The sequence below is a fragment of the Plectropomus leopardus genome, chromosome 13 (genome assembly GCF_008729295.1).
Source record: "Plectropomus leopardus isolate mb chromosome 13, YSFRI_Pleo_2.0, whole genome shotgun sequence".
Taxonomy (NCBI): Eukaryota; Metazoa; Chordata; class Actinopteri; order Perciformes; family Serranidae; genus Plectropomus; species Plectropomus leopardus.
This window is the reverse complement of record NC_056475.1, coordinates 7520170-7581117: the sequence shown is the minus strand read 5'-3', so window position 1 is coordinate 7581117 and position 60948 is coordinate 7520170. Positions and strand designations below refer to the sequence as shown.

Below are 60948 nucleotides of genomic sequence, written 5' to 3'. Positions count from 1 at the left end.
GGTGTAAGTAAAGGGGAGATACAACATTTGCTTTCAGTGGCAAAGCAAATTTCCATCTTCGCATGGTGTGGAGTTCAACTTTAATGAACTGTAATTTCAAGAGTGACAGGCTTGCTTGTGTTAGCCGTGCATCAATTTGGCAGTTGTATTTTTGAAATTCTGCCAATTTACTGTTATCAAAACTCTGGTGCTTTTGCCTGGATACTGTACAGTGCGACAGCAGTAGAATGAGATGAATGTTGACATCTGCTGACCAGCATTTGCTCTTGCTCAGTAGGGCTAGCATAGCAGAATGAAGCCAGGGCAGTTTGTAATCTGGAGTGATGCTCATATTCAGCCGTTTGTGCACGTGTGTTGTTCAGTTGCAGCAAAGATCATAGCCAGTCTGGGGCTGAGAGTGGTTTATTAGGACTGCTTTGGCCTCTAACTTCACAAGATGACAGGCTTCTAATACTGCTCAGTAAACAATCAGTGAAACACTGGAGGACAAGCTTTGCACACAGTCAGAAATGAGAGAGCATTATGAATTATTTGTTATCCTGGATCAACACGTTGGAACTGAAGTGTAGCTGGTGATTAATACACACTGCTAGAAACACTGCATTACACACTGTATTATTATGTCCACGTTGCTCCCATCTGTTGGAAGGGGCACTTTGTTTCCTTCTGCTCGCTCCTCAGAGTATTGATCATTGATGGAACAGCTTTCCCCTCCAGCTTTTCACCTCTCCTCTCTGCAGGAGCTGTCATTTCTGAATCATGACTCAATGGTTTCTAGGGGACTGCATCATCTGTCAGTCATATATTCATTTTGTTTTTAACAGAGAATTTCCTCTTCTGCAACATGTTTTTTTTTTTTAAAAAGTTATTTAGCGAACTTTCTTTTAAAGACCTTTGGTGATCAAATAACGTTGTATGATGAATGATGGGAATGCCATCTTGCCAACATCTCCTCTTTCCTAGCCATCTTGTCTTTCTTTTTTCTTTACAGCCCATTATCTCGGAAATGTTGTAAACAAACTGGCCACTTTATGACTAATAGATTCCTTCCAGTCTCCTGTGGTTTGTTGCAGTCCCATTCTTCCTGTAGCGTGGGCAGTTTTTAATGCATTTCCATCTTTCAATACTTTCCCATCTGTTTTGCTTCCTCACTTGTAGAAGAAGTCTTATATCATCACAGATCACATCTTCCCAAACATCTATCCCACAGTACTTTTCTACATTAAAGCATCTGTACGTACTTATATAGTGGTGAAAGTTTCGCGCTTTTTCTTTATGCGATGCTTCAATCATAAAATTATTATTACTGATATTACTAATAATCAAATTACATGACATTTCGACCCTCTTTCTGAGGTGTATGCAGAAACTGTCACAGCTCAGAGATGTTGATGTAGTTTAGAAACAGTTGAATTAAACTGTTACCAAGGAACATTGAACACAATGACTGGGGTCAGATAAGACTGTTCATAAAAGTCTGGTATGCAAATGAAAATATAAGAAGTTGAAAGTAAGATTTATTTAACAGTGCATCAGGTAGAGTCTGAAATATCTTAAGACTTCTGTACATCATATAGAGCAGAAACGACAAGCATGGATAACTTTCATTTAGAGCAGAGACACAGGCAGACAAGATGCTGTGCAATTTGCAAGACTTGTACACAATTTCAAAATAATTAGGTCTAAATGAATTAATCATTACAGGGACAGCCGTGCAGAACAGGAGTGTCAATCTGGAAAAGGAATTATTTTTGTCAGGTTGTCTGTAGACATGGAAATACACTCAGAGAGCACAGAATTAGAATGCTTTTTAACCAGACAAATAGATCTAAAGTAATTTTTGTAGTGTCTTTTAGCCCCCATAATTTCCATACTTCCAGCAGTGGCATGGAGCGTACGGTGGCCAGATGTTTGGGGATTGCTCCGGTTGCAAACTGGGTATCCCTAGTACTAACAAACATCTGTAAAACACCAAAATGTCTCAGTCATAGGCTACAACGCTCGCGGCCCTTTCCGACAGAACGTGTCAGTGCAGTTAGCAGTCATGCTGAAGAGAAAGTCGGACTTAACTGAAGACAAACAAAAATGCTGCGCTCATAGTTTTGTAAGGTGCACTTGGTAGGTGTGGTAAGCACTAGGGCTGACCCAAATTCGTCGTAGCTTCAGTTGTATTCCTCTGCTGTCCAAATGAGTATTCCAGTGCTCCATTTCTTTTACCGTTACTCCAGAAATCCCAAATAGCACATAAAGTCAGGAATAGAAATTCAACATAATTCATTATGCATCAACACTAATAATAGTTACATTCAGATAAGGTAATTAAAACTTAATAATAGTCCTAGGTTGTGACCACAACAGTTTGACCACTATTTACAGAAGTGTAAATGGTATTGGGGACAGCCACGCTGAAATAATTGTTCCTTATCTTAATGGAAATGCCTTTGGTTCCTGCTTAAGTGCATACATGTGGGTGTGCATGAACATGTGATACACTGGGTCAATATTGGACTTGCATTCAATGCACAGAAACACGACCCCATATGAATGCTAATATTGCTACATGTCTGTTGGATGTGCTCTGTTGTCATAAAGTGTCAGATGTTGTGTTTACAGCTTGTTTCACTGCCCCCAAGTTAGCACTGACATAATCCTTGGATAATTTGAGCATAATACAGTATATCCACTATATTCAGTTTTAACTTGGAGCAGTCCTTGTTGTTATGATTACCACAGCAGTGAAGGCATTCAGTGAAGCAGCTTCTCAGGATTCGTTCTCTGCAGGTAATGCTGTTGGCTGTCCACGGAGGCCAGATGACAGCATGGTTTTCCCCATTGCAGTCACGAGCCAAGACACCAGGCCATCTGTCAGATTTAGCTTCCAACTGCGACCTCCTTGTTCCCCCAGGAATTTACTTTATCACTTACTCACAGAGTCAGCTAGCTTGTTAATGCCTCCGAATTAAAGTTACTGGATATTTTTGTTTAATTAAGGTCAAAGACGGCAGAATCAAGGCCTTAGTTAATGATAAAACAACACAGATTAGGTGTTATTTGAGACTTACACTTGTGGACCTTATCTACCAGTTTGTCATGGTATTTAAAAGGGTTTTCTTTAGAGAGGACCAATTTATTCAACACGCATATTTGATCATAATTTATAATAATGTGGTTAAATGTGTATATTTAAGTAAATATTTACGTTGATATTGAGCGTTTAAGTGTTTTATAATGCTGCTCCATAGCATGTTTCACTGCCTGTTTAGATTTAGCATGAGTCCACTGAAATAATTGGACCTCCTTGAATGTCAAGAAAAGTTACTTATGAATGCCATCAGGTTAATGATGTTTGAAAGGTACAGTTGTCAGATTTCAAGTTGCTCCAGTCCTGTCCTTTTTGGTTTGGCGTCCCTCCATTTTCTGCCCACTTCATTTTCCCCAGATATTAGATGTTATTGAGCACCGCTTAGAGGTGAACAGGTCAACTCAGCCCAATTAAAAAAACTTAATTTGATAGTGCTGTTTTGTGGTAATGTGGCATTAAGAGACTTAACCCGGATCTGGTTTTATTTCTTGTTGTGCTGCAGTGTGCTGATTGGGATGGATGATGAATTCTATATTATACTACAGTTATATCATGGCATAACATTCATTTAATGCACGTTTGTTTTTTTCTTCACTTTTATCACTTTTATATTTTTGCATACTTACTTAGATCAAAGTAGGCTTTTTCTCAGTAAAGAGTCAAATGTTGATTGCTGTAATTTTAGTATAGCTGCAACAATTGCTGTCAGTGTTGATAAATCTGCACATACTTTCTTGATGAATTGATTAATTGCTTGGTCTATAAAATGACAGTAAATAGTGAAAAGTAGTGATTCCCAAGCTGGCAGTCAAGACCCCTGCAGTGGGTTAAAGGATGAATTTGAGAGTTTTTCTACACAAATGGGAATTTACATCACCAATTTTTAATTTTTTTTTAAAATATCAGATGTGATAAATTGCTTTAAAAACACAGCCTAAGTCCAACAGTAATGTAAAATACAGCAAAATGCTATATATTTTGATGCTTTTTGGTGATAAAAACAACACTGAACATCAGCATAGGAAGCTGTAAGAATGGATGGCATTGTGCAATAATTCATTTTCATTTTTAACAGAAGTAATAGTCTGGCAGAAGCCACATACAGCCATTGAAATCATTCAGCAGTTGTTGATCCTACTGTTACCTGTTTTTAAAATGCAAAGCAGTGATCTGAACAGAAGTACACAGCTGACACACATCACCGTCCACAACTGTCTATCATGCATCTCCACAGGACCACTTGTGCTTAAATTTTATTACTGCCTAACATGGGCAAAAATGGCATAAAATGTTCAAGGTCTAGAGTGAATGCTCTATGCGTCAAACACGTCCTAGACAACCTCGACAAGTGGTTTGAGTGATCTGATCACAGTTATTGTTGGTGGTTGTTTTACATTTGTTGTTGTTTTTTTGTTGTTTGGTCTTAATTGGGTATTTGATGCTATAAAAAGGGTGTTTGATGCCATGATTGATAGCTTTGTGTGCTAATTGTACTCTTGTCATTGGTCAGTAATAACATATTGAGAAAGCAAAATGATATTTTGGCATCTGGTTACTGAATTTGTGACTGAGGATAAACAGTGAACATTGCTGTGATAACAGAGTTGTCACTTACAACTTTTAGACTTCTGACACCTGCAATGAGAGGAAGCAAGTACGCACTGTTTTATTTTAAGAGGTCACAATTTCACAGCATATATCTTTCATGACAGGATAAAATATGAAACATAATATCACCCAACACTTTTAGTCTACCGGTAATGAGTGCAGCTGTGCTTGAAACATCGTTGTTGACGCGTTCAGTGACCTGAGAGGCTTTGAATTTGTGTAATAAATCTCTTGTTCATCATCAATAGTTCTGGCTGGCTATAAGTATTGATTATGAAATGAAACGACATGGGTAGATGAGGAAGTATGCAAAATTGATGACCATGAAAAGTTCAGCCATGAATAATTTTTCTCATTTGAAAAACACATCGACTCTCCAGGATTTGCTGATTGTGGTGCTCACAGTGTGAAGGCATAGTTACCTCTCTCTAAGGGTGCAACAAATGAGCATTTTATTTATTTATAATTAATTAGCCATGTAGTCAGAGCTCAAAATAATGTCTAGCTACAAGCTAGCAACTGGTTGTCAAACATAGTGGAGCATATAGCAGCTAACAGTCAGATATATCCTTTAGTCATGGTGAAGACAAAATCATAACTAAAAGAAGTTTAGTGCGAGTTATTGTGCTGCATAGGCACATATTAAAATAAAATTTAGGTTAAAAGGCGTGTTAAAGTGTTTGTGTTTATTCAGTGTTTCAGTATTGATTATTCCTTCGGTAGCTCCATCTTAGTTTGCCACCACGTTGACTCACCAGTCCCTTTGTATGCCCTGCCAGTACTGAGCTGATCAATGCGTACATGGCTCCTTTAATGCATAGCAATGATAATTAGGCCTCGGAGGATATCAGTGTATTGACAGATTAATCATTTTGACCCGCTGAATCCGGACTGTGCTCAAGGCAGCAGTGCACATCGACTTCCTATTTCCACTGAGGGCTTTCACCGTTAAGGTATTAAAGTCTGCTGGATTCAGCTGTCAGTCAGCTGTGTGTGAGTGAGTGGAAGAGCAAGAAGTGTAGTAGGGAGGGAAATTGGTTTCAAAAATACCAGGGGAGGTTACTTGTTAGAGATGAAATACAGTGTTCTTGAAACTGTGAGTGAAAGCTTGATGATGTGATGGGTATCTGTGAAATGTGATGTACAACTCTTGGTCTGACTGATGTCCCTCCCTGTCATCCCCGTTTTGTCCCTCAGGGCTGCAGTATGTTCACTTCAGTGAAGGCCTTTGAGGGGCAGCAGTACTCCACCCTGAAGAGGCAGTGCTTGCAGAGTGGCCTGCTCTTTGAGGACCCCCGCTTCCCCGCCACCGACGACTCGCTCTTCTACCAGGGCAACAGGATCGGACGTGTGGTCTGGAAGAGGCCTCGGGTAAGTTGGTCTGTTCAGTAAAAGAGTTTCAGCTGATGAAAACGGATAATTATTGGGGTGCCTAGTAGCTCACCTGGTAGAGCGGGCGCCCCATGTATGACGATGTGATCTTGCTGCAGTAGCTGCGGGTTCGATTCCAGCCCATGGCATTTTGCTGCATGTCATCCCCTCTCTCCCCCCCTTTCACGCTACACCTGTCCTATCAAAAAAAAGTTAAAAAGCCCAAAAATATATCTGGAACAACGGATAATTATTCATGGTTTTTAATAGATCTTTGTAACCATTATCAGTCTCCAAAAGTTCCAAGAAATTTACAGTAGCTCAGTTAACTTGAAGAACTCAGTTTAGAAATATGTTAGTTTTATGCAACCTTACATATGTAAACAGGGAGCAGTTACTGCATCTTTAAAACTTGCTTAGCTGTCTGAGCCAAAGGTCCCTTCACGAAGAGAGTTTGATGACTTATGACTAAGTACTTTACCAAATAAGAATATGATAGTAGTCATCAGTCGTTGCTCCACTCCACTCTTCTTGTATAAGCCGATACTGTATGCATGTTTCTGTAGCAGATGATATCAGATGCAGGGCTTCAGGATTTAGTGAGCTGACTCCCCTGCCACTGTTATCCCCCCACACAGCAGGCTGTGGCTCTGGATGGAGTAACCTCCTTCTGCCTGTGTGCCGCTGCAGCAACAGCCAGCGTGCATTGCCATGGAAACTGGGTCACACAGATTATATGTTTTGGTCTGTGCTGATGTCAGTCATGCAAACTGAAAACTGGAAGAAGTCAAGAGGAGAAAAGCAGGAGGAGCATCCTTTTCATTATTGTCAGGACACGATTTTCACTGTTGGTGGTTTATGTCAGGAGGTTGGGAACTCTAAACAGGCACATTTGATCTCGGCATTTTTAAAAAGATTTTTATGGATGCAGATGTACTGTATGGTAAGGTCGCTGTTGCTGACTTGGAATTGAAGTCTAAAGCTGCTTGCAGTATCTGTAGTGAATTACAAACAAGTAAATGAGACTCCCTTTAGCCATTTTGTAGAGACCATTGTGGAAAGCACATTCCCTTTAGTCACATTTTAGTGTGGAGATAAAGAGGGATGTAATGATTTAAAATGGTTCTGAAAATTAGTTTGGGTTCTCTCTGGCATCCATGAGTATAAACCAAATCACCGTGACAATCACCTCCAGGTAGACAGCTGGCAGTTAATTACAAATGCGGAGATAAGTAATATTGGTAATCTTGTTTATTTCTGTTGTCATTTTCAGCCATAACTATAATGTGTTCAGATATATTGTTTAACATGGTGGTCTAACTTATCTGACGTTTCTGCTGCAATTATTTTAACTTCTGTGTAGCTTTTTTCATCTTTGATAAACCAAATCTACCAGCATGGAAGCTGAGCAATGTACCACTTTGGATGGAACCGCGAAATGTGTTTCAGCTACGTCAGAAAGTCTATATTAATTTAGGTGTACGCTACATTTGAGAGTCCAAAATGGAAAAAAAGCTGTTGTAGCTCATAATCTGTGCTGCACATTCAACTTTTACAGACAGTTGTTAGACAGTTGTCTTTTGAATGCATTGTGCAACTTATTGCCCTCCAAGCTAATAATGCAGTTAGCAAGGTGGTTAGCCTGGAGAGCCTCTTTCCGCTGATCAATAGATCTTTTTATTGACTGAAGCAATCCTGAGAACAAAATGCCAGGGAGGTGTAAACAGCACAGTATAGAGAAATTAGGAAGAAGCTTGGGGAGCTATTTTGACTCATTATTGTGGAATGTCCTGGCTGGTTAGCGTGTTAGCAGCATTGACTGTATAAGAAATGGATAAATGGATAATTGTACAGTACTGAAGTAAATATACTTGCTTACTTCTGCCACTAAAATTACCTAACACTTTCCTTTCACTATACTAACGCAGATTGACTGGAAACCTTTAACACATGCCCAATTTCTGCCTCTTCCTCCTAATGGTAACTGAAAGCTCATTCTCAATGCAGTGTTTCATTCAGGGGAGAGTGCATGATAATTAAGTTAAACATCAAACTACTTTGGGACAGAGTGGGTTTGAGAGAATGAAATGTTCAGAACTATCAAAATTTAATGAAGTTCCTGACAAAGGCTCATTTAAAATATGGCACACACACACACACACACACGCACACACACACACACACACAGATACTCTACAGTGCAACTCCACACTGTCAGAGTTGGATATTAAAGTCTTTCCAACTCCATCTATAAACCACAGTATGGTCACATATAGGGATGACTGATCTGATTTCACAGATCAGTATTTGGGCCAATAAAGGCATTTTTTAACTGATCTGGATTGGCTATACTGAGCTGATTATAGAGTCATTCAGTCCTTTGTTTTCCGTCAGCTGTCACAAAAGTGTTTTTACTCAGATTAACTCAAAATCATCTGTATAAAAGGATTTCACTACATCATTGCAGATACATTTGTAAGAGTTGTGATTTGTTTTGATTTGATGAACGTGTTAAAAGGAGCAAAATGTCAGTTTGCAAATTGTAGCCTGCATGTTGCCAATTTGATGAAACATTTTCCTGGACTGCAGTTTAACGTGTAAATACCAGGTTGCCCTAGTCAAACTGTCAAAACTGGCAGTGAATGACGCAGCAGTTTCTCGTGGTAACCCACTATTTGTGGACAAAGATTTAAGATATGTAGCAATAAATGGGATTCTTAACAGTTAGAGCTGTAATGTATGTTTTATGGTGAAAGATCATAGTGATAAATATAACGTTGTTTTAGCTCTACATGAGTGTTGTAGTGTAGGTTTCTGTTGATATTTAAAAGTAGGGGGAGGATTTAGCAGTCTGATATGTAGAACTTAGTGGATACTTAAGAAAAGGACAGAAAAAAAGCAGAAACATCCAATCTGGTAAATCATCTTCATGGTTCTCAAGAGACTTTAAATTTTTAGCTCATACAAAATTTGAATCTTCTGTCTCCACCAGTGAAAACATGGCAGTGAAAGATGTTTTCTGACACTTCTGTTCACCCTCTTTTATCTGACATGTTTATAGCTGAAACAGATATCAGATCAAGGCATTTTGAAACATATATTCTGTTTCCTTTGGTATGAATCCTTGCAGTTTTTTAGACCCACTGATATATAGTAATTCATGTGCATATCTGGAAAATTTTATCATTTATTAATGGAGAACTATAACCACTGGACTGAGGCCCTCTGTACCAATTTATGATGTAGCTGCTTAATGTTTTAAAACTTACCCACCATTTTGACTGAGAGGAGTTGATGACAAAATGTTCATAAAAGCTCATAAAGGGCCACACAAGTCTTTCCCTTTCTTCACCAGTTCCAATTTTTTATCAAAGTTCAACTGTGAAAACTATGGGAACAACAAGCAAGCAGCAATATCTTCACTTTCTTTGTCTGTAGCAGCCTTATTAGTACTTCTATCTATTGGAAATCAGCACTAATGAAAGAGGTAGAATAGATGTGAGGGGTTAGTCTTAAAGGGGAACCTATTATGCTTTTCCATATTTTGTGCCTTATATATAGTGTAGTGTTACAGTGAAGGATATTTATATTAAACACGCCTAAAGTTTCAAATAATGAGCAAAATAGTGAGCAAAAACCTTCAGTCCATTCTAAGTACCCTGTTTCCATATTTTTTCTGCTCTGGCTCCAATGTGATGTTATGGTGTGCAGGATTTCTTTATATGGTCATCTGATCCAAGCAAGCTTCTGCAGGTGTTTCCATTACATACACTGCTACATGTAGCTACATGTAGCTATGTAAGCATATAATCTTGGTTGCAGATGCTGCAAATTTCCTTCCAGTTTCAGATTATAGTCTGACTGGAACATGTCTGGTTTTGTTGTAGTTTTAGTGGTGATTTTTCACACAAGACAGTGCTGCAACTCTCCATTACAGTCACTTTTCAGTTGCAGTCACGGTGCAGAGACAACAAGAGACAGGTGCTAAAACAGTGTCTCAGACAGAGGGTGAATTCAGGTGTTTCAGCACAGACAGTATTAGGAAAATAAAGCATGTATACAGGTTCTAGTGAAAACCTTAAATACAAGTATGAACCTGAAAATGGGCATAATAGGTCCCTATACTATTTCTGCAAAATTGTAGCTTTGATTAGCGATATTAGCATTAACCCTGAGAAGCCAGAACACAGGTGAATTGTTTTTTTGTGCTTCATGTGTCCATGTCACAAATTGATTCATTTCGACTTAGAAACATTAAGATTTTATGTTATTTACTTAATTTCATTTAAAATTATTTTAGATATAAACTAGAATTAATAGTTTGTTACAATTAGATTTTGATTTGTCTTAGTTTCTTTCTCAGGGCCGAGAAGATCCTCACTCTCCCCCACTGGTGTTTCATTAACAAAAATACATGAAGAGGTCATTCCCTTATTTTTTTTGGGCGCAATATAGAGCTTTCTTTCTAACCACAACTCTCTGGGCTTCTGGTAATAATTTGCACTACTAGGAAAGCTCAATTTGTGGTTTGAAAGCAAGAAACCTTGATTGCTCTGCACTTATGTCCCCAAATACATCAGAAAATGAGGCAGAAAGCTCCTTTTAGATGCAGAAAGTAAAACATGACAGGAATTGAGTTTCATGGTTTGGGCTGTTTTTATTTTTTGACAGAATATGAGAAGAAATGTCCCAAAACAAAGGTGGTACAAATGATATAAGTTGAAATATGTATAGTTGATGGGGTAGTATTATATGTTGCACTTAGTCAGTCAAGTTGCTCACAATGTGAAGATCACAGAGGTCATGTTATCAGTGGCAGGGTGAAGGTTCACAGGCTAACCGCCGCAGAGGTCGTTGTGCTTGGTGTTATCCCCGCTCAGATGCATCTAGGCGATATTTATGGTTGCAGTGAAGTCCCAGTGGCAAAGCATGCGAGCATAAAGAGCAGCCTCTAATAAAATGTTCCCCCTCTCTGTCTGTCTCACATTGTTTCTCAGCCTGTCTGTCTTTCTCCTGCTGCCCTTCTCCTCTTCCTCTCCCCGCCTCCCCTCCACTGATTTGTGTTTATTTATGTCTTGACTAGGCGAGGGTGGGCCGATATGACGGTCTGTGCTGTGAGACGATGGAAAATTTTCAGCTGACAGAGTTTTCTATATCATTTAAACCATGTTAGCTAGTCCTTTTATACGTTTGAATGTGTCAGGTTATTTTGGACAGACATTTTTGTCATTATGAATGTCCAGGTTAAATTCAGTCAGTCATAGTGGGCTGTTGATTGTGGATCTTAAAAATGGATCTTAAGAAATAGAATAAGTAAAAACCATACAATTTTTATAGTAAGACACGATATAAAAGCCAGACTAAAAAGGTAGGTTTTTAGTTTGCATTTAAAAGTATCAACATTTCTGGATCCTCTGGTAGGCTGATCCACTGTTTAGGAGCGTAATGGCTAAAAGCAGAATTGCCAAATGTCTTAGTTGTTTTAGTTGGAGGATCTGAGGGGCCTTCCTAGTTCATTAACTAAAAGCCTCTCTGAGATTTCAAAAGTATTTGTGTCTTTCTACTGCTTAGGCAGCCTAGTTTTATGTGAGGATCCTCTCAGTGAAATATCCCTTTAAATGATGAGGAATACGTGTCAAAATCCATTTATCTGCAGAGAACAAGAATGCGGGTTTGCAAACCTGTATGTAAACAATGCAACAATGTTTTTTTAAAAAAATCAGCTTCCCAAATGTTGTATTTGTTAAGCCTCAAGGATATACAGCATGAGCTTTGATGAGAGAAACTCAATGTGCATTTACAACCTGAAAAGATCTTAAAATTCTTGCTGCTTGATTTTTGTATTCAGTCTTTTTGTGCTTGTGGCTGGTTGTGTGCCTGGTGGTGTGTGTTTGCATGTGTGGCTCCTCTCTTTTACAGGCTGATGGATGGTGCTGAGGAGGGCTATGAAGCTGGTTGAAAGGTTCTCAGTAGCAGGGTAAATGATTAGGCTGTGCTCAGCCACAATATTCACATTACTTCAGTGTCTGCAGGGCCGGGTAGGGATCAATACTCTATTACTCTTCCACCTGAGTCAATCCCTGCACAACGGGCCACCACAGGGAGCCCCCGCTGCTGCTCAGACTCCAACAATCAATGCTGTTGCGGACAAGGGGGGAAAAAAAGTGATCAGAGATCTTAACTCCGGCATAGGTCAGACAGACATCTAAACATTGCTTCACATAGTTGTGACATGCACGTACAGACACACGATTCAGACAGGAAGTGCTCCAGTGCTGGTCTTTGTAAGGTGAGAGGGGCTGCTGTTAGAGACTGAAAGCCTCCAGGGAGCACTGCAGTGGCCTCTGCTTCTGATTAAAAGTTTGCTTTTGCAGCAATCAGCTTTGCAGAGTCAGCAAATTACTGACCTTGGTTGTGTCCTTTGTGTGTGCGTGCTCCCCCCCCCCCACTTGAACATTAACCATAGTGCAGTGGTTCCCCACTGGTCCAGCTACTGGTTCCACATTTCTCCTTAGTCATTGGTTCTAGGTCCACACATAAGAGAAATTGCCACATATTTAATTTTATTTGACAAAATGTAATTAACATGTCGGCTTAAAACAGAATATATAATAATAAAACATTTTGAAAGGAGAAAGTGCATTTAGTTAAAACCAGGGACGTTAAGATATGAGGACATTGGGGGGTTAGCCTGGACGTCTGTAGGAAAAAAAACCTCACGACTGGCTTTTTTTTTTCTTCTTCAGCATAGTGGGGGTTAGTGGGGGCATTTCGTCCATGTCTATACACAGTCTATGGGCCCACCTAATAAAAATGACCAAAAATGACACCATTTATCACAGCCAGAAATTTTCACATTTCTGATGGTCCTTGAACACATTATGTGGAATGAACACTTCATGTGTTTTCCCCGAGTCAAAAAAATCCACACCCCTCCTCTGATAAATAAGTACCTTAGGCCTATTCATATTTTTGAAAAAAAATCGGCCACATAATACTGAGTACAGGGCAATGAAATAGTTACTGTTATCTAAAAAAAAAAAAACCCAAGAAACTCTAACTCTACAGCAAGAAACTGGACTTCAAAATAGAAGCTCTGTGCTACAAACTCACTGGACATCAAAATAAAGTGTCTTTTTCACAAACTTATCATGGTCGTGAGTCACTTGGGGTCTATTCAGAATGGACCCATGGCCCATTTTCTACTGAAATCAACCAGTTTGGAGTTTGATTGGCATGTATACTCATACACATGACTGATGATTATGGCTGAAGCAGGATGGAGGGCTGACACTCAGATGTCACACATGGCTAACACATACAGACAAACACATTCCCACTCACATTTACACCTACGGGAAACAGGAATTCTCCACTTCACCAGCATGTCGTTGCACTGTGGGAGGAAACTGTTGTCTAGGGACCAGGCAAATCTGCAGGCTTATAGTTTATTTCCTCTGGCAGATGCATTTGGCCCCCTCAGCTTTGGGGAGATTTCCAGTGTCCTGAGACGTGCCTGGCCAATCACAACCGTTTATCTAATATGGGGCATTTTCAGACAAATACCGTAAAGAGGATCCAAGATGGCTGCAGCTGATAGGGATATTTCTGTTGAAGCCAATGTTACGTTAGTATAGAACAAACTGAATGTTTTTTTTTTTTTTTTTTTTTTTGGTCAAAGGAAGAAAATATTGAATCTCATTGGCTATAGCTCACTGACAAAATACCCAGACCAGGTATTTAGAATGCAAGATATCTGGTGAGATACATCAATGAGCCTCTTGGCTAAGTCTTTGAAAAGTTCACACATGGTCAAACTAAATATGAGTATGTTATAAGTATAAGTATGTTAGATCACACTGTAGAAGATGGCTAAAACAGTTATTGACTGTGGTCATCAAATTGATCCTGACTTTCCAGTATAACACAAACGGCAGTTGTTCAGGCAGTCCCCGTGGTCGCTGTGTGTGCTGCAGCCGTCTTTTTCCTCTTTTACTTTTCTAACCCTATTTGAGTGCTGCAAGTGTGTAAAGATAAAGAGCTGTTAAGTGGTGCTGTGCTTTCCGCTGTCTGTTGAGTAATGGCAGTGGTGCTCATCGACCCGCCGCTCCCATAAAGCAGAGAGCAGAAACAGACCGACTGTTCACACCCAGACACTGCCAGCAGAGATCTGCAGGCTGTAGTAAAAATTAAGTTGTTCTGTATTTTATATTGGGCCAGGTGTTAACCTCTTACATGTTGATATTGGCTCATCACGGAAATGATGGATATGATGAAGTTTGATATTATTTTTTAATTTGACATTAACTAAAAACATTGTAGTATGAAAGTATGGATGAATGTTTTTATTAAGTGATGATCTGAATAACATTTCCTGACTGTGCAATCTCAAGTTTTCTCTTCTACTGACTAGTTAATATTTTATACAGAACTTTATGAAGTCAAAATGAATGAATGATGTTCAAACTTTTCAGATATAAAGAGAAATGATCTTGTAGCTATTTTGCATATGTTTTCCATTTCTCCAGAGAATTAATAAATTAAACAAGTTTTTGGACATGTTGTTCAAACAGTGTCCAAGCTTCAAGCCTCTGGGTGGGCGTTTCCCTTAGCAACAGGAGACGAGCTGTCAACTTCTGGTGTGTGCAAAAGACTGGAGCAAGTTATAGCCCTGCAAAGCTCAGACAAATCCTGTCTGTCATAGCGGTTGCACTAGTTTGTCTTTATTTCTTAATTAGATTTTACTTAAGTTATCTTTAAGAGATCTTTTATTCCATCCTCTCTCATCTTGCTTAACAAATGATGTTTATTTGATATTAGTGACTGCTGCTGCTTTTTTGATGTCTTTTAAATATATGAATTTATTATTAATATTTTAGCAATTATTTTTGCATGTATCCTCTATTGAAGACATGGATTAATTGGTAATATTTTAACACTTTCATCCCCACAATTTGGTCCACTTATTACTTATTTATTGATTTTATTTCATGTATTATAACCCACCGCAGTGGAAATTTTTAAATGCATTTATGTCTGTGAAATTTTAACGATGGGCAGTAAATATTTCTACTTTCTATCCTATTTTGACTTCAGTTACTGTATATATGGAGTTCATTTTTAGGAGGTGCAAATGATTCTCACGTCTTTGGCAAACTTCTCCTCATATGTGACATTTATGCTGAAGTGTAGCCATTGTGTGTGGACAAAAGAGTGAAGGACAGGGTGTCTCTCTGTAAATGGCTAGTGTCGACCCATAGCCTGTTGTATTCATCCCACACACTATCACAGGAACCACAGGATATCTGTGTGTGTGTGTGTGTGTGTGTGTGTGTGTGTGTGTGTGTGTGTTTTGCATTGATGCGGATAGGTGTGTGTGAGTCCTGTACAGAGAGAGCAGCTCATTGAGCACCGTGTTGTTCGCTGTGATAGAGGTCCATCTGTACACACTGTGGCAGAAAATGGACCTCAACACAGCCACCACAGGAAATGTGATTTCATAAATGCACGCAGCCCTCCCACACTTGGGCAGAAGATCGTGAATATGATACGTGGGTGCATCAGGACAGATGGTCTTTTTCTGATTCATGAATTTGCCTCGATAACCCATTTATGCTCCTCTGTGTCTTTTATGGTGGATCGTACACACAGTATGTTAAACATAAACTATATTTGAGAGGTTTTTATACCCTGCAGAGTTTCCATTTCTGTATAGTTTCCTGCTGAAATAATTAAAAACACCACAATGAAAAGCTTTAAATCCTAAAAGGTCAGTATGAGCAGCTTTAATCCTGAAAACTGAATGCCTCAGTTTGACTTTAAACTGCACAAAGTGTCAGTGTTGAACCTCAAAGCTGCCACACTCTAAACTATTCTTTGTATGTCATGTAGGAGCTGTGTGAAGACCCTCACCTGTTTGTAGACGGCATCAGTGCACACGATTTACATCAGGGACAGCTGGGGAACTGCTGGTTCGTCGCGGCATGCTCCAGTCTGGCCTCCAGAGAGTCTCTGTGGCAAAAAGTGAGTGTGTCTTTCTGTATTTGTGTAAGTATGTTTGTCTGTTGTATGTTTCTTCTCCTTTATTTGCTTTGTCTTTGTTTTCGAGCATCAACCAAAATCTTTGGTAAATCTCATATAACAGTGTGTCTGTTATTGTAAAATTTACACAACTCAGTAATTTTAACCATTTTTTAAAGAACTAAACAGTTTGGGAAATGTTCTTATTTGTTTTTTTCTGAGAGTGAGATGAGTAAAATAACTGGTTGCCTAATAACAGCTAACCAGTGAAGACCGGAGGGTGGGCAGTAAGCTCTATTTTTCTGCATGTTAAAGCAGCTAGCCAGCTGTCTGTTCGCAAAGCCAACAGAAAATAAAATAAAAAGCAAAACATTTACATCACAAAACATCAACATTTGGCCACCTCTTAATGGATAGCACTTTGAAATGTGGTGCTAAAGCGTAACGAGTCAGTGCTGTGCTGGACTAAAAGGAAAGCCTTCATTTATTTTACATCTTTTTAAAAAAAATTAAAAATGAATCGATTAGTTCCCATTTTATCAGTGTCAGGCTATCAAGTTGTTAAGTGATATTTCATGTAAAGTATATACATCTTAATCAGCCTGAGACCAAGAATTGAATATACTATTCCAATTCCCAGCACATTTTTTTGGGTGAGCGGCCACAGATGATCAATTGCTCAATGGCAAAAAGCATCTTTTTAAGAACGTGTTTGCAAAGAGTCAACACCTTAACAAACAGGATCTTATATGGTAGAGAAGTACTAATAAAGAGTCTCTTTCCTGCACAAAAGCCTTTTTGAAAAAAGAACTTTCTATGTACTCAATCGTAATTATTCCATATTTTGTGTTTAAGTGTCCATTAAGAACCATTATGATAAGAAGTAAACACCAGAAGACTCAATAAAGCATCACAACGCCTCCTCGGTCACAGCGGACTCCGTCAGTCACTAGAAGTAGAGTCTCCCAGGACCAGAAGCACTAAGGCTAGATGGATATCCTGGCTTCTGCCAGTAGTGAATGTGTTTTTATTAGTGTCTTGTTTTATTTCACATGGCGAATCAGCAAGGGAGGATCTATAATATTTTCAGTGGTAGAAACGACAGCCTTAGAGGAAAGAGGCAAGTATAGGTGAATGAATGGATGAATAGATAGACAGACAGACAAATAGGTGGATAGATAAAACCCTTTCAAGCAAAGCTCTCAACGAATCACAATTATATCTTCTTACATTTTCTTCATTCTCTGTTAATTGTAATTAGATCTGCAGACCATGCATAAAGATCCTTAAATTGACCATAAATAATTGATCTGGCTGTGGTTTCAGAGATTCCCTTTCATGCAGTGCAAATAATGTTTGAAGTCTTTCACACACTAAATAGAATAAATGTGTAAACTTTTCTGTGAAGACTGGCACCACAAATCCACTACTGCACGCGTCACTCCAAAACTGGTGGTGTCATATTAATAAAAAAAACTATATAATTTGAACTGTAGTGAGCTCTGGAGTTTCGGATGTCAGGATTATTCTGAAATGTTCTTTGGCATCCATCTTGACAGAGGAAACAAAGTGATTGCCGAGGTTTAATGGGATTTGAAACAAGATGCCCCGGCCTGTTGCAGCGAAATGCTGGATCGTGACAGTCTCAGAGAGAGTGTGTACATACGGGCATGTTTACACAGTATCTTCCTGTTTACTCTGTTTCTCGAGCTCTGTTTCACCGTACAAACACACACAATCATTATGCAACTCTATATCCTATGAGCATTATGTTTACTGCTTAAACCCCCTTTTTTCTATGTCTGCAGTTTTTGGTCAAGGATTTTGTGATCTTTTCTTTTTATGTTTTTAAGGGAGGGTTCACTCCTTGTTATTTGCTTTCTTGCCAAGAGCAATGCAGCTTGAGACTGTCAAATCCATTTTATTTGTATAGCCCGATATCACAAATCAAAAATTTGCCTAAAGGGGCTTTAATCTTTACAGGACATCTTCTGTCCTTAGACCCTTGACTCAGATTACAAAAAACTTAGGAAAAAAATGGAAGAAACCTCTGAGAGGGCAACAGGTGAAGAATCCTCTGAAGCTGTGGCACACCAAGCCGATAGTTGGCTGAATTCCTACGTTGGGCTGATGGAAAGCGTCCACAACCTTCGTCACTGTGGTGTGTCCCGCACCATTGGCCCTCGTCAACCCTTGTTGGCTTTTTTCCGCCAATTCAATATGCTAATTTGGCTTTGGCACCCATGGAGCCTGTCGGTGAATGAAATCACTCTGATTGGCTGTTAAACTTAGCTCACAAGAAAGGGAAGTGAATAATGTAAACAAACGGCTAAGGTCAAGAGGGAGTGAGATAGAAACAAACTTGTCGTAAAAGTTAAGATCATTTTTCCTCAGCCATTTAGCTCTTTAGCAGAAGCGTTTCCTGGTGGTCTGTGTTGTTGTTCACTGGTGCACAAGAAATACACTTACAAATTACATTGTGTTCTAAATGTGCGTACAGGTTAACTAGTGTCATGACGGTCATCTATTTTCCCGTTTTGAATGACTATTACAGATGACCGCCGTCTGCTGATATGGAGGTTGGATGGTTTGGATGGATGGATGTTGAATGTATGTGCTGGTTGGCCGTTGGTTTTGTGTGTTCATGTGCAACTTTTTGGCCGAGACACGGTGCCGCTAGTTCTCTGATGATGGTTTGGTGTGTCTGGTCCTTTACCCTGGATGGACAGATGTGCAATAGATGTCATGTGCACAGAACAGACCAACATAATAAAATTACAGTAAAGACAGTCAGCATGACAAAATTAGAGATGTAAAGATATGAATAATGAAGGAAATGAATCTAAGAAGACGCCAAGCATCTTCCAGGTGTCTCCAAAGAGACAGAACCTGAGCCACATGACCTCTGCCAGGGGGCAAAAATACACAGAGGTAGAGACAGAGACAACGGGAGAGGTTAAATCTCTTGGAGGACGAAGATTAGACAAGACCAGACAGACAACTGTCTGTTCTCCAGTTAAACCTTTCTTTTGGGTTTAGAAAGAGACATTTGATATCAAGTGTCAGGTGCACTTTGGTAAATCAGAGTGCTGTTGGGTCTGCCTAATGTAAAGTGTAGTTTGACATTGTTCTCTTTACTCTAAACTTTTGCACATCCCCTGATAAATATTTTTACACATCCTGCACAAAACTGTACAGCTTACTCATTTTAAAACAGTTATATTGTACACATTTTTATAGTATTTTTCCCCTTTTTCAATGCATATGTCTTGACTTTTGCCGTATTTTGCTTTTATCTTTATTTCTACCTAATATCTAATTGTAGGCACCAAACACTAAAGCATATTGCTTGATAATAAACCTTATTTTGAATCACTTTCTTGCAGAGAATTAGATGAAAAAATTAAAGCCACTCGCATATCTGTAGTTACATTTAAGGTTACAGCCAGGGGCCAGTTAGCTTAGCATATCACAAAGACATAAGACTACTTCTTGGTCAGACACAAACTCTGTTTACACAGATTGTGCTACAGGGATGCTACAAAGTCATTTCTCTGTACCTCCTTTGGATTTTTACACAGAACCAAACAATGCCGGCATAAATGTGCTCCAGTGTGTGATTTTAGACAGCATGCAGGCATCGCAGACCCAAAGGAGACATGACAGGCGTCACATTTAACCCAACAGCATCAGCCTCTCAACAGCAACAACATGTGTGTGGGCAGTGCTTTATAAACAATATCAATGTCGGTTATATGGCAGCTGATCTCGCCCTCTGTTCCGAGGTTGAAGAGCTCCTGAATCTCATTGTTTTCCAAGTTTGTGGTAACACAGAATCGTCCAGAAAACAGGTCAACAGTGTCAGATTTTTCCCACTTCTGGTGGTTAACTAAATAGATTAATTTATGAATATAAAATATGTTCATTGTCTTCCATGTGTTCCACTCTAAATAGGGTTGTTTTTCCAATATTGATGTAGAAAATCTAAATTTTTCACTGGACAAAAACAGCCATGATATATGTTACAACTAACATTTTGACATAATAAAATTGTCTTCCATTTTTTTGAATTAGAAAATTGGTCTTAAACTTAGTTCTGAGTGGCATTAAATGTCTTTAAGTCTTATATATACCTTGCCTTAAGCTGCAGGAGCCATGAATTAAGGGTATTTTCCAAACTTTTGCCTTTGCAGCCTTATTTGGAGAAAATGTATTTATTATTCTAAAATTAAAAGACTGGGGAGGTATCCAAACTGACCACAGCAGATGAAATGTCTGAAATCACTTTGTCAGATTTAAACAATAGTGGAGGTTTTTTTATTAATTGTGCCGAGATGTTCATCTTTGCAGTCTTGTGTGTTGGTCGCCAGCTTTACTTCCTATGAAAGCAAAACAAGTAATGGTCCAAGTCTCACAGGAGCAGATACTGTTCCCCAGTGAGACCTTGGTGCTGGTGCTTCAAAACATTTTTACTTTGTATTGCTTTTGTTTGTTTTGTTAATTACCTTGAAAAATCAGCTGGACTTTAAAGTGCCTTTCGTTTAGCTGTAGAGCTTCTGATTTTGCCTTTCTTAGATCCTTGTTATTACTCAATGCAGTATCATGTTTAATTAAATATTAGCAGGGTATCTTTGTTTGTCATGACTAAATAATGACTTCATAAAAATTGTTTTACTCTTGCCTGCCAATGGTTGACGGGCAAAAAGATGTATACCAGTGAGGACTCTTAGTAATAATTTATATTTATTCATTCAAGGCTGAAAGCGAGTTTGATTTAGTTGAGAGTCCTGCAGCGTTACATTTTTTAATTTATTTTTTTAAAGTGGGAGAGTGGTTCAGGTGGCAAGTTAGTTACATGCTTTCTAGCAGCAAGAAACGAGTCTAATACCTCCTGACATCTCAGTTATTTTCTTTTCTCTCACACCTCATCTGACACGCGTCCTCTCATTCACAGTCACAGTTACTGCTTCATCTCCCGCTGCAGTGTAAAGCAGGGAGAATTCATCAGGAGGAGGAGGCTGAGAGATGAAATCCACATGCCTCCCCTCTCTCTTGTTTGTCAGGTTCACCATGCACGACAGAGACGGATGAGGCAGCAGGAACCTGTTCCCCCGTCCACTGGGGAAAACGCAAGCACATACACACAAATACACACTGTCTCTATCCATTATCTCACATGGGACTCATTTCTACCAAACCCGTCAGGGCTGGCTGTTTGTCAGAGGAGGAGAGAGTGAATAACATTTTTGCTCAACACAGAAGCCCAGAGAACCATCAGACACTGGTTAAGAAAATGCAGATACACCTTTTTGATTCATTGGATTTATTTGTGTTTGTATTAATGCCCAACATTGAAAAATACAAAGAATATTATGATCATCAAGTTCAGTAATAAGCAGTTTTTGTCAATGAGATCTGATGCAAAAGGAGGAAGAGAAGGATGCAGAGTGAAGTCTCGTCCTTGCAGGTTGTCAGATGATGTGTGATGTAGCCATTCATGCAAAAAATGCAGGTTTAACCTAAATTTAACTCTGCTTCTTTAACTAAATGCACACAAGCACAGAAGAAGAGTTTGTAGCAAGTTTCTCTCCAATTTTTACTCAACTATCCGCTGTGAAGGCAATAGAGCAGTCAACGGTCTCAGGGCTGCAGCCTTCTGCAAATGCAAACAGGAAGTACATCACCTTCCTTACTGTTGCCAACTCAGCGATCCTCTCGCCAAACTCGTGTGCATCTGCCTCATAGCACTGGACGGGTGTGTTACTGGCATCGTCTGCTGCCCTCCAGAAAACCCCAGCAGGCTCCAGCAGCTGACGTGTCATCAGGTTGGTGAGGTCAGGCGTCCAGAGCTGCGAGGTGGCCGTGATGGTGAGGCGTCCCGCCTGAGCCAGCTGCACAGTCCACCGCAAAAATCGGAGGGACTGTTTGGAGAAGTCCAGCCGGTACACAGCTTCATTGGGCAGGAGCAGGCGCTCTCCATCCTGCCTCTTCTGGCCTCGTTGCTGCAGAGACTGAACCCGCAGGCGCATCACCTCCGTCAGCTGAGTGTCCGGTCGGAAGGGCAGCTCCAACTCCACAGACATACTTAGACGGCACACCGCAGCAGGCTGACAGGTCGATACCAACTGAAGAGGCTGGATTAGATTGGCAGCTATGTTGAAACTAAGCGTCTTCACCGTGTCTCTATGCAGTTACTCTTACTCTTTGCTCTTGCCTGCAGGCTTGTGCAGTATGCTTGTGTTCATGTTTGTAACGTATTGATAGGAGTGGGCGGGTCTTACACAGGAGTGCACATGAGCAGAGATGCTAGGCAACACAATCTAATGACATTTGCAACCTTAGCACAGAGGTTGCCCTGAGGGAACTCTGCTTAGTTCTGTTTGTCACATTTGTTTGTCTTGTGTTTTTTCTTGGCTACAGATCCTTTATTCATTTACCTGCCATCGAAGTTAGTCATGAAGTTGATGTAAATGTGAATATTTAAACGTTTTTTGAAGAGTAAGGTAGCCTCTTTTATGTTGGTGCTGGGAGGAGGAGGGAGTGAGGGTAAAGCCTCTTTATTCCCTTCGGTGTATTGATAGACAGCAGGGGAAGCAAGGGTGCCTTCTGCTTGTGTTTCTGGTCAGTCGTCAGGTCACTTACCTACCAGAGTTCAGTTGCGGCATAGCGACACTTGGCCCAGATGAAGGCTGAGATAGATAGAGCCTTCGCTCTCTCGCTATCCACAGTGCAGTCAGACAGTAAGCAATAGCAGGGTGGAGTGCGAGAGAGATTGGCTCCCGAAGGATTACAAAATGACTCTGAGGTTTCTGTGGTGCAGTGCTTTGTTTTTTTTTTAACTCCCCTCCTCCTCTTTTTAAAGAAGCTGTTGCTGCTTCACGGGGCCAGTCCTCTGGAGAGGCCAGATTCTCTCCATCAGCACAGTGTCACCTCCTGTAGAGAGGTTTGACAGGAACTGCTGTTCAGTTAGCGCACCTTGACATCTCCAAGGACACCCGCTGGAACACTGTCACTTAATTCACATGTGGTGTCGCTCACTGCATCATTTGCAGTATTTGTTGCATGCCATATTCATACTGGTAGGGGTTTCACAGGTGCCCACTGGCAGGGTGCCTCTAGGTCGGGTGCTCTGCTGCGAGAATGAGTCACAGTGGGATCATAAGAGAGCAATGCATCATAAATTTTCAAGTGCAATCATAACATAAGGCAGAAAATACCTTTGTGTTCCCAGCAGCTGTTTTTAAGAAAGATAAATCAAATGCGCACCATCTGTTGGTCACGAAAACAACACACCTGCTGATATATTCTAGCAAAATCAAGCAATTCATTTAGTTGAATGTTTAAAAAAGATTTGCAAACCTTTTAGAAGTGAAAACAGCAATAAGGAGAACAGTTGTGAGCCACAAAGAATAAAGCCATAATGTAAATATTGAGTTGTATGTTTCTCGCCTGCAGACATGTTGCTACTAACCTCTGACATCACCACATGACATCACATTTCCCACAATGCCCTCAAGTACACTGGGGTGGTGTTACAAAGGCCGTACATTTGAGGCAATATGTTTTTAACTAAACATATTTAAGTATCTATTAGACATATTTTTATCAAACCTTTTACATTTTTAATGGTGGTTGTGAATTTATAACTGAAACATACAGAATTAACATATCAATAAAACTGTCTCTGTGACAGTTACATTAACAATATCAGCAAAGGCCACAGCCTGTGATGAGGGGCCAGAATTACAGTAGAGCTGTAGCTTCTTTATAAGAACCACTGATGTCATTTAATCTTGACTTGTGTTATCTAATTAGGCTAGTATACCCGTCATCTATTGATGCTTTCCTTAGATAACGGAGATTATATTCACATTTTCTAACTCACTGCAGAAGGCTGGACTTTACGGACACTTTTGAGTCGTCAATTTGACTGTAGTCTTAGTGAGTTCTTTTTAAAAGGTAAATGAATATTATCTGTTCAGGCAATATCTCTCTCTTTGACTGCATATGATGCTCTGTGTTACTCTGTAGTGTGCTTATCAACGGGACAATTTCATACCCACATGTGATTTTCTATGAATATATTATTTGTTGTTTACCTCTCATAGAAATAATAACTACAGTTCACAAAATGGAGGTTGGGTTGTTATGGTTTTACTGGACTACAGCAAATGCAGGCAGCTGAAACACACAAAGGCGTGCGCGCACACACACACACACACACACACTACAGTTATTACCTCTCACCCATGTCCTATTACAGCTGGATTTATGACTGAGAGAGCCAAGGTGATAAATTTGTCCCCTAATCCTAAATGCATCAGCAGACATGAGGGTACGCTGTCTCTCTCTGGCAGCCCACTCCACCTTGACATTATTTATGCTCCATGGACCACCGCCTGTTTGTTTGGCTTACCTGCCCTGTGCTCTCCCTCCTCCATCCTCCTCCCCTGCCCCCCTCCTCTCCTGCAGGTCATTCCCGACTGGAAGGAGCAGGAGTGGGATACAGAAAAGCCTGACTCGTATGCTGGGATTTTCCACTTCCGCTTCTGGCGCTTTGGCGAGTGGGTGGATGTGGTGATTGACGACCGGCTACCGACCGTGGACAACCAGCTGGTCTACTGCCACTCCAACGACAGCAACGAGTTCTGGAGCGCCCTGGTGGAGAAGGCCTATGCCAAGTTAGTATCACTGCCAACCAATATACAGATCCAGTTTAAAACAAGAAACACCACAAAAAAACCTCACCGTTGGATTTAATTTTTTAAACTTCTGCCTACCTAAACATAAACTTAAAACTTAAATCAACATCATCAGGATTTCCACCGTCATGGAAAACCTGGAAAAGTTATGCAATTTTGCAGCATATTCTCCAGCACTCGAAAAATTATGGAATTGGTCAAAATTATAAGTTTTGCAAAAATTATGAAATGTTGTTTGAAATGGTTGCAGTAATCTTTTATGGACAACCTTCCATGTAATGTAGCTTAAGAGCAGATTTATTTTCTGTAGCTGCTGATATAATGTTAGTCTGTTGTGCAACGATGTGTGACATTTTGTGTACCATCATGTATATTTCTTCATTTTCATCCCACGTTCCAATTCTCTCTTAATGTATGCCAGCTAGCTGCAATTATGTTCGCATCTGATATTTTTGAAAAACAGTGAGCACGTGGGTAAAGAAATATTTGTTAGTATTTGTTTGGTATTTGTTAGCCATTAATCTGCAGATTATTTTCTTGATTACTCCATTAATCATTTTGTCTGTAAAGTATCAGAAAATAGTGAAAAATGTCCATTCAACTTTTCCAAAATCCAAGATACTGTTTTTAAATGTCTTAAGTTGTCTGACCAACTGTCCAAAACTCAAAGATATTCATTTTACTTAAATTATAGTTTATTTTCTTGACTTATTGTTGCAGCTCTGGTGAATATAGATCTAATCTCTTCCTCTCCTTGTCAGGGTTTATGGCTGCTACGAGGCTTTGGATGGGGGAAACACAGCTGATGCACTGGTGGATTTTACGGGTGGTGTCTCAGAGCCCGTGGACCTGCTGGAAGGTCAGATGGCAACAGACGAGGTGGCCCGTAATCAGCTGTTTGAAAGAGTTCTCAAAGTCCACAACAGAGACGGACTCATCAGCTGCTCCATCAGGGTGAGCTAAGAGCTGCATGACAGTTTTTTTAATCATTATCAAGTTAATGTTGATTGCTATAGAATAATGACACCATCAGCGTCGACACTGATTTCCTATGAGCCTGGCTTGTTGTTATGCCACTGCATACATTCTCCTTGGAAACTGAAGCCTTGATTTACAGCACAAAGGGAGTGCATCAACCATTGCACAACCAAACAGGAAGCTGTGCTTTTGTAGTTCTCTCCAGTCACCAAAGAGAATCAAAGTCAGTTCTTTGCAGTAACTATCTACAGTAGTGAAAATGGTGAATGTCAAAAAAACATAAGTGTCTGTGGAAACTACCCAGCAAAAGAAAAAGAGCCCACTCAAGCGTCACTCAAGACACTCAAGCGTCTGTTGATACATTAGGGGCTTTGTCAGGCTGTACTTAAGGGTAGACTAAAGCTGGGCATACACTATATGACTTTAGAAATTTTTTTGTTGATTCCAACTCATACTGTGGGAGTAAATCGTCTGCGATGTAAAGCCAAAGCTCACAATTAATGTGCCCACACAGTACAGTCCACTTGTCAAGCCACGACCTGAGAGCTCACACTGTAGGTGTAGAAACGGTCTGTCGGTCCCTGCGGGCCATCCTGCTATTAACAATTGTCAATAAAGATTAGTTTGAAAGCTCTGAGATAGGTATTAGCAACCATGGATATAGCAACAATGCTAAAAAGGCAAAAACTTGAAAATCTGTGCAATCCTGTGTGCCGAAACCTCCAAGAAAAAGAGGTGCTGTACATATGGACTCGCAGATAGCTTAGAAGACATGGACAATATGGCTTGTCCATTTTGCAGAGAGAACTGGAGGTAAGCTACTACTGTTGTTTATTTGATAACTAATGTTAGCCATTTTTTCCATCCAGCGTTGTGTTGCTATGGCATTTTCAGATGCTGTTTTTGCCATTTTGCGCAGGCTCAGTGAGAAAAAAAGGCACTGACTTTGGGGAATCGACTTGTGGCTCTGCTTCAACTACGCGAGAGCCAAAGCTTCTAACATGTCAGAAATGTATGCAGATGATCAGTCCTCGCTCCCCCCTTTACACTGCACGGTAAACGATGCCCATCGTCACCCAAAATTTGGCCTGATTCTAAAATGAGTCATACAGCTCAAAAACGGGCTAAAATTGTACAGTGTATGCTTGGCTTACGCAGGAGAGGTCAGTTACTGTTTGTAAAAGCACTCGCCAGCAAAGGTAAAGTATTTTTGTACCTTCCTCTTGGAGGAGTGTTGCTTACAGTCTTTCATCTGATAACTTTATATTAAGTCCTAAGTTCCGACCTCACCTGCTACCATGCCCAGAGACATCATGAACACAGAAAGCAAGAACAAAATAAAGAAATACAGGCAGAGGGCAGAATATCTGCAGATAAATATACTGCCACGCACTTCTAGTGGGTTATAAGAGATGATTGAGAAGGATTACTTCCGTCTGAGTCTACGCTTTGTGTTTTTGTTTAGGAAGACCCTGTATAGTATTCCTTGAGACAAAATGGTGCTCTGAGCTAAATGCTAACATTTGCTCATCAGCACACAAACACAAAGCACAGCTGAGGCAGAGGGGAATGTCATTGGTTTTGCAGGTTGTCTGTGGAAAACCAAAGCACTGGACAGGATCACCAAAGTTATTACAATTCATGCTGAGGAGCTCATGAATGTCTGTTCCAAATTTTGTGCCCATCCATCTGTGTAACATTTTAACATTTCAATAAACCATAAGAATACTTGCCCTTCACATTTTTTGTAGCATTTCAACACCTGTTCTCTGAAAATTGTCTAATCCACCAAAGCTGACCCCTTGTGCCCCAGAGCCCTTTGATAATTAGAGCATTTTTTGCTCTGATATTAAAATCCAGGGAAGAAAAACTTTCTGTCTGTTGTGACTTTGTGGAGACGCTCGCTGCCCATGTCTCACGGCAAAGATATTAGCCTTCTTTAGTGCCAAATCTCTGCATAAATTCTCTCTGCAACTTTTCAAAGGCTCTTCAAAGCAGTGTCGTAATTTGTTTGAGATTACGTGAGGTACACACAAATGAATAGCACTTCTGATTCATCCATTTTGATGATGTTGTGCACGCCTTTTTGCTCTTCAAAATATTTGCACAAAGCCTCTGTGTTGTTATAGGAACTTCTTATACAGAGCACATGTACTAATGCCAGGATAATGTCGTGTCTAGAAAACAGTTTCATGTATTCAAGTTTTGTGTTTTTGTTTGTGTGTTTCTAATAGAGCTTAATGAATAATACTTGAGGATTTGAGGCAATAAAATCTTGGATTTGCCAAGTTAAGAAACAAGTGTACGCTGTCTTATGAATTTTATTTCTTGGTCCTCTGTCTCATGCCAGTCTTATTCCCCCGACGTCCTGCTCCAGCAACAACTAATTCACAATCCCTCATTGTGATTCAGAATCCAGCGCAGTTCAATTTTTAAATGATATGGCTCTTTTATATGCATGAGTTTTTACACTGGAGGGTCTATTGTTCAACTGTGAGCGTAATAAGAGCTGAGAGAATATAACCAGCACCATACAAAAGTGCATTTTCCACCCTTATCCATTGTTGTTACTTCAGTTTGTATTTCTCAATCATAAACTGTTATTCTGGGGATGCATGAATTTTACGCCTATCCTCAGGGAGACCCTGCATTTACTTCAGGTTTCTGATTCATGGATCAAGTAATGTAGTTGCTGTTTTACTGTCAGTATCATTTCATTTTCATCTGTTTTGGACAAAACAGGGGGAATTAACAGGACAGAAAGGCATGGTGGCTCTGTGATCCCAGTGTCCAGTGAATTTTTTTTATTTTGGACGTGAACCAAAACTAACCCTGGAAAACCTACATGAAGCTGACATTCATAAATGTATGTGGCTCAAATTTGGACCAGTTTTACAATTTTGATGACCATGAAACTCTCCTGGTTGACTCTCAGTAAAAACCTAGAGGGGCAGCAGGGAGAGTGCAGTCCTCCGCCAAGGCCAAATTTTGCAATGTTAATGAAAGTAAAACAAACAAACAAAAAAAATAATTATGTAGAATAACTTTAAATTCATAATTCATAACTAGGATAATTAGAAATATAAAGCTCTGGAATTTTTGTTTTCTAAATTCACGTATTGTTTGCAATGTACGGAACTTTTCTACCAAGTTGCTTAGTGCCCTTTTTCTCATGTTTTTCAAAGAAATCGCAGCAATTTGCTTCAAAGGGTTGAATGGCTTAAATGCTTGTGAAAGGCATCTGAATGTAGCAAAAAAAAGTGATATCGATCGAGGTTTCAAAGGGTTAATGAGCACTGTGGTGATCACTATTCTTTCTGTTGCCTCCTATTTGGACAAACCATTGTTTTAAAACTCCATTAAGATTTCAATCTATTTATCCCGTCTGTCTGTGCAGCTATCTGTTTGTCATACTAATCAGGTTCTGAGTTGTTGCAACAATAATAGTGTATGAAATTTTACAGTGTCTCACCAAAAAAGCCAAGTGCATTGAACACATGATTATTGGATCGAAGAACCAATTTTCTGATAACGCTTTCTACTGACTCTCACCCCTCTTTTCCTCTTACCATCCAAAAGCTTTTGATTCACAAATGGTGCATTGCTCAAATTTGAAAGTGTCTCATCATCACTGTTGTTGAAAATCTTCCAGTGTGTGTGGTTTCCCAGGCAACAACAACAACAAAAACCCCATCATCTTTTTAACACAACTTAGATCAATGAGAGTCATCAAGTAGCTTCTCTTATTGAAAAGATTTAAGATAAATTTGTTGATAAAGCAGCACTTAAGTGTTCCACATCAGTAGTTCATGTAACAATGAAGCGAATAATTAAAGTTAGATAATGTAACAAAAAGCGTAGCTCACACTCAAGATCCTTGAGTAAAGTGTGCGTCTTTTAGCTCATTACTTTTGCACTGGATGTGTAAAAAAGCAAGTTACTGAGGAAGCTAATGGGACAATAAGTTTATTCAAAAGACATGTTTGTACTGTGGATTCTTGTCGGTCTTTTGTGGAGCAGTTCAGACTTATCATAGCCTATAAGCTACGATGGCTTCCACAAAGGTCACTGCTAGTCAACTATGCAACTTTGCATGGAGTGAGTCATCCACAAACCAGAAGGTTGGTGGTTCAATCGCCGGTGTGAATGGGTGAATGTGTCTCATAGTGTGAAAGCTAATTAACTAAATTAGATATGAAAATATGTTGCCTCTCTAGGCTGTTTTTCCATGCTGCCTCTCTTTGCCTGCTGAGCAACGGCTCTCACTGGTTTTTGCTGGCAGACCATTAAGCAGAATAAAATGACAAAAATTGCCCCAAAAATGTGCGCAAAGAAAAACAACTAGAGATGTACTCAGTCAGTCACTGATAGTTGATATATTTGTTCAGTCACCTGGTCCCCCAGTTCTCAGCAATTACTTTAGTGAATACAATCTTCTAAACAGTAGTAATAATGGCTAAAACTACAAAAATAAGACCCATGTTGTAATATATATTTGTTGAAGTTTAGTGTAACAGCTGTGCAATATAAGCAATCAAGGTGCATTCCCATACTGCGAATGAACCACAGTGTCCCTCGGTCGAGTCCAGTGGACCTTTGTTGGATCTCTCTCTTTGGTTTCCTGTCATGTTCCTGCTGTTTGTAATAAAGGGAAAAAAAAATCTCTATTCTATGTTCCAGACGAACACAAAAGCAGAGCTTTTGTGCGTTTTTCACTGCAAATTGCAACAGTGTCTCTGTGTTCTTTTTACCAAACACCTACCTGTTTGTAAGTTCCCTGGGAACTGTGCCAGCCTCCCTCTTTTACACATTTCCACAGATCCACAAAAGCATCTGTTTCCAACCTGTTTTGCTGTTTTCCAGGCGACCACGGTAGAGGACATGGAGGCACGGCTGGACTGTGGCCTGGTCAAAGGCCATGCCTACGCCGTGACGGACGTACGGAAAGTGCGGCTAGGTCATGGACTGCTGGCCTTCTTCAAATCGGAGAAGCTGCACATGATCCGCATGAGGAACCCCTGGGGAGAGAAGGAGTGGAGCGGGCCCTGGAGCGACAGGTTGGTAAATTGCAACACTGCCACCTACAGGCAAGGATGAAAAACTGCACCTCATCAAATCTCAACCTTGTCTCATTGAGCCTCCCTCATCCATCTGTCCCAATTTGGCACAATCATCTAGGTGAGTCAGACATTTCCAAAACAACGCAAACGATGTCTTTGTCCTTTTCAAATGTCACCTTGTTGCGACCTGTACAAATTTAACCAATTTCACAAATTTGATTCTTAAAATGTCGAAGCACACTGGTCCCGTTTGTCTCCCAAAATTTGACACACTGGTCTCCAAGAGGTTGGATGTGATGAATGAGCAAACAATAAACGACTGACCAAAGACAAACAGCATATAAAATACCCACAACGTAGCCAAGAATCTTGCACAATAGGGAGAAAGTCGTGTAGACAATGAAAAATGGAGATGCAATCAAGCTAATGGGCCACAGAGCAAAGACGAATGACTGAATTTGACCCCGTTTGAGCGTTGCTTGTTTGCAGAGAACAATATGAAACCGTGCAGTGCAGCTCAGATATCATTTTTAAGGGACTCCCCCAAAACAGACATTGAGCTGACTAACCTTTCAATTCAAATCAAAATAACTGGTTCCCACAAGTGGCCATTCAGTCAAGTGGACAAAGCTTTTATTACTCCCTCGAAAAGAGTGTTTCCTTCCTCTTTTACTTTACTCCTTTACTTCTTAGGGGAATAGGTAATGCTGAGATAAAGTTGCTCCCTTGACATCTCTCCGTCTTTGAATTGTTGAGCTTACCAGACTCTGTGAAACAAACAGGGGAGGTGGTAAAGCCGGATCATAATGGAGCCTGAATTATTGATAAAGCCGAAAGAGAGAAAGCTGTTGTAAAGAGACATGAGTCATCTCTCCTCTTTCTCAATCACTCACTCGCTCTTTTCTGAATAATTTATTCATGGCTTGATTGAAAAAAAAATCTATTACTGTAAATGGAGTCTGACAGACTGTTGAGACGCGGACGCTTGTCAGTGAATCATAAACAGAGAGACATAAACACAGAGCTAATGCATCCTGTAAAAAGCCCGTGTTTCCCCTGAGCAGTGAATACAGAGTGGACCTTGATGTTTCCGTATGATTCACAGTAACAAATACACATATTCATCTGGCTCTCAAACATAATAGTGCCCATGAGGGGCAGCCACATATATCATTTATACATCTGAACTTGTTACAATTCCTGAGCATTTAAAATCACAATTATTATGATTATTAAAATATTTGCACTGAGGTATACCACTATTAATATATATGAATATTCTACTAATCATGAAAAGTGTTTTGAATAATTCATTCTTTACTTGTTTGTTGTCTTGTAGCTCATCAGATTGATTGCTGTTCTTCTGCTTCGTGTCTGTGTGTGTTTGCTCTCATGTCTTTGCTCGCCGCAGTTCGGAGGAGTGGAACAAAGTGAGCAAGAGCGAGAGAGAAAAGCTGGGTGTCACCGTGCAGGACGACGGCGAGTTCTGGTGAGAACCATAAAAGCACTCACAGTTTATTTTGGGGTTCCCTTATCATTACTGTTTATTAAGTTGGTGCTGGCATGGTAAAAAAAAGAATAATGACTTGTTCCTTTTGTCCTGGTTGTGTGTCGCATGTCTTGTGACTAGGACGTCTTGGGCTATTTGTGCTATGAAAGCTTTAAATAGTATAACATTTTGGGAATTATGCTTTTTTGCTGTCTTGCTGAGAGTTTGACAAGGAGAACAACATAACTCTGTCCATTACAGTACGTACAGTAGATGTGTGTTGGTATGCCCCCAGTTTGGGGAAGTAGCACGATACTGCCGCTGAAGCTAAGCAATGTACTATTGTTGACGGGGGAAGCAACACAACATATTTCAAAACATCAGTAACAGTTTACAGAGTTCGTGTGGTCATGAATAACCCAGAAAAGTCACTGAGTTTTGTTCCACGGATAACCTTCCACATAATGTAACAGCAAATTCATGTTCTGTAATTGCTGACAACTGAAAGTAGCTTTGATATGTGTCGATGTGCGCCAAGGTTTTGTTTTCCATCATGTAAGTTTGTTGCTCCTTTTCTGTACAATAGCTAGCTGAAATAATTTTTTAATAGAGTGTGAATCTAAAGTGTTTGAAAAATGCCAGGCAAGTGGGCCAAGAAAAAAAACTTTGAGTCTTTAAAAATTCATGGAAAAGTTTGGAAGTTTTGTCCATCATTTTCCAAAAGGGAACAGTTCTCCATCTTCTCTGTTGTCAAAGCCACCAGACTCCACTGACAGAAACAGTATTTTAACGTTGCTGAGCACAGGAGCTGCTGGGCTACAGCTGCCTCGATCAGCTAGTTTGTGTTGTTGTGTGAGTTTGGTAAATATGAACTAACCCTTTCAAACCCCAAAGTCACACCGTAACACAAACAAAGTACACAAATAAAGCAGCAATAGACCAGCAGCTCCAGTGTTACATAATGTTAATCTACTGTTTTTCTTAACGGAGTCTAGTTGGAAACAACTAGCCTTGATGAGTCAAAGGATGGCAAACTCTGCTTACCAGCACCTCTAAAGCTCTCTAACATTTATGTCCTGTTTGTTTAATCTGTTCAAAATCTAAAATGTAGAAGAATATATTTTGTAGTTTCATAGAGTAATGAACCTTGGCCATGCCATAATTAGAAATCTTTAGAGGCTAATTTTGATACCTCTGACAGAGCCACGTTAACTATTTTCCTCTGTTTCCAGTTTTTGTGCTAAGATAAGCTAAACTGCTGCAGCATCCTGTTTATCTTACAAACATGAGAGTGACATCAATTTTCTCATCTAACAGCAAGAAAGTAAATTAAGGTATTTCCCAAAATGTGAAACTATTCCTTCAAAGAGACTTTTCCCATGCTAACATAATACAAATCCTTGGGAAATCACTTTATTGTAGATTTTGGGGGGATTTTTTTTTAACAAAAAAAGACAAATCATGATATTTACAGGTATGTTTTTCAAATGTTCAAATTGATCAACATTTAATCTTATTCCATGTCAGCACCAGAAATCCCAACCTCCCTTTAACATGCAACCCTTTTCTTTGTTCCTAACTTCATTTCATTTCCTCTATTTTTGAACCTGTTAAAGGTCTTCTTCTTTCAAACTTCACCCTCTAGTTGGTATCCACTCTCTCCGGTCTCTTCTCTCCTTTCCTTTTCCTGCCCTCGTGCAGGATGACGTTCGACGACTTCTGCCAGTACTTCACTGACCTGATCCTGTGCCGCCTCATCAACACCTCCTACCTGAGCATCCACAAAACCTGGGAGGAGGAGGTGATGAGGGGCTCCTGGGTCCACCGCCAGGACCCGCTGCGAAACCGGTCCGGAGGCTGCATCAATCACAAGGCGACCTTCCTGCAGAACCCTCAGGTTTGTTAATGGAGGTAGTGTTTGTCTACATGTGCACAGTGGGGGAGGAAGTGTTAATGTCATTTACTTCAGCCACTGCATGTGTGTGTGTTAGAGAAATGTGTGAGCACTGTCTGAGTGTGATATGGCCCTCTCTTAAGAGTTTCCAGCAGCAGTTCCACCAGTTTTTAGCTGTGCATTTCGGTGGTCTGGTTTGACTTTTTCAACTATATTTTTTATTTTATTGGTTTTATGTCAGATGTGCCCTCTTTTTCCTCAAGTGTTATCTTTCATTGGTCTATTTATCTTATTTTATTCCTTCCTTTATTTATTTTGATTCATGTATCATGCTCTTTTAATGGTCTGCTTGTTTTATTATTTTATTTAATTTTAACATTTCTCTATCAGTTCTGACTCACATATCTTTGTATTTTTTATAGGTTTTATTTCTCATTTTATGAGATTATTATTTTATGAGATTTTATTCTTAGTATTAATGGACTTGATTCACTTTTATGGTCAGTTGCTGGCTTTGTTTTGTGCCTGCAACTTGTACCTCACACTATGTTTAGCACATTACGCTTCCACCTGGAATGAAATTTGCTATATAAATAAAGTTTGGCTTGCTTCCTCTCTTCCCAGTACGTGTTTGATGTGAAGAAGGTGGAGGACGAGGTGCTGATCTGCTTACAGCAGAAAGAAAAGAGAGCCACGCCCAAAGAAGGCAAAGGGGAAAACCTCGCCATCGGCTTTGATATCCACCGGGTAGAAACACTCAACAAGCCCCCGCCAAACCTGAACAGTTAATAGATAAATAATACCTCAGGTGTACAAATTTCTGCTGTAACGTCTTCTCATCCTGCAGGTGGAGCTAAATCGTAAGTACCGTATGCACTCAGCCCAGCAGAAAGTAGCGGGCTCCATCTACATCAACTCGCGCTGCGTCTTCCTCAGGAAGGAGCTGAAGGAGGGCCGTTATGTCATCATTCCCACCACCTTTGACCCTGGGCAGCAGGGCGACTTCCTGCTCCGTGTCTTCACTGATGTGCCTTCAGACTGCAAGTAAATCTGAAATCTTACCCCTGAACACATTTTGAATTTTGTGAATCTACACATAGAGACTGTGATGAGAGACTGAGTTATTTAGCTCTGTAACTTTTAACCCTCGAGTCATAATTAAGTCACATACTGTAGGTCTGTCTGTAATGTGCAACCCCTCCTTAACTCAGTGTTACATTGAGTGCTGTGAAGAAAAGATGTACTGGTGGATTTCTTTTATTCCCATATTGATTTGTCTGGATAGGAACAGAATGCAATGTATGTATGTGATGGTCAGTCATAAAAGCTCCACAGTCCACTCAAGTGTTATTCTGGCAGACGTGGTAGCTAGCTAGCCTGCAGAGTGTACTATTAAATGTTTAACAACTGATTTAGCACTATAAAATGCATTAAGTTCAATAAAAAGACTTGTAGGCTGCATTTCAAGTCAAATGTTCATGGAAAGTTTTAGGTCAATAATGAATATATTTGTGCTGAGAGCTTTTTATGAAATTACAAATTTTGCAAAAACATTACAGTAAGAAAGCTTTGGAACATGTTTTCGCTAAATATAGGACATAGTGACGTCTATAGTTCCTTTGCAAACAATCTTAAAACTTGGCTAAAAAGCACCCAGACCAGCCATCATAGCTAATTACTGCCCTGTCTGCTCTCATTTGCTTGGCTTTTTGTCAGATTGCATCCACCCTGGTTTTACCTCTGTTCTCTTTATTGTAATATCAGTGTTAATTTCAGTAACGAACTGTGACTAAACAACAAGACACTGATGAGACAGCAGTGACGTCAGTGAGCACTAACTGTGACTATGTCAACATGAGGTGGCACTGATGAAAAAAGACAAGGCTAAAATGTAGTTTAAAAAACACTAAAATCTCTTATTGTTGTTAACAAACGAGGAAACTTAATATTATAGACACAGTCAAAGAGGACTCGGAGTGACTGATGAGTAAAATGTCAACAGTTTTTTTTGACTAAAACTATATAAAAACATTTACTGTTTTCTTGATTGTGATAAGAATAGACTGCCCAGTCTTTTAGTCAAGTAAAACTTGACAAAAAAAACCAAAACATGGAATAAATGTGCTCAAAACTAACAAGGACATTTTACACAGGACTAAGACTAAATAAAAATTTTGTTGACTATATGAACACCAAGTGCAATGCAATGTAATTTTATGTTGTCATGTTTGCATTGCTTGTGCTCCTTTACATGTTGCAGTCTTACTTCTCTAAGCTGTTTATCCTTTTCAGATATTTGTCTTTTAATTTCTCCCGTTCTAAATTTACATCTTTTGTGTTTTCTTGTTGTTTTGATGCCTTATTTAACATCTGGCCCAGGGACAAAAGGTTTAGAATTAGTGTTTTGTCAAAAACTGGCACATTTACAGGGATGGTGATCAATATGTGTTTAACAGCAGAACAGGGACTGTGGATTTCTTCCTCCATGACATTCGAAAATGATCTTTTATTATCCAGTATGAACAGGAGGAATAATTACAACTAGCTAAAACTGTTTCATTGATGGGATTTTACTTTTAAGATTGATTTGAAAAGTTGTAAACCAGTCCTTTAAATATGTAGCCATTGTAGAACTCCTACTTTTCGCTAGCTGCACACACAGTTGTTACTGCTGCGGCTCTTTGACTTCATTTCTTAGGAGTTTTTCACAAAGTTTTGCTATAATTTCAGCTCTCTGAACAAAAAATTATGTTGTGAAGTTTGCCTTTCAGCATCTGACTTTGGTACTCTTGTTCAAGAAAGAGAAAGTTTGAGGTGATAATGTGAAACAGATGCCTGGAAAAAAAAGTAATATCTTAATTTTAAGTCCAGCTGGCTTTAACAGCTTTACAACTGTCACTGTTTCTTTTCCAGAGAGCTGACTCTGGACGACCCCCCTCAGACATGTTGGACGGGGATGTGTGGCTACCCTCAGCTGGTCACTCAGGTCCATGTACTGAACGCTGAGGGTCTGCAGGGACAGGACTCCAACGGAGGTAGGACCAATGCGCCCTCATGTCATTGAATTTGCAATGTGATGGTTATGTTCCTATATTGTAAAGCGCTGTAAACTCCTGTGAACACCCACAGAGCTTCACTGCCTCAATCCCAATAAGGAAAGACTTCTGAGCAAAACACGAGGTACCACAGCACCATCTGCTGAAACTGTAGTTAGTTAGTTAGTGTTAGCCTGCAGTGTACAGTCCTTACCCCCTGGAAGCTCTTACACTGTGTGCACAAACCTGTAACTTCTGCAGCTCACTCACCTCTAAAGCCACTATGTGGAGTTTTTTTTAATGTTGTTTTAGTTCCAACCTATTCTGTCAAATCTTAAAAATGAGACATTCCCGGTGAAAATTGGTGCAGCGCTGTCAGCCTTTTCACTCTGTATCTGCTGATCAGAACCTCATCGTGACTGTCACTGTGTCCACCAGAGGGCGCCACAGTCAGAAAATCTCACACATACACATAGTGGCTTTAATATGTAGATTCCTTTGCTGAGAGAGTAACAGTGGTGGAAGAAGTACACTAATCTTTTACTTACCAAAAAGTAAGTAAAGGTACTAATAAAATAATGAAAAGATACTCTACAGCAAGTAAAAGTCCTGCGTTCAAAATCCTACGTAGTGAAAGCAAAGAAGTAACAGCAACTAAATGCATGATCTGCACCTAGGCTTGGCGGTATCTATTTTTTCATACCTTTATACGTTTCTGGATTTTCACTGGGGTGTACGGTATATGACAGTATCAGTGTGCGCCCCCCACTGCCGACTGGCAAGTTCGCTACGAGATGTCAACAAAAGGTAATATCCTTTCACTCGTTCCCTCATTCAACAGAGAAAGACAACCATACACCTTCTGAATAAATGTTTCTCTCTTCTGCCTACAGAATTTCTTCAGTTGTTGACACAAGGCATTTTACTATAAAACATTTGCAGGATCGTGTTGTTGACAATGCAGTAGCTTGCATGGCTTCAAAAATGAGCGGAATATGTGCTGCTGATGGAAATACAGTATTTATAACAGAGGGCAGCTCTGCAGCAGCACCACAACAACAAATGCTGCCATTGTGAACACACACTGCTTATGCATGCAGTGTGGTCTGGGCGTAACCTCCAGGGCACGTAATACAAAACATCCTTAATACAACCTCTTTAGTATGAAGTTAATAGAAAGATGAGGGTCTGTATTTTTGACAGTATGTAAAATCACACCATCGGGATTTCTAAATACCCTAGTAAACCATATTACCATGATACCGCCCACGCCTATTTGCACCTGTCTCTATGACTTGATGGTGTGCAAGAACTTTTTTGATATCACGACCTAGAGATGATGACCTGAATGATAATGAAAATAATCACACAGTGCAGTGTTTTGGAAATAAATTCTTCCCCCAATCAGTGCATATAATCTAATGTAGACGTGTGTAAACAAACCAGAGTAATCACACTGTCTGTTATCAGCACAATGTACTGATATAAAGACTTTTTCTCCCCTCAGCTGTAGATCCGTACGTGATCATCACCTGTGAAGGAGAGAGGGTTCGTTCACCAGTTCACAAGGACACACGCTGCCCAAACTTTGACATCAAAGGCCTGTTCTACCGCAAGAAACCCAAGGAGGGCATCCACGTCGAGGTGAGCTGTCGCTCTCTGCAGCCATCCAACTGACGCACTACACGCTGAACCACACATTAATGAGGGCTACAGCCAAAATGCAGCAGCTCGGCGCCTGCTGTGCTGCTGTTGTCAAAACCCACAGGTGTTGCAAGAGGTTAAAGTACTGGAAGTAAAATGAACTGTAAAAGATTTTGGCCATGAAGTATCAAACTTCACAACTTTATTTGAGACGGGTGACTTTCTGCTTTAAACTCATTAATCTTGCTGACATTTGGTTGAAGAAAATGATCTGCTCTTGACTAAAGACACCTCTCAACCAGGGTTACCCAAATTTAAAATAAATAAATCATCCCTTAGTTCCTTCTAGTGGTGTCTGGCCATGTAGATACTTTAAGTTTTGTCTGTCTTTGTTTTAAGAAACCTGCCTTTTATCCTGCTACTCCTGAAGAGCTTCAATTGATGACCAGACTTTGGCGTTTGTTTGACAGTAACAGTCAAAAGGAAAGAGAACAAGTCATTTATGCAACTTATGAGAGTTTTTTAGCAACACTTTGTGGCCATCTCTGTGGTGTTTTTAGCTGAATTTGGGTGTGTTTTAGTGAGACATTGCAACATTTCTAGCACTGTTTTTGCACTAAACATAGGTGTTTTCCAGTGACACATTGCGGTGTCTCAAGTGTGTGCTTTCAGCTGTGCACTTTTTATTTTTATTTTTCTCAGCCCCTGTATCCTTTGACCATATTTCTCACCTGCCGTCATCATCCGCGTGTGTGACAATTTCAAATGAGAGTGCAGCTGCCAAGGAAATTTGCTGAACATCCATTACCAATCAATTACAGGCCAAATATCAGGCGTTGTTCGTAAACCGTGCAAGTGCACTTGTTAGGAAATTATTTACTTGTTATGGCAATATCAAGTTGCATTTAGTCAATCAGAGCTGGAAAATTGCAATTCTCGTATCCCGGTGAGGCATAAGTGTTTATCTGCTGCTCTGTCTGTGGAAGAGCTGGGCTTGTAACAATCTCCAAAATGAAAAACATGATATCCTCTCTGTGTCAACCTTGTAAAAATGTGTGTAAGCCATTGTAAGGCTATAACTGTGGACTTTCCTTAGTCCCTGCCCATAGCACAGGAGTACTCAACTTGCTTTGCTTGAGGGCCACTTTTGCAATATAAGCGATGGCCAGGGGCCAGCTGTAGCAGCCCCGTGCGTGTTTCTGGGATTTTATGACATTTCCAGGAAATTTCTAGGAATTTTGGAGATTTCTTGGATTTTCTGATGTGTGTAGAGTTACAGGACATTTCTAAGATTTAGGGACGTTTCTAGGATTTTAGGATGTTTCTCAGATTTCTAGAATTATGGGACATTTCTAGGGTTTTAAGACATTTTGGGGATTTTCAAACATTTCTAGGACTCTAGGACATAGCTCTGATTTTAGGACATTTGTAGGATTTTAGGACATTTCTCTGATATGAGGACATTTCTAATACCTTTGGACATTTCGGGGATTTTAAGATGTTTTTAGGATTGTAGGACATTAGGGCTTAGCTAGGATCTCTGTCAGGGGATGAGGGGGGTACCTTCACTGGCATTTTTTTGATAAGGAGCCCTATTTTGATGCTGTTTTATGCACTTTGAACCTTGTGTTTACTTAAAGTACAATAACAGTTCCCAGTGTTTATCATTTTATTTCTGTTGTGAATTAGAAAATGGGTGGGGGGCCACCCAGCACCCTATCGGGGGGCATATTTGGCCCATGGGCTATAATATGAGTATCACCTTAGCACTTCTTATTCCTCTCTGTGCTTCTTTTACGTCCTTTCATCTCTTCATTTCTGTCCATGTGTATTTTCTCCTGTGCTTTTCTCTTTTATGACTGCTTATTGCCTTTTGTCTTTTCTTTCCTCTCTTTTACTGCTTTCCCACCTTACGCTTTTGGATCTGTGCCTTCATCCAACGAGCGGCCAATAGATCTACAACAAGAACATGATCGTGGACACCTTCCTGGGTCAGGTGATCATGTTCAGCGACCCCAACGAGCGGCAGGAGCAGCACACTCTTCACCTCCGCGACAAGGGCAGCCGTCAGGACAACGACCTCCCGGGGACGCTCACTGTGCGCCTCATCACCTCGACCACGCTCACCAACATCTGATGCAATCAATTGTGTGATTATGATGATCAACACTCAAGGTGGCGTTCAATCGTACCCGCCTGTCATGTCCGCCGTTGATCCTCCAACCATGGCGGGAGCTCACTGTGTCTTTTTTTCTGCCGCTTGCGCTTTTCTCTTTGTGTCTCCTCTTGTTTCCCCTTTTTCTTTTGCGTCACTGTTTCAATTCTTAAAAGGTTTTTGACGACCTTTACCTATATTTATGGGTGGTAATTGTCTACAAACAGTATTTGGGGTTTTGATAATATTGCTGAACACATTTTTGCCAAAATTATCCTTTATTTAGTGTTTGCTTCAGATGTGTGTTCTCACAGCAGGTTTCATTGCAGCTCTTGTAGCCAGAATCTCCAACAACATCTGAGCTACATTTTAACTGATTTTTAAAAATATTAGCCGAAATCAGTTCATTGGTGTGACCCGAAATCCACAAACTTCTTATTTTTCTTCTGCATATTGTTGTAATCAAATACACACACTCATCCATGCACACACAACACATATACAGACATTTCTGCACTCTCCATGCATGTGCCAATGTTTCCAAGGGCTATGCATTGCCTTAAGGTTGAGTCTGTCTCTCCACCTTGAGGAGGCGGGGGGATTAAGTTAAATATGTTCTTCATCAGCTGTCTGCAGTGTTAGCACAGCCTCCATTTCCGCTTTTTTCCCTCACAGTTTTAGTTTCTGTCTCCTATATATCAACATAACGTATACTCTTTAAATCTGTGGATAATTATCCCACGCCGTCGGCTCACCCAGACACCTCAAGTCTTCACCAGTTTGCCGGTGCTTTGGAGAGCATGCAGCACTGTCTGTCACTTTTTATCGTGGACTTTACAAAAGGAAAGCCAACAGCAGCTATTCTCTCCCTCTTTACTGAGAGCTTTTCTGTGTTGTTCTGTGAGCGCGCTCATGTGTGAAATCTTGCCTCCCGTCTTCCATCACTAGAACCACTTCAAACTCCCCGAGACGCTTTTCTGCCGGTTGCTATGGACGATCTCCAAAAACTGCATGGCTTAAAAAACTGAACTCTTTGCCTGTGATGCACATCTCTCCAGTCGTAGCTTAGCAGCCGGTGCTTTTGATAGTGCTACTCTTGTTCTTTGATCCCGCCCCCCACCCATGTGTACACCTTCCCAGTCCAGCGGAGTGCAAAGATTCACCCTGACATAATCAAGTGCTTTATGGGACCAAAGATGAGCCTCCGCTCTCTTAGTCCCTTTCGGACCGCCCTGGTCTGGCCCAGCTCGGCCTGGCCCAGCTCGGCCTGGCCCAAGCCTAGCTACAAACCACCACCCCCTGTGCCACATCATCTCTTAATGGCAACACCACTGCCTGACGCTTCCTCTGACTTGAGTCTTTTGGCCCAGGCCAGGGACTCATGCCACGTGACCCTGAGAGAAACAGCAGCTATGCGTCTGCTGTTGGCACAGAACAGGCGAGAGTGTGAGTACGGGTGTGGGAGTGTGTGGGAGTGTGTGTGTGTGTGTGTGTGTGTGTGTGTGTGTGTGTGTGTGTGTGTGTGTCCTGCTAGTTCTAGCGTTGCTCCGTGTGCAAGTATCTGGGAGTGTTTGAGAGTGAATGAATGTATATCTGTTAATCCACCTAGAAAAGAATTTTTGAGGAGAGGTGTGAACCGAAAGGAGAAGAGCCCTTTAGCGGAACACACACCTTGCACTTTATTTCATTATTAAAAGGGAAAAGAGACCCTTACGGATGAAAGAAAGAGGAGGGCGAGCAGAGAAGGCGTCCTGCCAAACAACCTGTGCCATCGCCTTGGTCCTGAATTTGCCTCCACGGCAGGAAAACAACATGGGACAAACTGTTGAGTGATTTCAGAAAGATTTCAGATGGCTTTTGCATATTGAACCAACACTGGTACAATGTAATCTATCTCTAACGAACTACGGCATTTCTCGATCATGTGGCCATCCGATTTGACCTTTTAGCACCTGAGCTTCTCGTGACGGAAGCCCAGACAGAAAATCACAACTTGTGTTTTGTTTTTTTAAAAGTGCAATATCATTGCAAAGACTTTTCATTCCAAATTTTATTGAGTTTGTGTCTTTGTCTTTTTCTTTCATGATAAGAATTTAAAATGTAAGTCATTATCGAGACATTTCCTTTGAATGTAAGACAAACAGTTAGTGGACTAATCTCTCAGTTAAACTATCAAGTCCGTTTTCCGTTTTCAGCGCCTTTTTCCATTACTTGAACTGTCACACATGGCATTTAATTGATCACACACACCTTTGTGTACAGCATCTTTATAAATGTGTCTTGCATGGGTTATTTTCCAATATGTTCATGGCCTTGTATTGTACTGTTCAATTGTTACTAATATATATATTTATTCTTTCTATCTCAAAAGAATCGGAAATGCTAGTTTGGAGCAGTCAGCATGTCTACACTAATGCATCTCATGTCAGTCTGATCATATCGACAGGTTTGAAACAGTTATGTCTTGTAATACAGTGATGCATTCATAATGCCTCTAGCATCGTGAACATTAGCAGCAGTTGTCGACTTCTATTTAGGTGCTATTTATCTTCTCTGCGCTATTTAGTATATTGTTTGGGACAGAAAATGAGTGCTGGGTAAAAAGACTGAATTTGGAAAATGTCATGTTAGCTTGCAGACAGACAGTGTTAAAAACTGTAGTGCCAAGCAGTGTTAGGTTAGACATGTTGAGCCTGTGCCTGGATAGCTGCTGTTTTTTATTTGCAGACCAGGTGGGCAAAGAAAGAAGCCCTTCTCCCATCATCACTGGGTACCGTCAAAGTGTCCTTGTGCAAGGCACTGAACTCCTAACTGCACCAGTGGAGCCTCGTTATGGCCAGTTATTGTACAGCCTCCCTGTGTGACTGACTGTACATATTTGTGTGAGTCTAATCCCCCCCCAAGGTCAATACTGTGAATATGTTCAAATTCAGCTTGAAACGAGGGTGGAATGAAGGGTTGATTTGAAAGATTATTGGTGCCAAAAGAGTATTTTGTAGCTAAAATTTGGTGAAACTGACAAACCAGGGGGTGACACTTGCACCAGTTTGTTCTCCTCATGTTTACTGTTACAGTAGAGTCCCAGGAATAAATAACCAGCAATCTTTGAAAATGCAGAGGGTTGTCTGTGAACCCCAGATCGCCTCTAACCATCTGGATGAAACAAAATATTTTCTTGCTGCAAGACGAGCAGGCACCCGTCACGTTGCCTTATACACCACCTCTTGTAAAAACATTTTTACCGTTACTGTTAGCAGCACGGTTTTGTTTTGACAGTTGAAAGTTTAGTTATAGGCAGCAACTCTGTGAGAAACCCTGAGTTTATTCCTCCAGACGAACATGTTGCAGATTTAGAAAGAATTTAGGGTGAATTAAAGTTATTTTTCTGCTTCTTCAAAATGGATTTATTTTTTGAGTTAAAAAAAAGAAAGTCTAAATTAATTTTTTATGCAACCTGTCACCTTGATTCTAATTTCTGGGGGCCTATTAGCCTAATTGGATTAGTTTAAATATATAAAAACATCTTGAGTAAAAAATGACTAAAATGACATGAATTTTTGTTGACTAAAACAAGACTAAAACTGTTAAGGAAAACAATGACTAAGATGCGACTTAATCTAATAAGCATTTCTGTCTCGGGACAAAGACTTAATCTATAATCGCTGCCAAAATTAACACTGTTAGGAGGTAAGAGGGATACAGCTAATTTAAAAGATCAATAACACACAATTCACATGCTTTCTACATTTGTATAATTTGACCCAAACTCAGATAATCACTTATATCTTGTGTACAAAATAAAACAGGTTAAACATTTTCTCATCCAAATGGTAAGAAGAGTCTTGGAAGATTATAGAAATCCCTTCTAAACAGTATTCATATTAGTAAGTAGCTGTCTTGAATTATTTTTTTCAGAAAAATTGTCTCCTGGCTCTGATTTAAATGATAAAAGTAGTACAATAGAGGAACAAACTGGGTCAAGGTGACATTGGCATCAACTTTAGACTAACAGACACACATTTGAACCCTGATGTGGCTCGCTAAAATCACACACAATCTTCACCAAACCAAATTAACATGGACATTTTACATCACAATCAATTTTTGCTGATTGGACTGTCGCGAATTTTATAATCCTGAATTTGTCTTTTGCTGCCAGTACAATATTTACATTGAGGTTTCACATCAGGTGTTTCAGCTGCAACCAGTTGTGTTATTTCCTCCCTGTTTTTTTTTTTGTTTTGTGTTTTTTGTTGTTTTTTTCATCAGTATGGATGTGGCACAGAAATATATCAGCTAACACACAACCTGACAGCTTTGATATATGGGAGTATTTGGGGCTTCAGAGTCGCTGTGTCGCACACAATCCTACAGTAATAGTGAGAGTAAGGAGCCGAAATAACAGTGTGTCAAGCTCAATGTGAAATCTTATCAAACTTATGTGCCACAGCAGTGCCAAAAAGACAAACAGCCTATTGAAAAGGGATGCTTTTGTAAAGACGTGACTGTTGGATAAATGTAAGACAGGTTCCTTTTGTACCTTTTTTTTTTTTTGTTGTTCTAAACTTCATGTCCTCTTTTGTTTTCGGAGTGATTCCCATTGCATCGCTATGGTTACTCATTTGTAATTGTTGCACATTATGATTCTCTGCCAAAAGTGTTACGGCTTTCACTGTTAACCACTACACACACACACACACACACACACACACACACACACACACACACACACACACACAGTATACTCAAAACACTCCAGCTACTAGACTAACCAGGCTTGGTTGGAGTGTGCGGACCTTGACTGGTTTTTTGACAGTTGCTATGAAGCTTGTCGGTTTTCTGTACATATTTTTCGCACGGCCATGCCAAAGCAGGTGTAGAGAACACGAAACCCTTCGAATTAACTGCTTACAACGGTGGTGACTTTTGTATGAATAAAAAAAAAAAAACAACCAATGCCAGTGCATGTAGCAAAACCGCTTCAAATCTGCTCGCTCCATTACAAATCACAGAATATATATTTTTGTTTTACTCAGAGCGTTGTTAAACATAATATCCGCTGTTGCTACTTTGATAAACATACTGTGTGAAGTAGAAGGCTTCTGTTGCACACTTGCATGCATTAAACAGTATCCAGTTTTCTAATATTTTGTATTCAGTAACCTGCAGTATACAGTATGTATATAAAAGTAGCAGCAACTTATGAGTTATTATTGAGATCCATGTTTTGATGGATGTTAAACAGTATATTCTAGACATTTAATTACAGAGGAAGATGCTCTTGTTCACTTCTTCTTGTGATCAGCAAGAATACTTTGAGGAATCAAGTAAATTATTCACCTTATTCTGAGCCCAATGATACCTTGCACGACTTCATTCACTGCACCGGCGTCTGTGAGAGTCAGTGGTATGCTACAGATGTCTTCACTTTCCTTGGAGGTTTGTGGAAAATATGTGATAAATTTGCCAATTAGCGTTATTGCAGAAAACTAGGTGAGAAGATCGATCTCACTCTCGTGTCAGTACAGCAATGTAAAGCCACCACCAGCAGAATCTTAGCTTAGCTTTGCTTAGCATGACATGGTTTCCCACACACTCACTCATTTGTGGCGGCCCATCACGTATTGATTTTGTATATTTATAGCTGGGTCATTCATTAGGAGCACAGTTGTGCCAGGAGCAGTGAAAATAAAACTTAACCAATAAAGCTTGCTTTCACTCACCTCTGCAGCAGCTGCTCCTCTGGTCCATATAATCTGATCCGTTCTGATCTGATCAGCAGATCAATTATCCACCCTGTGAGTAAAACTCCGTAAACTTTTCTCTGTAACTATCCAACAAGAGGGCAAACAAGCCTATTTCCCAAACAGTCAAACTATGAACATATCTTTAAACTATCGATGGATGGGAGACGACCTGAAGACGAGGCCTTGGATAGTGTTAACAGATTAAGTTAGTTTAGCTTTATCTAAAGCTTTAGACAAACATGAAGACATAAAGATTCATTTGACATTCTTATCTTGCTGATCACTGCGTACAAATGACTAGCTGTTGATAAATGTGGCCGCTTAAAACAAGCGTCATTTACATATCCCGCCCCAATATGTTCTGGGTTTAGAGACCTCGCCCAGGGAGTTTATGGCATGAAGAGGCGTAATATGGCCAAGAGGAGAAAACATGTCTGAGCTAGAAATGGAAACACTGATGTCCCATGTCCAGTTTAACCATCTGGTTCTGTTTAGTTGCATTAAAGGGACTTGAAAAAAAAACGCTGCCTGGAAATAAATCACTGATGCAGTCAAAAGTGTTATGGAAGACAATCCAACTCCAGCTGAGGTTGACGTATTTAATTTATACATCCATATATACACACATATAGCCGACATGTATTAATAACATGACCCTACATATTACATAATGTTGATATTTTTATAATATTCATATAAAAGCTTATAATTGACCCAGAACATGGAGTGTGTGGCTAGACATGGAGAAAATGTAATTGCCTAGGCGGTTAGTATTTAGATACCTACAATGTTGCAGAGTTAATTTTAATGATAAATTATGTAAATATTTTTTGGCTTGTCAGTGTCAGATCCGGGACACTGCCAGCTGTGATAGAGGCCGTTACAAATGTAATATTTTCTCAAATTTACTTTACATTTTTAAGTGATTATATGTGGCTGCAAATACTGGCAATCAGAATATGGTCTAATAACGTTGACTCAACTTTGTGTACACAAGCTTAGACCTGACATGAGATTTGATCTGAGCCTCCATGTCCACATTGATAAATGCAGAGTTTTGCGTGGAAATGACCGTACGTCCAGTTTTCTGTCACACGTTCGTTTCAAAGGGCCATTGTGTGTTTCTGCCTTCAGGGATGTGGGATTTAAAAGCTTGATTTTCTGCACTATTTCTGCTTTGAGATAGGCAAGGTACTTTATCATAGTGCAGATAATTCTCAGAGCTTCAACAAAGTAGCTAAATATACTGCTGTCCATTCGCTGTGGACAGTTCCTTAGGTCGTCCCCTCATCCATCACTGCAGGAGGCAGATGTATGGTGGCATTATCTCATCGCATTATTTTGAAAAATAATAAAAAAAACCTGTAGCATAGTGCTTGCAAGGTATCATGGGACTAGGCACAAGGTGGATAGGCTAAACTGAAAAAATTTAGGATTCAGTGAGCAGAAAAGTGATTGGTTTTTGTGATTGTTGTAGGTTTTTTCTCCCTGTTTATCACTTATAGACAGAAAAATGACATGATGGCAGTCAAGGTTTGCTTGCCTGCTAATCTGACGGCCTCGTCGGCTTGGATACTATTGCATGTGTCTAAGGTTACCAGACGTTGGTTCCTGACAGAGTACACTAGGTACTGTACTGAATCTGACTCTTGCTGACCCAGGTCACCTTCCGCATTCTCGTCATTGACATTTTTATCTGAGATCGAGTCTTGTCCACTCAAAGGAATGAGCTTGTGATTCTTCTTGTATTTTTCTGCTGATGTTTATTAACTGGAGACTGGAATACCTACTGCATGGTGACACTTCTAGAAGATGCTACGGTCTTTATAACAAGTATCTTTTATCAGTATTTTATAACCTTGTTAATTTTATATATCCACTTTACCTTGCGTTCCAAACTGGTATGTTTACTGATAGCTAGGTTTCAGAGAGCTGTGCTGTATGTTATGTACTGTGTGCTTGTCTGTGTGTTCTTTTCAGCGTGAGCTTTCCTTTTTCTTTTTTCAAATGCGTGTTCGTTGAATTTGGTTCTCGGTTACACTGTGGTTATTTTATAGCTACAATCTGAAATTATTATTTTTTCTTTTGTATTTAATGTCAACTTGTGGCATGACTTTGAAATAAAACAGGAAAACCTAATCTGGGTTTGTTTTATCTTTATTTGTCCAGAAGGACACCGTGCCGGAGAGCGCGCATTCTCCGACAAGGAGGAAAACATTCATTCATTTCACTTATTTGCATTTAAAAATCAGGATACTTTCAATATGTTACCGTGTCATTTGAGGTGACTCTCTATACAGTAATGTGAAGTGAAACTACTTCAGATTTTATATGGAATTGTTCTGTTCACCAGCCGTGAACAAAAAACAATTCAGACTCAAGTTCATTATCATGAAAAATGATCCTGTTATAACCGCCTTGCTCTCAAACTTGTGGAAAACTGTGCCATACATAATTGGCGTTTCACATTTTCCGATGCCATCCAACTAGCCACCCGTTTGGGGATAATTTAAAAATGCTCGCTTTTTCTTGAGAGTGCCTAATCAATACTGTGCATGTGCATTTCTCCACAGAGATGAGAGGACAGCAAGATGCGTCACTTCTTGGAACTTCTATCATCAGCTCCTCGATTCATTTTGGCTGGACCGCAGCATGCGAGGCCTCCCTTATAAATGCAATAGTTTGTCCACGAGTAAGTGATGAAGTTACACCATTAGTCGGACTGAGTGATGACGTGAGTGTTGGTGTTTTGACTCCATTGACTGTTGCTCGTTTTGAAATTAATAGGCGCTGATAGTCCTGTAATACCTCAGAGAGGTGTTTTCTTTAAGGCATTTGGATTATTGACCGCATTATATTTCTCCATAACTTTCTGATGGGGCGTAGGGATCAGCGTTGTAAGTGCAACAGGCCATGATTGAGTGAATGCTGCCACGTCTGTTTCAAATTAAAACCCTCTAGCGTTTCATACACAATCCAGCCATGTATGAGGCTTTGACCTCGTCTTTTTTACCACTTGCATGATATTTTAGCAACAGGATGTGGTATTTTACTTGACCCAGGCAATCAGACCATCCTTTTTGTTAAGCTTTGTAACTGAGGTGTTTGGGAATGTTTTTAGTTTGCAGATATTAGGTCACAATACAATGATACTGGACAACTTTGAATTTTGACCAGCCAATGAGGTTTTGTCATTTATGTTAACTAACCCTTTAAATAGTATTTGTGCAAGTCCTTAAAAACTCCTAAAATGACTTAAATTGTTTTTCTAACTTTATTAATCCATGTTTTAATTTATTATTGTCAAAATGAGTAAAGCTCTTCTGTGCATTTTACAGTTTTTTAAATATACCACTTTTGATTTTTGCTTTATACATGCACTTACTTGCTAGTAAAATGTAGATTTAGCAATCTAACAACCATATTCCTGCATGAAAACTGCAATACTTAAATCAAAATCAAATCAGTCAAACACGTTTGCTGTCATTTTACTGTTTTCTGTGCAGGGCAGAATGGGAAAGCATTTGTCTGAGAAGAAAAAGATCATTTTTCAAAAACAGTCTGTCTCACATTTGGTTAAAAAAAAAATCATCTTGACAAGATCCTAAACAGCCTTAGATTTAAGTGTCTGATACCTGTAGGCACCCAGTTAAATTTACATGTGATAACTGAGCAACAAGTTGAAGTCATGACCTGTTCAGCTCCCTCTCCACCTCCCAGCTGGTCTACTGTATCTGCCACCAACAGGCTCCACCTCCCAGCTAATCAGGATCAGCAGCCATGAATGAGACGCAGGGAGAGAGCCCGGAGAGTCCTGTCAACTGACCCAGACATCAAACTGTGACCGGGCCACAAACGCTGAACCACGACCAGAGAGTCCAGGAGGCTGGGATCTGAAGAGGACAAAAGTAAGGTGAAGGCCACGGGAAATATTTTTGAACAAAGAAGGACAGACAAGGCAGGAACACAGAGAGAGATTTCACCCATCAGCTTCTCCAGTTCTGTACCATCTTGATGAACCATCTCACCATCCTCATCTCACCTTCCAAGAAAACGCAGGACTGAAAAGACCAGGAGAAAGAAGAGGGGACCCCTATGAAGTGTGCTGAAAGGTAAGAGGGTCAGGTGAACGTGGGTTGAGGCCGAGGGCTTAGCCTGCAGCCAGGCCACAGCACTGGTGCTGCCCTGCTGTAGCTTTAGGCCAAAGCCTCTTACTGCTCTTCAGCCTGTGCCAGCACTTTAAAGGAACCATTATGTACCCTTCAAGTAAATACAGGTGGCTGCTCTGTCTGTGTGTGTGTGTGTGTGTGTGTGTGTGTGTGTGTGTGTCTTTGTTGCTTTAAGTTGACTGCGTTCTTCCAATTTAGATTCTCTTGTCAGATAAGACAACACCTGTAAGTCTCTGTGAGAGATTCAACACAGCAGCAGCAGCAGGTAGAAATTACATGGAGGGAAGAATGAGAGTCATATAACTGTTGCATTAAAAGAAGTTAGTACACTGTAAAATTTGAGTAAAAGTTTATCTTACTTAAAATAATCTTAGGAAGTATTAAGGTACTTGAAAAATATTTACTATTTACATAATTTTGTGAAGTTGTTGCAACTTAATATGGCGAGTGAAATTCATTTGTTAAGTGTGAGCAACTTCAGTAAAGTAAAGTTAGTCTCACTTTACTTTATCATGACAAAGAGAATTTTGCCAGTGATGAAGTTCGGAGATCTGCAAGTTCTGTTTTCTTAACTTGTTTAAGAAAATACAAATATGACTGACTAGTTTGCAACCAGCAGAATACAGATATATAGCACAGTATACTTGGTTTACTGAATTTGCTAAAAGTCAGAAAGACTGGTTTAATCAAAGTTGTCATTTTTAAGTTGCAACAACTTCACAAAATTAAGTAAATAAAACTAAATTGATGCCAAAAGTGATGTCTTCTTGAAACTTAATTCCAAAACCTAAAGATATTCCGTTTACAGTGAATAATGACCATGAACATAATTATTTTTGCTTGAAAAATGACTCCAAAATAATCAAAATAGTTGCCCATTATTTTTCTGTTCTCATTTTTACATTGTTTTAGTATTAAATTTGAGGTTCAATCATTAGCCTCTTGCAGAGTTTTTAACTTCATCTTCTCATCTTGTGAAAATGAGACGCACTCAGAAGCTCCACAGAATATTAGACCTCAAATAAGGATTATTGGGAGGGCTTCAAACTACAGTTTCCAAGTTGAAGAATTAACTTTGCAGTCACTTTAACAGCTGAGAATATCTAGATGGCTTGACCAAAAAAGGATCTTAATTTAAGATTAATAACCTGATGAATTTTACACTCTGTAAAATAAAAAAAAAGCATCCCCCCAAAGTGATGCCTTCAAATGTCTTTCAATGTATTTCTTCAAACTAAAGTCCAAAACCAATTTACAGCGATAAAAAGCAGTAAATCCCTAAATATTCACATTTGAGAAGCTCAAAACAATGAGATTTTTTTTTAACATTATTTGGTTCGAAAACAACTCAAACACTGTATTATCAAAATAATCGCCCATTATTATTCAGTTCTGTGTTGTTTTATTGTATCAGCACAAAACTCAAAATCCACTCACTAGTTTTTTATACAATTTTAAATTGCATCTTTGTGAAAATGGGACACACATAAGAACTCCAGAAAAAAATAGTTAAATAGACGTAATTAAAAAAATGTCTTTGGAGTTCAGACTACTGTTTCTAAGGTCAAGAATGAACTTTGTGAACACAATTCGACAGCTGAGAATATTAAAGATAAACTGAGATAATCAATATGTGTGCTTTAAAGGCCTTCAGGTTGCACAATCAAATCAGTAATTTTACGTAAGCAACGTTGACCGTATGATGACGGGAGCATTGGGACACACTTCCTTGTTTGGCTTGTGCCTCACTGTGCTGCAGCTGAGCTCAGAAAAATGTGAATTAGCTTTAAACAAAGCACCAGTTCAGTACAACCAGTACACATGTCTCCCCTGAGCTGCAGTGTTTCTGTCACTGATAATTCTACCTAATACTGGTCCAATGCATCAGTACCTTTATTTCTTTTTAAATGATGTGTGCCTGTACTGCAATGATACTCAACTTACCGCCCAAGGGCCAAATCTAGCCCCCATTAGAGTCCCAGGTGGCACTGCAGCCATTTTCTAATTCACAATAAAAATGAAGTGATTCACAGCAGGAATTGTTTTTCATACTTTTATATACATAAGGTGCCAGAGTGCATAAGACAGCATCAAAATAGCTTGTTTATCAAAGCAAAAGTGCCAGTGGAGGATCCCCAGCACCATGACAGAGGTCCTTGCAAAGTGCCTAATGTCCTGAAATCCTAGAAATGTCCTGAAATCTAAGAAACATCCCAGAAACATATATGCATTTTGCAAAAGTGGCCCCCAAGCAAAGCAATTTGAGTATCCCTGCTGGACAGTTTAACGTATCAGCTGAGCGTCTAGCACGATAACTGCTGTTTTCTCCGCAAATTAAACCCCTTGTCAAATTGCTGATTGAGTTTTGTTAAAGAAATAGTTTGATATCTTGAGAAATGCACATATTTATTTTCTTTTGGATAAAGGCTTTTTGTGCTTTATTTTTGTAGCATCTTATGAATAAAGTGTAACAGGAATAAAAATGGGTAAAAAGAATGTAAACAAGATTCAAAACAGTCACATCAGAACGCAGCTATGAATGAAGGATTAAAAAACTATTGGAAAATGTATTTCTCAAACCTGATTCTGTTATTACTGTTTGTTAAGATTTAAGTTTAAGTAAATCCCTTTTCTGACTAGTAACTTTAGCTAGAATTGAAAGTATTATATATGCTTCTGAGAAATATTGAAGAAGCAGTATAAAAGTACCTAAAAATTGCACCTTGCAATTGTACTTGAGTACTTACAGAAGTTCGACTGCTGAATTCTACATTAACACTGTTAAATTTTTTAAAGTCAGGACACATTTGTATTTTTTTTTGTTTTTGTTTTTTGCAGAAACTGAACCAGCAGAACTCATGGAAGACATGGAAACATTGAACTTTCCTGGTCAGCGATGAATGCTTCACGCCTCTCAGGGCCTCTGAATCCCTCTAAAGCCATGTGAGTCACTAACACATACAGTGCACATGCTTGTTAGCATAATGGGCCACACACACACACACACACACACACACCAAACACACAGATTAGCAGCCCAGGCATTAGCTGTTGGCTATAACATGAAAATCTCTGAGCAGGTTGACTTAAGGTCTCGTGTGTGGTGATGACAGAGTTTTTTTTTCATTTATTCTGAATTATTAGCTTGAAACATCTGAGTTGGCGTTGGCACCGTGAACCACGTTTGAGACCTTTGTCTTCTTTCAGCTCTACTTTCAGTCTTGACCAACTCATGAAGGAAATATCTGCTTATTTAGCTGCTGAATGCTGCACTACGTTCACCAGCTGTTTGCAAACTTTGTCTGTCTGCTGTTTGGTGTGTGGCTTGGATTTAGAGCTTTTTTGTGCCTCCTGCTGCTTGAAACAGAAAATCTGTAGGCTAGAAAACCAAAACAATTGAAGTAAAATGAGGGTTTCCACACGTTTCTTTCAAAACTTCTAAACTTTTCCATGACTTTTCAAAGACCCAAAATACCAAAAAAAATCCATGTCCCACTCACCCAGCATTTTTTCAAACATATAAGATTCAAAGTCTATTCCAAACATAGTTTTCGCAAACAAAAAATAAAATATGTATTCTAAACTGATTTTCTTAAAACAGAAAGAAAGAAAAAAAAGAAATTTCAAGACAAGAAAAATTGAATCACCAAAAATTAGTTTTCTATGAAAAATTGTCAAGAAATATTAATGAAAAAATTGCCAAAAATTTTAAAAGAAAAAAAGAAATGCTGACATTTTTTTAAAAGAAAACATGCGCTGAAACCTGCGGGCCCAGGGGTTTTCTTTAAAAATTGGAAGTAAAATAAATACAAAATACAGCCATTTCAAGGTTTATGCCCCACCCCTAAGCCAAAAGTGTTAAAAAAAATCATCTGACAGGCTCAGTGGGCGGACATGAAGGGAGAGACAGATGATGTGGACAAAAATAAAGATACGCATGTGATGAACAAATACAGAAACAGAAAATAAAATCACTGTTATGTTACAATAATGTAATTTAATTTATTATGCACAACAAATTTCCATTATGGTGTATGCAAGCAGGGGAGCCAATAATCCACAAATGATGAGTGAACAAGTCTACCTATTACAGACCAATTTCAACCTAATAAAGCAACTTCATGCTGTAAAATTAGACATAGGAGAGTTGGAGCAGAGATAATCAGCCATGTGGTTCAGCAGGACATGGGAGACCAGTGAAGGGAAGGGGGGTTGGGGGGTTAAAGGGTCTGGTGGGGGCTGTTAAAGGCTTACTTGGATTCCTGGGCCTAATCCCATCGCTTAAGTACGAGCCATAGTTGTTGCAGTTATGACTGCTGAATCATTTTCTCCCCCACTGAGCTGTCTTTCCTTTGTTAGCCTCATTCACACTGATGAAGGTGCAGTCCTGCATACAGTATGGCCTTTTCTCTCCACTTGACTGTGGCAGGCAAAGCAGAAGAAGAATTTTGAATCTTTATTGTAAAAATAATGTACATTAACGTAATATTATAGTTATTATAGTAAACACAGAAACATTACTTCAGTTTACTGATTCAGTGTCCGCTGCAGTCTGTGTTTGTGTGCAATTGCACCGTTTAAATTGCAGAAACACAAATCAAGTTAGGAGCTATACTGATATCAGACAGATTCAGTTTGAGTGAATTATTAAAGCACAAATGAATGATTTTGGATGAAAGGTGAAAGGGGAATGAGGTGATTTTTTTCCTGCTAATTCCTTATAGGACATAAAAACAACATAAATAGCTTGTGTGGCTAAAAAACACCATGAGCGATAGAGATAACCCATCCCATGGGGAAGAGGATAAGTGTTTTAATGATCCATTAGTGGTCCAATAAGTAGATTAACATCTAGTTGGAAGTGCTCTACTACAAATCAAAGCAACTTGTATTCAAGATACATTTTATACATACATAAAAATCCATATATTCACCTCAAAGAGGTGCAGTGAACCGATTGGAGAGCAGCAATGCAGATATACAGCATGCACTTTATCTCCAGCCAAGTTCATCCATATGCAGCAAGTCTTGATGTGCTCAGTTAATGCCAAGACATGAGCTGAGCTGTGGCCCCTTTTATCCACATCCACAGGGTGCCAATCTGGCAGCTGTCCTAAACACAGACCCATAGATCTGCACTAAAATTTACAGTGTGGTTTCCCTGTATCTATGACCTTACTTTACTACTTATACACCCAAATGGACTGTATGTCAGAGACCCGAACATAAAACGCTGTTGTGGTGACAAACTACGAGGTGAAACTCAAGTCACTGCTCCTGCTAACAGCACATTATTGTAACTGCACTGGAATCAATAGATTGCGTAACTTAAAGACTGCTTTTAATCCCTCGTTGAGCATATAAAGTAAACTCTCAACCATAAGAGTCTGAGCCCCATGAGGGGTCACGTGAAATGTAAACAGACATAAATTCATGGTATCATGGTTTCATTGGTATAACAGCATTTTCCCCCATGCTCTTGAAAACAGAACATACACTATAAAATTTAATTTAAAATAATCTTTGGAACTGATTGCCTTGAAAAAGGAAATTTAATATTAATTTAAATTTTGATTTATGTTTACTTTATATCTAAGTTTCAACTTTACTTGAAATTTTATCTGAATTTACTTAATTTTGTGAAGTTGTTGCAACTTAAAAATGATAAATGTAATCACCTTGTTCTGTCTAAGTGTTAAAAACTTCAGTAAATCAGGTTAGTCTGACTAAACTTGATCATAAGAAAGAGGATTTTGCCAATTATGAAGTAAGGAGATCTGCAAGTTCTGTTTTCTTAACATGTTGAAGAAAATACAAGTATGTCTGACTAGTTTGCAACTAACAGAATACAGATATATAGCACAGTATACTTGGTTTACTGACATTTTTAACACTTAGACTGAACAAGGTCATTAAACTTTGTTTCTTAAGATGCAACAACTTTACAATATTAAGTGCATTTTAAGTAAACTTAACAAACAGATGTTAAGTTAATATAAATAAAGATTGATAATTATATTTTCTTACATTTTTCAAGGCAGTCAGTTTCCCACATTTAAAAAAAAAAGTAAAATCAACTTAGTAGTATACCTTAGTGTTACGGTGTAGCGGTATACCTTACACGTAGTATTTATACATTCACGTGCATAGGTTTAGTATGTTGGGTTTCTTTTTGTATTGTCCTTAATGCAGTTCACTTTTCAGAATAATATGAAGTGTATAATCACAGTTTTTCCGATGTTGAAGATTTGCATTCCTCTTATCTATTCAGCCACGGCCACTGCTCATTCAAAAGACCTACTATGTGAATTTATTCTAAAAACAGTTTATTACAAAGGATTGTTTTCAGTCTTTTTACATTGAAATTTTCAGCATTTTATGTTCAATCCATTTTGAAGACATGGTTTGTTCCTACAGTTGGATAACATCTGTGACTTGTCTCCTTTGCAGAGCACACACATGGTGACTTCTAATGTCCTGCTATCAACCCGAGGCTGAACCATGGTCATTCTGCAGCAGGTAGGTCACGTACAGCCGAAATGTCTCGATGTCTGTTTTCGTCTTACACCCTGTTATTTTTTTTTCTTAATCTCAATTTCTTTGAATGTTGCAACACCTGCCAGGCTTTCTGTTGTCAAATGACACATAATGTAGTTTACAGTGCTAACAACTGTATATCTACCACTTTAAAATTCACTGTAAGTTTTTAAATAATGGTACTTTTAAAAGTCGAAGTGGTGTTATGAAAAGGATAGTGTTTTATGGTATAGTACATATACTGCTGAAATCCAAAGACTGACACAACCTGCCAAGTATGTTGCTGATTTGTGATTCGACAACAGCTGTTCAGGACGGGGTTAAGCGGGAACAGTTTTTTTTTTTTTTTCATAGAGTCCCCCTAAAACCCAGAATTTAGTTGGTATTTCAGCACTCCTGGTTCCCTTGTCTTAGGAAAGTCAGTGAGGTTTTGAATGGGTTTTTGGTTAATGTCTGAAATAAGGTCTGTAATACAAGTTTAAACAATTTTCACGTTTTGTTTGACGACATAAAATACACCAGTAAATATCCCACTCATGAACTTTGTTTTTTTTAACAGGCGGTTGCCTAGTTTGTTTATAGCCTAATGTTAGCTTTAACTTCTGGCGGTTGCATTTAGGCTTCAAAAATCGTAAAAGTGGCGTTCATTTGTGAGGATTATCTTACTGAACAAAATATGAGTATCATACACACTTGTTTGCCACAGATATTAGTTTTTTGCTATAATCCAAAATACAATGGAAAAATCCAGTAGACTTTTTGACGAGGGAATCAGAGTGACAGTAACTTTGCTGGCCTACAGTAAAACATCATCGCCGGGGCACTCTATTGTGATATACACTGTTCATTCACTGTCACACACAGTTTTACTGACAACAATATATTGATGCATCTTACCCTACCCTACATACAGCAGAAGGTGATTCCTTTCTGGGCTGCAAAACTCACTACATCACCTTGTAGGTGACAGTGTTCATGAAAAGCTTAAATGTTTTAAACTCAGATAAGATGAAGGCAATTATAATATCAGTAACAGATTAGATAGAACTTGATAAATTAATGAAATTGTGGCAAGCGCAAAATCAGATTCAGGAAATACTGTAATAATAGAATGGATTAATTATATAGCAAAAAGAGGATGTTAAAGGGACAGTTCAACAACAAACCATAAATTCATATTTTTCCTCTGACCTTTAGTGCTGTTATAAATGTAGATTGTTTTGGTGTGAGTTTCCATGTGTTGGAGATATCGGCTTCTCTCCAATATAATAGAACTAGACAACACTCGACTTGTGATGCTCAAAGTCCCAGAAAAACCCCAAACTTTTGAAAAACTCAACAGCAACGTGTCTTTACAGAAATCATGACCTGTTTACTCAAGATAATTCACAGATTTCATGTAGGAACTATTTTCTGTCTACTGAACAACACCTGAACAACACAAACAAAAACTATGATTAATAGCATGATACATGGATGAAAAATTAAACACAGTTAAACATAATGCAGAGATGTATGCTCGTTGTTTGAGTCCCAGCACTCGAAATACAAAAGCAAGTCTCCTTAGTCAGTCAGATGCAGTTACCACAAATCAGGCCATCAACTGTTTGTCTTCAATTACTGGATCCCGGTACCTCTTCTCCCCCCAGAGTCCTGCAGGGCACGACTCAGACACACTGATCTGTTTCAGTCTCAGCTCACAGCCTCAGCTATGAATCTCATTGGATGTGAGACATCTGGATGTTGTTAAGTGGAAGCAAAAAATAGCATCCTTAAGGTCATGGTCTAGACTGAGCATTGAGAGCTTTGTGCTGCAGTGTTTTCTAGCAGCTTTTTTATGAGAAGCATTTAAACAAAAGGTGGGCAGTGCCACTTTTACTAGTTTAACTGCTTATAACCTGGGTGCAAAGTAAGGTACAAGGGGAAAATGGGTTTCATTTATGCCTCTTAATTAAGCACAGGTGTGTTTTGGGCACAATATGAATTCAAACTATCAGTGTCATCTCCCGTTTCCTTTGAAAGCCAGATAAACCTGCACCAGGTGCACTGCTAATAGAGTAATGCAGTAAGAGCAGTATTGTCACTGCAGCAAGTATGTGAGATGTTTAAACAGCGAAACAGAAAACTCTCATTTTAAATGTAACAGAGGAAACAGAATTAAATTTTAATTTTTGAAATAATCAGTGAAGTTACGCTGGTCCTTGTGCATAAATGCTCACAGCATCTCTCCTCCGAATGAGGAGTCGGACAGCAGCTCTTTTCTGGTCTCTGCTATGTTCACATTTTAGATGTGTATTCGGTGTTTTTCCCTTTAATTATGTATTATTTCGAGGGTTGACCCAATGCTTTGAAGCTTCAGTTGTTGCTGTCGTAATTTATGTCTAAATCTATATTTGAATGGTCCGTTTCTCTTTATCATAATCCCAGATAGCCCAAACTTTAGAGACAGTAATCCAAAATGATTAAATATGCATCATCATTAATTATTGGTTATTCTCAGACAAGGACATTTAAACCTAGTGATATTCCTAGTTTGACTACCTGTTACAGGCTTACAGGTATGTTAGCAAGATGTTGAAAGCGTCATTTCAAAATCTGCAAAAGAGACCCTCAAAAGTCGAGTGCCAGATCGGAATATTGCAAATCTACAACCAACTCAGCAATTATTCTTCTTCTGTTGAGTTTTTATGGCAGACTAGGCGCGTCTGGCTCATTGTTGCCTCACGCTTTTGATACCGGTCATTACACCCTAGCTGGCACCTACTGACCTAAACCCTGGGATACAGGCCTGTAACATGGAGATAATTACGGACTGTCCTGTCAGTTAGATGTTTATTGTGACTCTCCTCTCAGAGCTCTCAAAGAGACCTTCTCCACCCCAAATTTGGTCGCTTCCTAACATGGCAAATCACCTGAAAAAAGCTTTTTAGGTGCATCCACTGAAAACTGTTTAAAGAAATGTCCTCTTATGTCTCATTAACACCCTTCGCCTCTCTTGAAGCCTCAATTAATCGCGCATATTTTTCGCTGAAGCTTCAGTGCCCAAAAACTGGTATTAGAGACAGTCAAAATTATCTCACCCACCAGCAGCCCATCCGTGCATCCCTGCGTGCGTAACAAATCGATGTGCCTTGTGAATCTGCCTGTGTAGGCGCATCTTAACATCTGAATAATACGCCTTTAATTAGCAGAGAGATATTGCCCCACATTGACTTTACACCAGGTTTTTGTTGGTCAATGGTGCAATCGCTCACTGCTGCCTCACAGTAGCAGTATATCAACAATGAGCCCGACTTCACCTGACACACCCATGGGTGCACAGATGGGCACAAGTACATTTACTTTTTACACAATGTGGGCGCTGGCCCTGAAAATGACAGCTGTGTTAGTCTAAATGTGTATAATTACTGCAGTATGAACTAATTGGATTGCAAAATAACATACATTATGCACCCCA

The 60948-nt window shown here is 39.5% G+C and overlaps 3 protein-coding genes across 3 annotated transcripts in view; 2 read left to right on the top strand and 1 right to left on the bottom strand.

The window, feature by feature from the left end:
* Positions 1 to 5896: 5896 nt before the first annotated feature.
* On the top strand, positions 5897 to 41136 carry capn5b (calpain 5b). Its single transcript, XM_042499661.1, has 13 exons — positions 5897 to 6061; positions 15953 to 16084; positions 24554 to 24762; positions 25545 to 25737; positions 30625 to 30818; positions 32233 to 32310; positions 34012 to 34207; positions 34829 to 34951; positions 35052 to 35248; positions 37118 to 37239; positions 37334 to 37384; positions 38747 to 38883; positions 40838 to 41136. The coding sequence occupies exons 1-13, from the start codon at positions 5897 to 5899 to the stop codon at positions 41018 to 41020; spliced, it is 1980 nt and encodes a 659-aa protein (XP_042355595.1). The 3' UTR covers positions 41021 to 41136.
* Positions 21682 to 22173, bottom strand: ompb (olfactory marker protein b). Its single transcript, XM_042499662.1, has one exon. The coding sequence runs from the start codon at positions 22162 to 22164 to the stop codon at positions 21682 to 21684; it is 483 nt and encodes a 160-aa protein (XP_042355596.1). The 5' UTR covers positions 22165 to 22173.
* Positions 41137 to 57455: 16319 nt separating the features above from the next.
* The window catches only part of LOC121952271 (unconventional myosin-VIIa-like), a 37395-nt gene continuing 33902 nt past the window's right edge, over positions 57456 to 60948 (top strand). Inside the window, exon 1 of the mRNA XM_042498842.1 lies at positions 57456 to 57473. Within this exon, the coding sequence (XP_042354776.1) occupies positions 57456 to 57473 (18 nt within the window). The remainder of the gene's footprint in view (positions 57474 to 60948) is intronic.

Excerpts from the sequence above, each read along its gene's own strand:
- capn5b (XM_042499661.1), top strand. The coding sequence starts at position 5,897 with ATGTTCACTTCAGTGAAGGCCTTTGAGGGGCAGCAGTACTCCACCCTG. Across the intron at positions 24,763-25,544 it reads GTGGAGAAGGCCTATGCCAA|GGTTTATGGCTGCTACGAGG; the intron begins GTTAGTATCACT and ends TCTCCTTGTCAG. Across the intron at positions 37,240-37,333 it reads GGGACAGGACTCCAACGGAG|AGCTTCACTGCCTCAATCCC; the intron begins GTAGGACCAATG and ends GAACACCCACAG.
- ompb (XM_042499662.1), bottom strand. The coding sequence starts at position 22,164 with ATGTCTGTGGAGTTGGAGCTGCCCTTCCGACCGGACACTCAGCTGACG.